Source organism: Camellia sinensis, chromosome 5 (assembly GCF_055761805.1).
Source record: "Camellia sinensis isolate YWXY chromosome 5, ASM5576180v1, whole genome shotgun sequence".
Lineage (NCBI taxonomy): Eukaryota > Viridiplantae > Streptophyta > Magnoliopsida > Ericales > Theaceae > Camellia > Camellia sinensis.
Genome location: NC_138965.1, coordinates 125640627 through 125712715, shown reverse-complemented (window position 1 = coordinate 125712715; position 72089 = coordinate 125640627). Strand labels below are relative to the sequence as shown.

General features: G+C 39.2%; 2 protein-coding genes, 2 long non-coding RNA genes and 1 pseudogene across 5 annotated transcripts; 1 reads left to right on the top strand and 4 right to left on the bottom strand.

Moving 5' to 3' along the window:
* Positions 1–36683: 36683 nt before the first annotated feature.
* On the bottom strand, positions 36684–38136 carry LOC145790846 (uncharacterized). The gene is made up of 2 exons (XR_014330107.1): positions 37425–38136; positions 36684–37012 (listed from the first exon to the last, which is right to left on the bottom strand). It is a non-coding gene; the product is annotated as an uncharacterized LOC145790846 (long non-coding RNA).
* Positions 38137–38997: 861 nt separating this feature from the next.
* On the bottom strand, positions 38998–40058 carry LOC145790845 (uncharacterized). The gene is made up of 2 exons (XR_014330106.1): positions 39710–40058; positions 38998–39598 (listed from the first exon to the last, which is right to left on the bottom strand). It is a non-coding gene; the product is annotated as an uncharacterized LOC145790845 (long non-coding RNA).
* A 14153-nt stretch (positions 40059–54211) lies between these two features.
* On the bottom strand, positions 54212–57067 carry LOC145791665 (uncharacterized). The gene is made up of 3 exons (XM_082872065.1): positions 56491–57067; positions 55362–56265; positions 54212–54647 (listed from the first exon to the last, which is right to left on the bottom strand). The coding sequence occupies exons 1-3, from the start codon at positions 57065–57067 to the stop codon at positions 54212–54214; spliced, it is 1917 nt and encodes a 638-aa protein (XP_082728191.1).
* Positions 57068–57865: 798 nt separating this feature from the next.
* Positions 57866–58918, bottom strand: LOC145791664 (uncharacterized). The gene has a single exon (XM_082872064.1). The coding sequence runs from the start codon at positions 58916–58918 to the stop codon at positions 57866–57868; it is 1053 nt and encodes a 350-aa protein (XP_082728190.1).
* A 2390-nt stretch (positions 58919–61308) lies between these two features.
* LOC114294910 (isoamylase 1, chloroplastic pseudogene) lies at positions 61309–63652 on the top strand (annotated as a pseudogene). The gene is made up of 2 exons (XR_014328862.1): positions 61309–62375; positions 63463–63652. The product of XR_014328862.1 is annotated as an isoamylase 1, chloroplastic pseudogene (transcript).
* Positions 63653–72089: the final 8437 nt, after the last annotated feature.

The following is a 72089-nucleotide window of genomic DNA, read 5'->3' as shown; positions in this document are numbered from 1 at the left end:
AGTTAACGAAATATCATGCTACCATAGACTGTGTAACGAAACAAGTTATTTTCCGTCCACCTAGATTGCTTGAATTTGTGTTTAACAGAGTTGGTGTAGTACCTCCCCCATATCTAATTTCGTCCATGAAAGCTTTTAAATTGATTAAAAAGGGGTGTAAGGGATATCTATGTTGCATATTGACTGTACCTACTAATACTAAAGCTAATGTGGATAGTATTCCTATAGTCAGAGAATTCCCAGATGTTTTTCTAGATAATTTGCCAGGGGATTTGATTGATAGGGAGATTGAGTTCACAATTGAAGTGTTCCCGCAGCCAGTTTCCAAAGCTCCTTACAAGATGACACCTACTGAATTGAAAGAACTGAAAGTTCAGCTGCAGGAATTGTTTGATAAGAAGTTCATCAGGCCCAGTACTTCGTCGTGGGGCACACCAGTTTTATTTGTGAAAAAGAAAGACGGCTCACTAAGACTCTGCATTGACTACCGTGAACTGAACAAGGTAACAGTGAAAAACAAATATCCATTGCCTCGTATTGATGATTTGTTCGACCAGTTACAGGGTGCCCAGGTTTTCTCCAAAATTGATCTTAGATCTGGATACCACCAGTTGAAAGTCAAACCAGGGGACATTGAAAAGACTGCCTTTCGAACGAAGTATGGACATTATGAATTTCTTGTTATGCCTTTCGTAGTTACTAATGCGCCTGCTGCATTTATGGACCTTATGAACCGAATTTTTAAACCGTTCCTCGATGAATTTGTAGTTGTTTTCATAGATGACATTCTGATTTATTCTAAGAGTAAAAAAGAACATGAACATCATTTAAGAATTGCCTTACAGGCCCTAAGTGAACAGAAACTGTATGCAAAACTTACCAAATGCGAATTTTGGCTTGATAATGCTATGTTTTTGGGACATGTGATTAATAAGGATGGCATTTCAGTTGACCCACAGAAAATTGAAGCAGTAGTAAATTGGCCTAGACCGACAAATGTTACTAAAGTTCGCAGTTTCTTGGGTTTAGCCGGGTACTACAGAAGGTTTGTGAAAGATTTTTCCAAAATTGCCTTACCGTTGACTCAAAAGGGAGTACCATTTGACTGAACTGACCAAAGGGAATAAGCTTTTCAAGAACTAAAGACTCGACTTGTGACTGCACCGATTCTCGCCTTACCCTCAGGTACGGATGGATTTACTATTTTTAGTAATGCTTCTTATAAGGGTTTGGGATGTATATTAATACAGAATGGAAAAGTTATCACGTATGCTTCCCGATAACTGAGACCGCATGAAAAGAACTACCTTACTCATGATTTAGAACTTGCCGCAGTGGTTTTTGCATTGAAAATTTGGCACCACTACCTATATGGGGCTACATGTGAGGTGTACACCGATCACAAGAGCTTAAAATATTTCTTTACACAGAAAGAGTTGAACATGAGGCAGCGGAGATGGTTAGAACTGATAAAAGACTATGACTTGCAAATTTTGTACCATCCGGGGAAAGCCATCACTGTTGCTGATGCATTGAGTCGGAAATCAATTGGGAATTTAGCCTGTTTACTCACCGGACAGAAAGAATTGCTATGTGACCTTGAAAAATTTGAAGTTGAGATCGTTTTGCGTGAACAAGGTAGAACATTGGCTGTTATTTCTGCTCAACCGACACTTATTGAGGAGATTAAAGAGAAACAACACCAAGATGACTATCTGAAAAAGATCATTGATGAACGGGAATCCAAACCAAGGCCGGACTTCAAGTTTGAAAACAATGTGTTGAAGTTTCAAGGAAGGTTGTGTGTATCGAATGATTCTGAACTGAAAAGACAAATTTTGCAAGAAGGCCATAACTCAAAACTTTCCATCCATCTAGGAAATACAAAAATGTATCAAGACTTGAAACTGAATTTCTGGTAGCCGGGAATGAAGAAAGAAATTGTCGAGTTTGTCTCGAAATGTCTACATTGCCAACAAGTCAAAGCCGAGCATCAACGACCTGCAGGCTTATTTCAGCCCTTACCAATACCAGAGTGGAAATGGGAACATATTACTATGGATTTCATTGTCAGTTTACCTCGCTTCAGTAAAGGTATGGACTCAATTTGGGTTATTGTTGATAGATTGACTAAATCTGCTCACTTCTTATCTATCAAAACAATCTATAATGCGGACAAATTGGCTACAATTTATATTGATAAGATTGTTAGATTGCATGGAGGGCCTGTATCTATTGTTTCTGACAGGGATTCGAAGTTCACATCGAGATTTTGGCAAAGTCTGCAAACTGCATTGGGTATTGAACTGAGACTGAGTAGTGCATACCATCCTCAGACAGATGGCCAGTCAGAAAGGGCCATCCAGACTCTGGAAGATCTACTGCGTATGTGTGTTCTTGATTTCCAAGGAAATTGGGAAAGCCATTTACCCTTGGCTGAATTCGCCTACAACAACAGCTTTCACTCGAGCATTGGTATGGCGCCTTTGAGGCTTTGTATGGCAGGAAATGCCAATCTCCTATTTGCTGGGCAGAAGTTGGAGATGGGCCTTTGCTTGGGCCCGAGATTGTACAGGAAACTACAGAAAATGTGAAACTAATTCAGCAAAGATTAAAAACCGTACAGAGCCGACAGAAAAGTTATGCGGATGTCCGAAGGCGAGACAGGGAATATGAAGTGGGTGATTATGTCTTTGTTAAAGTGACACCAATGAAAGGGCAGACTTGTTTCGGAGTCAAGGGTAAGCTAGCACCGAGATATGTCAGACCGTATGAGATCATTGAAAAGATTAATCCGGTGGCGTATCAAGTAGCGTTTCCTCCTGAAATGGAGCATATGCATAATGTCTTCCATATTTCAATGTTGAGGGATTATCTCCGGGATCCCTTCCATGTTATTGAGCCTACCTGTGTAGTGCTAAGTGATGACTACACTTATGACGAACGGCCTATTCAGATTGTGAACCGACGAATCAAGAAACTAAGGAATAAAGAAATTCTGTTAGTGAAAGTGGACTAGCAAAACCATGGTGGCATTTATGCCACTTGGGAAAGGGAAGACGATATGATGAAACGGTATCTGTAGATGTCCCCGAACGTCACGGGAGGAAATCCCGTTTTGTTCATTGGGGCTTACTACAGTTTGGACTCAATGTCACGGTCCTATATCTAATCTCGCGGAGTGCAATGCAAGACCGATGAATCATCAAAGAGTCCAAATCCGGCAAATCATTTTGAAAAATTGATTTTTAGAAAGAAATGCCAAACATGGACTGCTTTGCCAGATACAGAGTCGCCACCTAAATATTTTATTTTGGGGGAATTTAGGAAACCCTAACTCGTGCCTAAGGCCACGTGTTCGTCATCACCAAAGTTGCCTCGGCTCAGGAACTTGGATACGATTGGGGAAGGTCACTTCGTGAGCACCCCCGCTTGCCCGATCAAAGATCGGCCTCTACTAACCATGATATCGAGTTTTAAAAACATTATGTGCCCTTATTCCGGTTATTAGCCTAGAATTACTATGCAATGCACACAACATACAAGTATAGACTAGATCGTTTGAGTTGGAACAAAACATTTCATGTTTGTTTATTTGAAAGATAGTTTGATGGTGCTACTCGCAAGTAAGCTAAGACGTGGATTTGTCACCCTCAAGTGGGCTTAAGAAAACATGATTTTGCCACTCTTAAGTGGGCTTAAAACTCTCAATTGGTGAATTGTTCCAATTCAAATAACCCAACCTTCATCCACAGGCATTCAGGTAGTTATATCACATAAGCAAATAGCCTCATGGTAAGCATGCTATCATGGAAGTCACTCACATGCATGCAAGGATGCTAAAACATAAATACTTATCGAGTATTCCAAGCCAAAAAAAGAAGCTAATTAGAAATCATGCATGAATCCTAACTATGCTGAAATGTCTAATGCAACACATGCAAAAATGCAACTAAGATAGGCTCGGCTATTCTAAAATGGCATATGAAATGCAACAACTGATACACGTATTCAACTCCGAATTGAAATACAATGCAGTTAGTATGATGCGCCGAGCCCGGTGCATGCAAGACAGATAAATGGATGCAAACATGCGAGCATAAGTATGCTAATTGAAACGTGCCCTAAACTAACCATCATAAGCTGGTAAATAAAAGGGAGAAAGACGTGGGGTTGGAAGACATGCATCACATACACACGCACACTTATTACAGCATTGCCCTCTTCGGAGGGTCCGAATGAATAGTACAGAAAAAACTAGCTAATCTAAGCTAATTAAACTAATTATTACACAACATTAATTAATTAACGAATTAACTAAGTAAGTAAGGAAACTAGCATGTAAATTAAACAAAATGGACTACCTCAGCTCTGTTCCGAATGATAGGAATGCATGCATGCTCAAGTCGCCTTGTCGAGAAATCCATCGCGATGCCCCGATTTGCCTCTGTTTGCAACTGGTCTCAGAACACTGTATAAAGCTCCAGAAGGCTGTTGACTAGTTTTTGCTGCTGGTTTCCAGTTTGCTGCAACAGAGAGCGAGAAAGGGGTATGGCAAAGTATTTTCAACATATGTGTGCATGACCACTCTTCCTATCATTGCACAAGCTCCAGGGAGTGTAGTCCTCGATCCTCGTGCCACTAATCACGTATCTCGATGCATGATGGCCGATGAGTCAGATTGCACGACTCGATGTAAAATGAATGCACATATGAACACAACAAGGCCTAAACTCCATCATGGGTAATCCGGAATGTCGGCGACCGAGAATCGAGGCACGTTTCGTCACTTGGAGTACGAAACGTCTCTCGTTTCCCGTGTTTGGACTAAACCCTATTCCAAACACAATGCAATATACATGGCATACACAATACGACTAGCGTGTAACCCTAAACACAATGCAACCTAATCATGCTAGAATGCGAGGGGTGATATGCAAACATGCAACTAGCATACACAATGCTATGAACTAAGAATGGCATACTCAATGCACATGAACTATATGGCATACGCAATGCACATACGAAGATGGACATGCACGAAGACATGAACAAGGCATACACAATGCGACGATCAAGCATGCGACAACATGGATATGGCATACATAATGCAACATGGACTTAAACTAAAATGAATGGGCCTCAACCACACTAAAATCAATGGCCAAACATGATGAAATTAAAGGCAGGAACACTCATGCAAACATGCCTAATGCAAGGGACTGAACTTAAGGCATCAAATGCCACTCTACCAAAGCATGGAAAAAGATGAAATATGGCATACAATCATACATTTTCCAGCTTTGAAATGACATGCAAGATGGTCTCGAATTATGCAAACACCTCACACAATGCATGCTAGATGGCCCAAATACTGAAACTAGTGAAGCGCATTACACTAGATGTACACAAAGCAATGCACAAATGGCCAAACCAGCCCCAAACAGACCCTAGGCAAGTCCAAGACAGTGGGAAAATGGACTAAAATGGTGGCTCGAAAGGCATGGAAATGAAGCTTATGCAATGGTTCAAAAACGGGGCATACAAGCACGACTCTCAAACGCATTTAAAGAGGGGAAAACATGGGAATAAGGCATACAAGTAAGCTCTAAAATATGATGCACATTGGTCCCAAAACATGGAAACACCTCAACATAAGCATGCAATAGGCTTCAAAACTCAAAGCTAGGCAAGGGTATTGAACTACAACCATGCATAGCAAGCATCATTCGACCATAAGGCATAAAAACAGAGCTAAGGTAGTCCAAAACATGCATAAAATCAGTTTAAAACATGGCCAAAAAGTGCTAGAATCAAAGGCCAAAATAGCATGCAATGTAAGCTAGTAAAGAGGATTTGCACTACAAGCATGTGAGGCAATCAAGAGGTCACCAAAACTACAAAACCCAGAGGTATGACATGCCAAATAAAGCCCAAAAAACCACTGAAACATGGTCTATGCATGCAAGAATGATAGGCTCCTTTGATAGGCTGTAATGAGGGTTGTTCTACACATGCAAGATGGACACCCAAAATGACAAAATAGGCTCTAGACAGAGCCTATGCAGGTCCTAAAACCCACCAAAAATGGCTTGAAACATAGCTTGGAAGCATGCAAATATAGGCTCCTTTATTAGTCCAAATATGCTAGTAAACAAGACAAGGGGTGAGAGGGTCACCCCTCTCTGATTTTGGTTCTCAAAACAGCATGCTAGCCACTAAAAATCCACTTGATTTCAGTGGCTAGGAGACCAAACAAAGGTCAATGCAAAGGCCCTAAGGCATGGCTCAAAATAAGATGAAATGAAGCATGCAAAAGGGGTAGATGACCCCCAACAGAAAAATGGTCTTAAACAGACATGTTAAGGACCTCAAAATAAGACTTTTTCAGTTTATGACAAAGCCCAAATATGCTTGCAAGTATGGCTAAAAGATGAAGCAAAATAAAGACCAAAAGAGGGAATAGGGTGTTACCCTTGAAGCTCAAGCACTCCAGCAGCTTCTGGATCAAAAACCAGCTCTTTGAGACCTCTCAAGACCATCCAAAAACCTTAGATCAATGGTGGAGGTGTGTGGCTATGAGGTGTGGTGTTAAAGGCCAAGAACAAACACCCTTTCTAAGCCTAGAATGTAGAGATATAAAGAGATATATGTGTTTTTCCTTAGACAAATTTTTTTTTCAACCTCTCTAAAGGAGAGGGAGGCCCTTTCTTATAGAGAAATAAGAGGGTTCAAGCTTATTGGAGAAGCTAGAGCAAAGGTTCAAGAGGTTCAAACTTCCTCAAGAAGCTAAAACAAGGGTTCAAAAGGTTCAAACTTCCTCAAGAAGCTAAAACGAAGGTTCAAAAGGTTCAAGCTTCCTCAAGAAGTTAAAACAAGGGTTCAAAAGGTTTAAGCTTCCTAAAGAAGCTAAAACAAGGGTTCAAAAGGTTCAAGCTTCCTCAAGAAGCTAAATGAAGGTTCAAAATGTTCAAGCTCTCCAAAAACCGTGCCAAACGGAGAAAGTTAAGTGGTCCCGAACCGAGGCGCACGGCCGACGATTCTGAAAACCGGAAACTGGTCTCCAAACGGGAACAGTGGCCTACGACCATGAAAAGTAGCCTACGGCCACTGAGAGATGGTCTACGAGACCTCTCCTTCCCTTCGGGAAGAGAAAACAGAACCTGGTTCGCAAACCGAGGCAAAGCACAAAAGAGTCCCGAGGTCCGGAGGCAAGGCTCTCAGCCGAGACTTTGTAACCTCAGAACGAGCATAACATTCGTCATTACTGAGCGCTTAATCGATGACGTCTGAGTCTTAAGGTCATTCAAAATTGGGATGTCTACAGTATCCTGAATTGTTCCCTCTGAATCCAATGTTCCTCCAAAATGAAGGTAATCCGAGTTTAGATGACCAAACTCTTCTTAAGGAGAGGAGACTGTGACAACCCTCACCTCTGATTAGTGCTAATCTATGATTAAGCATGATAAGTAACTGATAAGAATGAAATTTTGAACTGATTGTATGAGTGTATTATTTTGAATGCATTTTTATCTGTTTGATTTTTGAATGAATCTGTTCATGTTTTAACTTTGGACTGCGAATTGAAGGCCTTATCGGCGACCGAATCTGAACTTGATTAGTGTTATATGCTAATTAGGATTTATGTGATTTTATGGTCGATTTAATTAAAATTCAATTTGGAATGATTAAATTAGATTAAATAAAGTTAAATTATATTAGTTTGCATTTACTACCAATTTGCCATTGAGTGGATTATGCTAGGCCACTACTTCTCTCACCTTTTACATTGTTTAGCATCTTTCTTCACTTCATCTTCTTGAGACCAAAACCGAGTGAGAGAGGGAGGCTTGGAAGACAAATTGTTTTCAACAAGAATTAGCTTGGAGACTTAGAGGAATTGAAGGAGATTGCAAAAATTAAGCTTCAATACCTAGAATTCAAGGCCTAAGGTAGGAAAATCATCTTCTTAATTGTGAATTCAAGTTATCTCTTGCATGTTTCATGGAAATTTGGAGTTAAAGTCTAGAATTGGTCTAAAGAGTGGAATTGAGTAGTAATCTATGCATGCATGTACATATCATAGCATTTTGAAGTTGTTTTTCATGAAATTCTTACATGCAAGTTCATATTTTAGTTGTAGCCCTTGAATTCATCATGTCTCTCTATCAAATTGCCAATTTAATTTTGATTTGAAGTGCTGAAATTCAAGGGAGATCATGCATGTTGCATTTAAGTTCTATTCTTGGAATTTCTTTGAAATTGGTGTTCAATTGGCTTACCTTTGGGCTTGATTTTACAAATTGATCTTCAAAAACATGTTGTAGTATGAGTTTGCAAGTGTTTTCCAAAAAATTAGCCCAAAAGGTTGAGTTTTGATGTGTTGAATGCTTGGTTTGAACTTTGAAGGCAAATCTGGAAATTCCAGATTTGGCTTCCACTCTCGAGCGAAGGATTCCATGCTCGAGCGACCATCGTTTTGTTCAGAGCTCCGCTCGAGCGACGGAATACTGGCTCGAGCGTAGATTGCAAGCTCTCAGGTTTTTGGTGCACGCAGACGCACGCTCGAGCGACAAGACCTACTCTCGAGCGAGCATCGAGCGGGGATTGTCAACATCCAGTACTTTTGCATTTTTACAGACCGCTCGAGCGAGGAAGTCTACGCTCAAGTGACCCCTCTGTTTTGGCAAGCTCGCTTGAGCGAAGAAAGCCACGCTCGAGCGAGACCCCTGTTTCAGCAAAAATTTGAAAAGTGTTTTAAAGTGCATTTTGGCATCCTCATTCCATCCTAGGCATTCCTAGGCCAAGTTTAAGGCATCTTAATGAGGATAATGTTATAGAACCACACCAAGTCTAGATAAGGGGCTAAGTTATTGATTCCCTAGTGCTTTACTCAGTGTGTGTTCGTTCTGTAACTGTGTAGGGTTAGTATCCGAGGACGCTCATTAGCCTATCCGTAGCCCAGTGCTCTGTGAGTAACAATGTTGTAAAGATATATTCAATTATGATTATTTTCTGAATGATCAACTGTACTGCTTACTGAAATGCTATTGTTCAATGAATGAATGTTTGTCCTATTTGTAAACTGTACTCGTGGCATCTATAGCAACCTACTGTTACTATTACTGCTACTGTTACAGAGATCTCTGTCAGTTCCCATGTTGGAACTACTACTGTTTACCGTTATGATGGCCATCAACTGACTGTTCGGTCTGTTAAGACCTACTGTACTGTTTTGCTATTGGATGTACCACATATGACTGCTTTGGTTTTTAAATGGCTGATATGACTGTTTAATTACTGAAAGGACATTCATTCATAACCTCTTTACACAGCTGTTATTCACTGGGCTTTAGCTCACTGTTTATATTTATATGTAGGTGTCCAGGCACCGGACCGATGCTAGGAGCATCAAGTTAAGCTCCCGTTTTGTCAAGCCAACCACCGTGCCTCACCTCAAGGTTCCGAGTCTGTTCAAGCTAAGGCTATTTTGGGTTGTCTTAATTTCACCATTTTGTTTCTGATTTGTAATAAATGTTTAAGACTTGACTGTACAGTTATAGTTAGGGATTTGGTCCCTGACATGGATGTTTGTATATATGTCGCATGTACATATGTTTTGGTTATCAATGTGACATGTTTATAAAAAGTCTTTTTGCATCCAGATCGTCACAGCTTATTGGACATCTTTTATTTACTGTTTTGGTTTCCGCCAGCCCCTTTATTCTGTAATACTGTCACTACTGTTAAGCAGACCTTCGGTAATCACGCATTACTGGCCGGTTGCGAGGCTAAACCCATAGGGGCGGGTTTGGGTTGCGACACTCACAATACTGTCTTCCACGAACGGACGCAACACATTGAGATTGTTTTTCACTTTGTACGACAGCATCTGCAGTCTGGCTCTATCTCACTTCCTTTTGTCTCCTCGGCTTTGCAACTTGTGGACTTCTTCACCAAGATTCACACTACCGCTCGATTTCAGTTTCTTCTTAGCAAACTCTCAGTGTTTTCTGCTCAAACACTTTGAGTTGCAAACACTTTGAGTTTGAGCGAGGGTGTGAGAATATATATTGTATATATGGTATATTAGGAATTAGGCAATTTTAGGCAATTCCCTTTTCTTTGTATTTCCTTTTTCTGTCATAGATTAGGGCTATATAATTGATGCACTCTTTGTTAATTGATTATATAGAAAAGCTTTCAGGAATCCTACAGTCAAAACATAAAAAAATTTACTATTCAAAAATAAAAAAAAAAGTAACTCGAGTAGTAAATCCAAACTTTAGAGGTTACTCGAGAGTATCATTGTTATGTAGATTTTTCTTCATGTGAGTTGTGATTATATAAAATAATGTAAGAAATGAAATATAATTTCATATATAGAATCACTATAAAATTTAAACGATAAATCCATAATATAGAATAATATAGTATTGGTATTAGGTATAGAACAATGTATGGAAAAAAAAAATGAAAGAAAGAAAAGGCAATTTAATATTAAAAAAAGTTCTAATATCTTTGAAAGAAATAAGAAGAAAAACATGAAAAATAAAATTAGTATTCAAATTTCTGAATTATCTTAATTTATCATGAAAATATAAGGAAAAGAAATAGTGGGTTGGTGAATTAGGCCTCATTTGGGAACAGGCTAATTTAGTAACTTTTTGGCTATTTGGCTAAAAAGGTAAGTAAAAAAAACTTGTATGTTTGGGATGACTTTTTGGCTAATTACGAAAAGATGTGCAAAAAGTAAAGAGAAAAGAAAATCTTTGACTTTTTGGTATGAGTTGTTGACTTTTTGACTAATTTAATAACTTTTTAGCTAATTGACTAAAAAAATAAATCCCCAAATGGTTTGCACATGCGATTCTGCGAATTTTACTTCCTCAGCTCTGTCCTTACCTTTGTGAAATGAAAACGTCTTTGGTGTGTTTTTTTTTTAATATATTACCACACAGTGAGAATTTTACAAAATGATTACAAGTTTATGAAAACTTTAAGAATTTTCATTATTAATATTTATAGAAATTTTATTGATCTGTAATTATTCTTTTATATATACAATGAATTTATTCCACTTCTTTTTTTCTTTGGCTACGAGAAGTAGAGATGTAGGAAAAATTGACCAAATACTGAATCAACCATATTTAGTCCCTTTTTTTTTTTTTATAATAAGAATTGGACTGTTAGATTTTTTAATTTGATTTTTTTTGATTTTTGGTTTGGCACTGGTTTAAGCACCTTGTGCACGGAATAAATTAAAACCGACCGCTTCAACATATATTGCATTTATAATATATGATTTACTAATATGATGATATTAATAAGTATAATAAATTATTAATCTCAATTAATTAACCTTATCATCTCTATAACCTAAGTTAGTAAATTCTTATTATAAGGATAAATTATAATAATAGTTCTTAAAATTTAACACCTTTTTCATTTAAATCCTTTAAGTTTCAATTTTGTCAATTAACTCCTTAAAGTATTAAATTCAAATCAATTTAGTTCGAAAGATAATATAAAAATAGTATATAAGTCTGAAGGTTATATAAAATTGTGACCAGGCCCAAATTTTAGGCCCATTTTGACATAATCTAAAAAAGTCAAAGAGTCATTATTCTATTTAAGCCATATCATCTCATTTAAATCACATCATTTCTCTACCACATCACTTTAAACCCAATAAATATTTCACATTTTTTTCCTAAAAAGTCAAAAAATACACTTATTTAGATAATTGCAAACAACCCCTTAGTTTATTGTTAGCTTAATTATTCTCTACACATGTGTTTTTATAATTAGTATATTTTTCTCTGATTAATTCTAATTGCTTATATAAGTCTTCTTCTATTCCTATTATACTATTATTTATTTCTTCTAATTCTCAATTATCCATTTAATCTATTTTTGGGTTCTAATATTATTTTATATTTCATTTCATTATCTTTTTTTTTTTGGATCCGCTATTATTTATAATTCTTCTAGACAATAATTACTTAGGCCCCGTTTAGAAAGTTGACTATTTTAGTATGTTATTCTAGTTTTTAACTATTCTAGTAGGCTAAATAGTTGTGTTTAGGAAGAGGATTGGATTTTTTTATAATTAGATGTGATGTTTGTGAGAAAAAAATAAAATGAATATAGATTTGATGTAACATTTTGTCACATTATCTTTTAGTGCTATTTTAGCCCAAAAAGTCAAAAAAAAAACTTCTTCCCAAACACCCCCTTAGATCAATTTTTTTTTTTTTTTTCTTTTCTGGTGGTATCCTTTGGAGAGTTCCCTGTAAGGATAAAAATAATAAATTGTATTTTTTTCTATAAGAGATAATTGCTTACCCTCATCGAATAATAGATGTTGAACTTCATTTGTAATTTTTAATTAATTTTTGTTAAATTCTTTTAATAACCTCATTGTAGTATTATTTTGTTCAAAAAATATTTAAATGATCTTATTTGACTTCTTTAGTGTGTCTAATGCTCATATATTAATATTATCAAAACTAAGAAGCCAAACCCTGATATTAATTCTAAATCACACGTGCCGAGAATAATTAAGTTAACAATTAATTAAAATCCGGATCTTATAACAATTTTATATATCCTTTGGACTTATGTTTTATTTTTTGTATTGTCTTCGAGACTAAATTGATTCGAATTTAATACTTTAAGGACTTAATTGACAAAATTAAAACTTTAGGGACTTAAACAAAAAAAGTGTTAAATTTTAGGGACTATAATTGTAATTTATCCTATATATAATGTTATTCTAACTCACTATTCTTGAACCCTTAGTTTAGACAAAATGTTTAAAAAAATTTAAAAATATAAAAAAAAGTGAGAAATGACAAGTGGTGGCGGGTGGTGGATGGAGATGAGTGGTGGCGGCGAAAGATGGTGGTGGAAAATGATGGTGGGTGGTGGTAGCAAAAGACAGTTGTGGAAAATGATAGCGAGTGGGTGGTGGTGGTGGTGGTGGTGGTGGGTGAGTGGGTGACGGTGGCGGGTGGTAGCGAGTGGGTGGTGGTGGCGGGTGGTGGTGGCATGTGAGTGGGTGGGGGTGATGGTGGCGAGTGGTGGTGGTGGGTGGGGGTGGTAGCGGGTGGATGGGTGACGATGGTGGGTGGTAGTGAGGGGGTGGTGGCGGATGGCGGGTGGTAGCGGGTGGTGGCGGGTGGTGGCGGTGGGTGAGTGGGTGACGGTGGCGGGTGGTAGGTGGTAGTGAGTGGGTGGCGGTGGCGGTGGCGGTGGCGGCGGCGCGTGGTGGTGGCCGGTGGGTGGCGGATGGCGGGTGGTGGTGGGGGGTGGTGGCGGGTGGGTGGTGGTGGCGGGTGGTGGTAGTGAATGGGTGGGTGGGTGACGGTGACGGGTGATAACGAGTGGGTGGTGGTGGCAGGTGGGTAGCGGATGGGTGGTGGGTGATGGTGGTGGTGGTGGTGGTGGTGGCGGGTGGTGGTGGCAAGTGGTAGTGGTGGGTGGGTAGCAGGTGGCTGGCGGTGGTGGTGGCGGGTGGTGGATGGTGGTGGCAGGTGGGTGGTGAGTGGTGATGGCAGGTAGGTGGCGGGTGGTGGTGGCGAGCGATGAATGGTAATGGCGGGTGGCGGGTGGGTGGCGGGTGGGTGGCAGGTGGTGGGTGGTGGTGGCGAGAGGTGGGTGGTTGTGACAAGTGGGTGGCAGGTGGATGGCGAGTGGTGGTAGGTGGTGGCGGCAGGTGGTGGGTGGTGGTGGCGGAAGACGGTGCTGGAAAATGGTAGTGGGTGGTGGCTAGTGTTGGGTGGTAAAAAAAAAAAAAATTAAAAACTCAAAACGTAAACTCATTTTTTGAGTTTATATTTTTTTGCCAAATTTAAAAATTGAGACCATTGATTTATAAATCAAAAATTTACCAAACAAGTTTTTATTTGAGTTTTTAAAATTTTTGTAAATATAAACTGAAAACGTAAGTATTACCGAACGCCACCTTAGTATTAATTATTATTTTTTTGTTTGTATTTTTATTAATTTTGAAATTGGAAAGCATTTATTAAATGAATGGATTAGATACATTTAAAGTGGTGAACAAATGGCTAGATCAATTAAATCGCACCGAACCGATTTGTTTCGATTGGTGCAGTTTAATATCATTTAATACGAAAAATAATCTGTATTATTACTCAGGAATTGGGGTGGCTGCTGTGCGGGGGTGCACAACAACCACTGCTGTGCAGCCAATTGGGCCCCTTTCGGGACCCATTTTGATAATCCGAACCGTTCACATTTTAGAATATATCAAGTAGAACATATCTGTAAAAAATCAAGTTAATCGGATATCGTTTACTCATTCATCCACAAACATTTGTATCTATAAAAATAAATAACAATTGTAATTTAAAGTATTAAAATGAATACAAATGTGAGTGGATGAATGGGTAAACGATATTCAATTAATTTAATTTTTTACAGATATGTTCTACTTGATGTATTCTAAAATATGAACGATTCACATTATCAAAATAGACCCCAAAAAAAGCTCAATTGACTGCACAGCAGTGGCTGCTGTGCACCCCGCACAGCAGCCACCCCAAAATAATAAAAAACCACATTACCATTTCAGTGAAAAATTTTACCTAAATTCTAATTATATTGAACCGATTACTTCCATAAAGAGAAGGGATAGTGATGGACATAGGAGGCATGAGCGGGCCACAGCCTGGAAAATTGGAGAAATTTTAATTTAATCAGTGAAAAATATTATAAATATTAATAATTAAATTTTTAATTTTTTTTATCGGAATAATTTTGTGAAAATATCAATTGGTGGTAATTTTTATTAGAAAATTCTCATTACCCTTTTGCTAATTTGAGTATTTACACACAAGAAAATTTAATAATTACTTTGGTTTGGATTTTTCAAATTTTTTTTAACATTTTAATCATTTTTTTTTAATTTTTGTATTCATTCAATTTAGATACATTTAAAAAGTATAAAATTTATATATATATTTTTTTAAAGTCATGGCAAATAACAAAATATAAAAATACATTAAATTTACCGATTAAAATTTTGGTCCCTTTTTGGCACAATTTTTAAGTTTGACACGGAGAGAATATGTTTCCAATATTGATTTAAAATTTTGATTTTTAGTATGTTTTTCAAAATGTATAGTTTGTTTTAATTTGAAAATTTTCACATCACACAAATTGAACCTATCAAAATATTATATTTAAATACTATTACATTTTAATTAGAGTATTATAAAATAAGTGGCTAATAATACAAGTTTAGTTATAAAAGTAGGGAGAGAGGTCTTGATAGAACAAGTTTAAACCCTTTTTTTTATTTCATTTATTTTTTAGGGTAAATTATATTTTGCACTCCTGCACTTTTGTACCGAATCTCACTTTAACATCTACATATGAAATCACTACAAGAAAATGCATTCTTGGCGACAGATAATGCATTTTTGGCCACTAAAAATGCTGACTAAAAAAAATTTAGTTGACTAATCCCACTTTAGTCCCTACACATGAAATTGTGAGAGTAAACTCCCTGCACTTTTACTCAAATCTCACTTTGGTCTCTACACAAGTGTCAATGTCTCTCTTCTGTTATTTCAATTTTAAATTTTTAACGAAATCCAGTTATGTAACGAAAATGTGACTATGAAATGAGAGTAAGAGAGGAAAATCATCCATGTTTCCCACTAATACACTTTTTCATACGTGATAAGCACATGAGTTATATAATACAATATATATATATATATATATATATATATATATGGTAAAAATTGAGACGAAAAGGTAAGAAAGTAGAGCTTTTGAAATTAAAAAAAAAAATGTGACAAAGAAATCAAAGAGAAAGAAAGATGAATAGATAGAATACTGTGTTACCATGAAAAATTGAATTTCGTGATTCCAATTTTTGCAAAACTCTAGTGCATTTTCATAATTGTTCACAATCTGAGTTTTGTTTTAATCTAATACAGTTATATTTTGATGTAAATTTTGGGATAAAATGTGTGTTGGTGGAAAATATAAATGATTTTCCTTTCTTACTCTAATGTCGTAGTTACATTCTTATCATTTAACTAGATTCTGTGAAAAATTTAAATAATTGAGTAACAGAAAGGGGACATTAACACCTGTGTAAGGATTAAAATGAGATTATACTAAAAGTACAAGAGGTTGATTGTCACAATTTCATATGCAAAGACTAACGTGAGATTTGATCAGAAGTGCAGAGGGTTGACTGTCATGATTTCATGTATAGAGATCAAAATAAGATTTGATGCAAAGTGTAACGCCCTCAAAATATTATATAAATCATTCATTCACAAGAATCATAAACATAATAGAAATGTTACATTTTCATTCATCAGAGTCTGTATTATAATAGATATTATGTGCGTTACACTTTCACAAATATTCTTCTTGAAACTATAGCATGTAACTCTAATTGATAACAATAAAATAAATGCCCGACGGGCTTACATCTTTCCAAGTTATCACTTGGTTACAACAAAAGAAGAGTCTAGTCTCTATACAAGTAAAGCCCTCGGCTTAAAAAGAAAACATCAAACACAAAATGAAATAGCAAAAATGGAGCCTTCTGCCCCCAAACCTCTCAAGCTATGCCATTGTAGGCGGTATGTCACTGGTACTTGAAAATGATGTCCCAAGTAAGGTGAGCCAAAACTTAGTAGAGATATGCTACACAATATATAAGAATTAACTACGACATAAGTATTAGATAAATGCATGATATTTCTCAACTGACACATATTATTTCCATGACCATTCAATTTACATAACCATATCTCAATTCATTTTCAATCATCCATTTTGGGTAAATCTATTTACCAAATTCATAATCATCAAAACAACCAAAATGAGATTTCAACTCAATGGTTCACAATTCAATGCATTCATCAATCCAATACTTCTATTTCTTGCCATTTTACGGAACTACGTCTGAGGGAACTGGCACCCATAAATAAATAAGATTTTGGGACTTTCACCTTGGATACTCCGGCCAACTTAATTCTCAATGGAGTCCATCCCTTATCTCCTCCCATTCAAAGATACATATACAATGTATTTAAACACGTTGTCATATACAATGACTTATCAATTCACATATCCAATGATTTACTCAAACCGTCATATTTAATGACATAATACAATTGATTAGTTTCAATTTTCCTAATCCTTATGCATTTTCTACAACAATTATAGCTATCCCCCACCGATAGCCCAAAACAGATATTTCTAAACAGATAAATAAATCTATCAACAGATAATTTATCAAATTTTTCATAGATGAGTGATTTACCAATCGAATTACACCACTTAATCACATTTTCCCTCAATTTCATAATTCCCAAACCAATTTCATATCTCTACATTGATTTCACTATTTATACAAAATAGTTTATTTAATCCAAATTAGGGCATTTTTCCCCATTTCCCAAATATTACACTCAAGGCTAGATTTTACCCATCATACACAAATAACCCCATTTTCAAGACCTCACATACACATATGGAGTCCAAAATAGAAAGCCCATCTTTCACAAACCAAAATCCAATCCTAACCTCACACAACTCCCCAACTCCACTATTTATGCAAAAATGACAAATGTCTAGGTCAAAACTCATATTAAAGACCAGATTATCCCTACCTCAAATGGAGAAGCTCAAAGAGGAAGAAGGAGAAACTTGACGATGCTCCAAACTTAAACTTTTTTGGATCAAAAGGAAGCCCACGCGGTACTCTACCTTTTTTACAAAGGAAGTAGGGTAGAAGGACTCTAGATCAAGTAGTATTTGTAGAGAGAGTGAGTGTTTTAGAGAGAGAGGCAGCCAATCTAGGGTTTTGAGTGAAGAAGGGACCAAAAAGTGATATAAAATCACGTTGCTGCGAACTGATATATGCGAGGCTCGCTCGAGCGAAGGAGTTGTCGCTCGAGCGACCAGACACAACAATGACCTCGCTCGAGCGCAAGAAATGTCGCTCGAGTGTAGAATGCCAAGCTTCAGGTCTGCCACCAATGCAGACGTACGCTCGAGCGTAAGAGTTCTCGCTCGAGCGAAGAAACAATTTCACAAGGCTCGCTTGAGCGCAAGAAGCCTAGCTCGAGCGACGCACTTCCACCTTCCCAGAAAAGCTGTGTCTGAGAAAAGACCTGAGGACTCTCAATTCTCGCTCGAGCGTAAGAACCCTCGCTCGAGCGAAGAAACAAATACGCAAGGCTTGTTCGATCGTAAAAAGCCTCGCTCGAGCGAAGAAGCCAAAACCTGGGCAGCAACCATTTGCACCAATAGATAACTAACCCGTTCCAAACTCGCCCAACAAGTCCCAAAACTCAAATTTTAAGAATTAAATGGAGAAAACAAGACAAAGACAACAACAAACAACCACGGAACCCGAGTCCGGAACACAACAAAGGTCGGGGTAAAACCTGGATCGCTATAACCTCCCTTCCTTAAAGAATTTCGTCTCCAAAATTTTATGCAAGTTTCAAAATTATGGTTATTCAATTCCCAACGTGGATACAATTCAACATTCACCATCATGACCCACCCACCGGTCATTCCATCTCTTCACAAGAGAATAAATCCACAACATATACAGCTCAACATATATTACCAATATGCATATTCCGAGATTTAACAAATTTCAACACATACATCTTTCGTTTCCAAAGCATATTCAATGTTTATAACAAGTTTACATTTCCAAAACTTAAATAACATATGCAATGTTCAAATTTAACTTGTGTTTCCAAAACATACTCAACATTTACAATGTGTTATAATCTCAAAATATATACAATGCTCTTATGGTTCTTAAACAAAATTAAAACCTCAACTTATACGCAAACATTAACAAATAAGTCCGGATATTTCTCTTAGACCTCCATTTCACGTTTCTAAGTTGCTTCTTCAACCCCATGATGTTTCCACAATACTTTGACCAAGGAAATCGTCTTGCCTCGCAAGACTTGGTCCCGTCTATCCAAGACTCGCATTGGTCTCTCCTCATACGAGGCATCTTCATCTACCTCTAACCCGGTCCAATCCAACACATGTGATGGATCTGACTCATATTTCCGAAGCATACTTACATGAAACACGTCATGCACTCTGAAAAGTTGTGGCGGTAACGCCAAATGATATGTAACCTCCCCAATTCGCTCAAGAATCTCAAAAGGGCCAATAAACCGAGGGGACAACTTCCCACTCTTCCCAAACCTCATCAAACCCCGTCTAGGTGATATTTTCAAAAAGACGTAATCATCCACCTCGAATGACAAAGGTCTCCTCCTACGGTTGGCATAGCTCTTTTGGCGACTCTAGGCTGTAACCAACCTTTTACGGATAAGTGCCACATTCTCTGTCATTTTCTAAACCAACTCTGGACCTAACAGAGGTGCATCACCCACCTCGGCTCAACACACTGGAGATCTACACGGTCGGCTATACGAGGTCTCAAACGATGCCATGCCAATACTCGATTAGAAACTATTATTGTAAGCAAACTCCACTAAGGGTAGATGTCTCCCCCATGACCCCTTAAAGTCAAGGACGCAACCCCGAAGCATATCCTCAAGTATCTAAATAGTGCGTTCGGATTGCCCGTCAGTCTTAGAATGGTAAGTCGTGCTAAAAGTCAATCTAGTACCCAAGGCACTCTGCAAACTCTACCACAACCAGGCAGTGAAACGCGGATCTCTACCTGAGACAATCATCACTGGGACCCTGTGCAACCTCACTATGTCCCGAATATACAAGTTAGCAAGGTAATCTACCGAATCTCTTATACGCATATGAATAAAATGCGCTGACTTGGTCAACCGGTCAAATACCACCCAAATGGCATCGCTACCCCGTTGAGTCATCGGAAGACCCACAACAAAGTCCATCGTGACATGCTCCAACTTCTACTCAGTTATAGGCAAGGGTTGTAACAAATCCGCTGACCTCTGGTGTTCGGCCTTCACTTGCTAACAAATAAGGCACCTCGATAAAAATACTGCCACATCCTTCTTCATACCCCTCCACCAAAACTGGCAACTTAGATCATGATACATCTTTGTGCCTCTCGGATGCACTGCAAGACGTGAATGGTGAAACTCTCAGAGTACTTCCTCTCGGCAAGACTCCGGCACAAACAAATGGTCATGGTATCTCACACTCAGGTCGGGTTACACAGTTAAACCCTTCTCTACCTTCCTACTGGAGATCTTTTCCCGGAGGGATTCTACCTCAAGGTCACCTTTCTGTGCTTCTAACACTCGGTTCACAAGTGTAGATTGTGCAACTACAGAAAACAAGGTTACGGACTCAACAGACTTGCCCAGACGCAAGTCAAATTCACCAAGGGCACCCAACATCTCCCATTCTCGGATAGCGATACAAGCTACTGTAGATACCCCATTTTTGACCGTCCTCAAGACTTGGACGTCACTGGTGGGGACACTTGGTGATCATCCATGTTCGTGTTCGTTTTGAGTTCCCGAAGGCTTTGGTTGCGCGCATTGCCTCAAGATCTCTCAACTTGTTCGTCTTGCGTTTGGTTTTGCACCAAATACTTGTGTTTTTGCTTTGAGGGGTAGGGAATGGCTTGTTGGCCATCTCCACACCCCATCGGCCGTCCCTTTGCATCACTGGCCATTAATTGCTGACACCGGCCATGGTTTCTTAATACCAATGGCCGGTCGGCACTCTATATGGCTGGTCGGCTATCTGTTTGGCCGGCAACCTCCTTTTTTGGCCGGTAACACCTTTTTGCCTTCTTCAGGCATGGTGCATGCCAGCTGTGCCAGCTGGAATACACCAAACCTACCCCGGGGCTTATATGTGGCTGTTTTGCCCCTTTTGCCCAAAGCTTCTTGAGGAAGCTTGACCCTTTGTCAAAGCTTCCTCAAGAAGCTTGGCCAGCTGTCTTAGCTTCCTCAAGAAGCCTTGACCTCCTTGCCCCCTTTGCCCCCTTTTACTTAGCTTCTTTGAAAAGCTTAGAACCATTTCTTTTGCCTATATAAGGACCTCTCCTCCTCAATTGTTAAAGGTTAGCAAAAAAAAACAAAAAAGATAGAGCTTATACATATATTCTGATATATATATCCTCCCTCTCTCTATATATATTTCTCTCTCTCTCCTCCCTTGTGTGTGTTTTGTGGCCTAAAAGTGTATTTTTACCTTAGTTTTGCACTAACATACACATCATCACACCTTACTCCGACCTTGAGGGGCTTGGAGGGTTTGTTCTTGAGCTTTTGGGCTGATTTTGATCAAAAGAAGAGGGCTGCATTTGCTGTTCATCAAGAGTTCTTCAAGGGTAACTACTTTACTTTAGTTTCCCTAATCTTGCATTGGCTTTTGACCTGTCTTGCATGTTGATTTAAGCTTTGTGTATAACTGAAAAAAGTCTTGTATTTTCATGCTTAAGATTCTTTATTAAGGTTGTTTTGGTGTTTGGGGTCGACCTCCCCCTCTTAGGCCTCTTTTGGCCTCTTTTTGTGCTCTTTCGGTAAGCTTTGTTTACCTTAGTGTGTTGGCCTTCTCACCACTGAAATCCAATGGATTTTCAGTGGTGAGGAAGGGGTTTTGAGGTCTTGCATAGGGGAGGGACACCCCTCTCCCTTGGTCTCTCATTTTGTTCATGTTTTGGCTCATAAGGGTAGCATGTATGCTTGGTTGTATTTGGCCCTATTTCAGAGGTTTTTGGGTGTTATTTGGGCATATCTTACCTCTGTTTTTGGTCGGATTTGTGGTCCCTTACATGCTTAATACACTTGCTTTGTATTCTCCCATTTTGCCTAGAAATGCATCTAGCCATTAGACCATCGTGCTTGCATATTCTTGCCTAGCTTTGTGAAGCTTTTGGTCATGATTTATCATGATTGAGGTCTGTTGGGTACTGGTTTGGTCGTATTTTCCATGTTTGGTATAGCCCCTTTGTATTTTGGCTTGTGAGCCTTGAGTGTGTGAGTCACTAGCATGCTTTAGTTGGGTTGTTTCAATGATTTGGAGTCATTTCATATGCCATTTCAGTCCCTAATCCATGCTTGTATGCCCACATTCATCATCACTTTCTTGCCTTGAAAGGTTGTTCTTTTGTGCCTTGGAAAATGGTCATTGTGCATGCCTATGTGTTTAGACATTAGGCTGCCATATCAGTGGGTTTTGAGGGCCCTTTTTGCATGCTAAAACTCCGTTTTATATTAAAAAATTCATGTCGTATTTGGTTGGGGGAGGTGTTGAGCAATGCTCCCATTTTTGGCCTTGAATGCCCATGTTTTGCACTCATTCCTTGGCGTGTTTTGACCATGATCTATGTATGCTTTAGTCTTGTTTTGGGGTCCCTTGGGACTGTTTTAGGTTATTTTGGTCCTTTAAGGTTTGGTTGACATAGCTTTGGTTTGACCCCCTTTATTGGCTTCAAGTGTTGGTCACTGTTGCATGTCTTGCTTGCATGTTTTGTTTGATTTGGCATCATTCTCTATTCATTTTCAGAGCTTAGCACGTTGGTTTAATGCCCATATATATCGCCTTTAAGTATGCTTAGAGTTGTCCCCTTTTATGCTTAGGTGATGGACCTTGATGTGTGCATGCTTGCATGTATCATTTGTGCTCTTGTGTATCCTCTTAGGCCACTGTTTTGGGGGTGGGCTGAGGTCCTCTCATTTTAGTATAAGTCCGTCTTTGCATATTTTGCATGCTTGCATGTTGTATTGCATTGGTTGCATGCTTACATTGTATCATTTTCGCATGTTTGCATGTTGTTTAGTTAATGGCATTACATAGTCTCGTTGTATGCTTGATATGTCCATATTGCATTAGTCTAGCATGCAGGATTAGATAGTGTCATGTTGCATTAGCTTAGCATGTTCGTGTTATCTTGCATGAGTTGCATCACTTTGCATTGCATATTGCATCCATGCATTACATTTGGCTTGGTTTGGGGTGTCAAGCCAAGTATGAGGATTGAGAAGTGTTCATACTCCAAGTGATGTAACATGTCTCAACCCTCGGTCGTCAATCGCCTTGACCTCAACATGATAGGGTGTTGGCATTCATCTCTTTTGTTTGCATGCATTTACATCAAAGTTGCTAACTTGGCCTCTTAGGCCATCATGCATCAAAAATGCACCATTGATGGCCCGAGGGTCGAGGGTCATGCTCCCTTGAGTCCCTTGCATGATAGGGAGTGTGCCCATGCTCACATTTGCTCGAAAATTCCATGCCATACACTGCTTGCCCTCTGCTGCTGTCAACTGCAGGTTTCAACAGGAAGATTTGGCCGACCGGCAATGATGAATGCCGACCGGCAAAGAATTTTGGCCGAGAGCAAAATCTTTAGCCGATAACCTCATTTCCATGGCCGGTGGCCTTTTGATTTGGCCGGTGGAACTCCACTGCACTCAGAATGAAGTTCAGAACAGTTCAGGAGACTTTCATAAATTTCAGAGGGGCAGGGCAGTGTCAACAGAGGCAACAGTGCTATGGCAGCAAATTTCCGGGCGAGACGAGTCAAACATGCATCATCCACGCATCCCAAGGCGGGGCTGTGGCCACTTTAATCCTGCGTTTAATTTGTTAATTAATTAGAAATTCTGTAATAATTAATTTAGTATTCGGACTGTAATATTTATTTGGACCCTCCGAGCGAGGGCAATTGTGTAATAAGTGTGCGTGAGTGTGTGTATGTCTTCCAACCCCACGTCTTTCTTCCCTTTTATTTACCCGCTTATGATGGTAGACTAGGACATATTTAAATTAGCATACCTTATGCTATGCATACGTGCATTTATACATTTGTCTTGCATGCACCGGGCTCGGCGCATCATTCTAACTGCATTTGTATTTCAATTCCAAATTGAACACGTGTTAGTTGTAGCATTTCACATGTCATTGTAGATTAGCCGAGCCTATCTTAGTTGCATTTTGCATGTGTTGCATTAGCCATCTGAACATGAACTGGGATCATGCATATGATTACTAACTAGTTTTTGTTTTGGCTCGGAGTACTCGGTAAGCATTTATGCTTTAGCATGCCGCATGCGTGTGAGTGTTGCCATAACAGCATGATTACCATGAGGCCAGCTGCTTATGTGATATAACTGCTCAAATGCTTGTGGATGGAGGTTGAATTACCTAAATTGGAATAATGCATTAAAATTGTGAATTTTTTTTAAGCCCACTAGATAGTGGCAAAACCATCTTTTCTAAAAGTCCACTCGAGGGTGGCAAAACCTGCATTTTAGCCTACTTGCGAGTAGCAGACCATCTTCAAAACGAACATGCAATGTTTTGTTCCAATTTAGGCGATTTGGTCTATACTTGTTTGCTGCGCGCATAACATAGTAATTCTAGGCTAATAAATGGAATAAGAACACATAACGTTTTCAAAAACGGATATCACGGTTAGTAGAGGCCGATCTTCGGATCGGGCGAGAGGGGGTGCTCATAGCTGACCTTCCCCAATCGTACCCTAGCTCCCGAGTCGAGGCAGCTTTGGTGATGACGGACACGTGGCCTTTGGCACCGAGTCAGGGTTTCCTAAATTCCCCCTTAAAAAATATTTAGGTGGCGACTCTGTATCTGGCAAAGCAGTCCATGTTTGGCACTTCTTTTCTAAAAATCTGTTTTCTTAAAACGATTTGCCGGATTTGGACTCTTTCGTTCAGATTAAGAACCGTGACACAAATTGAGTCCGAACTGTAGCACGAAGGCCTCACGCGGGCGCGTCTACAGCTACACTACTGATGGATTTCCTACTTAGGGCTTCGACCATAACATTGGCCTTCCCCGAATGATAATGTAACTCGAAGTCATAATCCTCTATGAACTTCATCCACCTTCTCTGCCTCAAATTTAAGTCCTTCTGTGTAAACAGATACTTTAGACTCTTATGATCAGAAAATACCTCAAATCTCTCACCATACAGATAGTGCCTCCAAATCTTTAAGGCAAAAATTACAACTGCTAACTCTAAATCGTGAGTGGGGTAGTTTCTCTCGTGTGTTTTCAACTGCCGCGAGCCATAGACTACTATTTTCCCTTCTTGTATCAACACACAACCCAAACCTTCTCGTGAGGCATCACAGTATGCTGAGTAGCCCAAACCCCTCCTCGGAATAATCAAGACTGCAGCGGTGGTAAGTCTAACTTTAAGCTCTTGGAACGACTTTTCACAAGCCTCACTCCATACAAATTTGACCCATTTCCGCGTCAATCTAGTCAAAGGCGAAGCTAATATGGAAAAGTCCTTCACAAATCGACGGTAATACCCAGCCAATCTCAGGAAACTACAAATCTCAAAAGCATTCTTAGGTTGTGCCCAATCCTGTACTGCCTCTATCTTGGATGAATCTATAGTCACCCCTTCTCCGGATACTACATGGCCTAAAAACTTAATCTCTCTTAGTTAGAACTCACATTTCCCAAACTTTGCATACAGCTTATGGGCTCTAAGCAACTCAAGCACCACTCGCAAGTGTTCCTCGTGCTCCTCTTCAGAGGGTGAATAAATCAGAATATCGTCCACAAAGACGACTACGAAGCTGTGACAACCCTCACCTCTGATTAGCGTTAAATTGTGATTAAGCATGATAAGTAATTGATTAAGAGGAAATCCTGAATTGATTACATGAGTGTGTTGTTTAGAATGCATTTCTATCTGTTTATCACTGAATGATCTATTCATGTTTTAATTTCGAATTGCAAATTGAAAGCCTTATCGGCGACCGAATCAAAAATTGATTAGTGTTATACGTTAATTAGGAATTATATGATTTTATGGTAGGTTTAATTAAAATTCAATTTGGAATGATTAAATTAGGTAAATAATGCTAGATTAATTGAGTTTAGGTTATCTACATAATTACCCTTGAGTGGGCTCCCTCAAAAACTATTGTTTTAATTCCCATTACTTACATGTTTGGCACCACTTTTCATTCATCTTCTAGACCAAACCTGAGAGAGAGAGAATTGGAAGAAAAAAAAAGTGAGTTCAACAAGAATTTTGTTTGAATTTAGACAAATTGAAGAGGATTTGCAAAATTGGGCTACCACACTTGGAATTCAAGATTTAAGGTAGGAAATTTATTCTCTTGATTATGAATTTAAGTTGTTACATGCATGGTTCATGGAAAAATTGGTGATTAGAGTCAAGAATTAGCTTAAAGTGTTGATTTGAGAGTGAATTCATGCATGCATGTCCATATCATTGAGTTTTGAGATCATTTTCATGAGAATATCCACATGCATGTCCACATTTTGGTTGTACTCTTGAAATTCACCATGTTTTTGAGTTCAAGCTTGCATCTGATCATGCTTTGGAGCATTAGAGTTCATGGGAACTCATGCATGTTATGTTCTTGCATTGTTCTTCAAGTTTCATAAAAAATTGTGTTCAATTGTCACACCTTTGGGCTTGATTTTATAAAATGATCTTCAAAACATGTTGTATTATGAGTTTCTAAGTATTTTCCAGAAAATTGGCCCAGAAAAATCAAGTTTGAAGTTTTAAAGGTTGAGTTTTGTGCTTGAGGATCAATATGAAAATTCTAGATTTTTGATCTACACTCGAGCGGAAGACTTTACGCTCGAGCGTACACTCTGAGTACAAGCACATCCGCTCGAGCGTCGAGAGTCACGCTCGAGCGTGAAATGCATATGCCCAGAAGTTCATGTGTTTGGCAGTCCGCTTGAGCGAGGCAATCTGCGCTCGAGTGAGAGTCTGAGTCTCACGCTCGATCGTGGGTCGAGCGTCCATCGGGCGTGAAAATCGTGCAACCAGTACTTTTTCATGAGTTTGCAGTCCGCTCGAGTGAGGGAAGTCATGCTCGAGCGGAGCTTCATTGTCTACATGTCCGCTCGAGCGAAAAAAGCCACGCTCGGGCGAGACCCCTGTTTTCAGCAAATTTTGAAAAGTGTTTTAAAGTATATTTTTGCATCCTCATTCCATCATAGGCATTTCCAGGCCATGTTTAAGGCATCTTAATGAGGATAATGTTATAGAACCACACCAAGCCAAGTTAGGGGCTAAGTTATTAATCCCAAGTGTGTAACTTAGTGTGTGTTCGTTCTGCAACTGTGTAGGGTTGGCACCCGAGGACGCTGATTAGCCTGTCTATAGCCCAGTAACCTATGAGTAACAATATTGTAAAGATACGTTCAATTATAATTATTTTCTGAATGATTGACTGTTCTGCTTTCTGAAATGACATTGTTTACTGAATGAATGTTTATCCTATTTTACGAACTGTACTCGTGGCATCCATAGCAACTTACTGTTACTGTTACTGTTACTGTTACTGTTACTGCTACTGTTGCTGTTACTGTTACTGCTACTGTTACTGTTACAGAAATCTCTGTCAGTTCCAATGTTTGGAACTACTACTATTTATTGTTTTGATGGCCATCAACCGACTGTTCGGTCTATTATGACCTACTGTACTGTCTTGCCATTGGATGTACCACATATGACTACTATGCTTTCTAATTAACTGATGTGGCATGAGATATGAGCCACTGATTGAATAACTGATCTACTGATGCAAATGACTGTTTTGATTACTGAAAGGACATTCATTCTTAACCCCTTTACACATTTATTATTCACTGGGCTTAGCTCACTATTTATATATGGATGTAGATGGCCAGGCACTGGACCGAAGCTAGGAGTGTCAAGTTAAGCTCATGTTTTGTCAAGCCAACCATTGTGTCTCACTTCGAGGTTCCAAGTCCGTTCAAGCCAAGGCTGTTTTTGGGGTGTCTCAGACTTACCCTTCTTTTTTTGGTCTCTGTTAATGCAATAAATGTTTAAGACTTTTGACTGTACAGCTATGGTGAAGGGATTGGATCCCTAACCTGTATGTTATGTGTGTCTGATATCTGTATATATGTTTATGGTTATGATGTGGACTAGTCTATAAAAGTCTTTTTCCATTCAGATTTTCACAGCTCATTGAACATCTTTTATTTACTATTTGGCTTCCGCCAGCCCCTTACTCTGTATTACTGTGTACTGTTAAGCAGGCCTTTGGTAATCACAGATTACTGCCCGGTTACGATGCTGAACCCTTAGGGGTGGGTTTGGGGTCGTGACAGAAGCGATCTAAGAACTCCCGAAAAATCTAGTTCATCAAGTCTATGAACACAACCAGTGCATTGGTTAGCCTAAAAGGCATCACCAGAACGTCATAATGGCCATACCGCGTACGGAATGCCGTCTTTGGGATATCCTCCTCCCTGACTCTCAATTGATGGTAGCCCGATCTCAAATCTATCTTAGAAAAGTAACGGGATCCTTTCAATTGGTCAAACAGATCATCTATATGAGGCATAGGGTATTTGTTCTTAACCGTAACTCGGTTTAATTTTCGGTAATCAATACAAAGTCTCAAGGCCCGATCTTTCTTTTTAACAAAGAGGGCCGGTGTTCCCCAAGACGAAGTACTCGGGTGAATAAAGCCCTTATCTAGTAATTCCTGGAGTTGAACCTTCAGTTCACTCAACTCAGTTGGTGCAAAACGGTATGGTGCCATAGAAATCGGTGCCGTGCCAGGCACTAAATCAATAGAGAACTTGATCTCTTGATGAGGTGGTAAACTAACAAGATCCTCGGAAAAAATGTCCGAGTACTCACAAACCACTTTTGGCAACTCAACCTGGGCCTCATCATACTCACTACTCATAAAGCTAGCGAGAAGACAACTAAGTTCACTCCGCCCTCGCGGATCATATACCGGTGGTAAGACTCTGCCAACCCGATCCCCCAAGAAATGAAAACACTCGCCACTCAAGGTACATACAGTAACCCTTTGGTGGTAACAATCTGTAACAGCACGGTATGATGATAACCAGTCCATACCCAAAATGACATCAAAACCAGACATATCCATCAACACAAACGAACAGGGAAGTCGACGATCGGTAACCTTTATATCACAACCCCGACACCCCTGTTTCAAAATCATCTCACCTCCAATAGATGATACAACACAAATATGAGATGCTAACTATGCCAACTCCAACCCTAAAACTAATGCAAATGCAGAATATATAAATGAATGGGATGCACCCGTATCAATCAACAAATTAGCAACCGAGTTGCAAAACAAAAATGTGCCTCTCATAACAGATGGAGCTGGTACAAGATCTGGCACTGTAACAGAATACACGTGCTCTGTAGGCCTTTGATCTACCTGCTCACCTCTCGGAACATAAGACTGCTGTACAGACTAAGCCGAAGAAGCTCCCTGATTGGTCATCGAGACTTGAACTGACTGTGCTGGCTGATGACTTTGTGTCTGCCTCGAACCAGACGCACCAGATGTGCCACCCAACTATGGGCAAAACCTCTTCGGTGCCTCGCCGGCCTATACTGATAACAAGTGAGCGGCTAGCTTCTGCCCTAACTCTGGCCCTAAGAACGGACCGAAGATGATGCTACACGCTACCCTCCTTCTCTCTGTGGGCAAACTGGAGACTTGTGGCCCAACTGACTATATTTGTAACAGGTGATGTCTCCTTGATCGCCTCTCCCAAAACCCGAACTTGGTACTAGAAAGGTAGACCTCGAATGTGCTCCCTGGGACTGTTGAGGGTTAGAACCCCTTTACCTCTTACGTCCCCATGACCATCCTGACTTTTCCTGGAGTCCCTCATCCTCTCTTTCTCTGCATGCATAATAGTCTCAAGATGGACTACAGCCTCTACAAGGTGCTCGTAGTCTCTAATCATGGACCCAACAACTCTGAACACGAGTCCGGTCCTCACTTCTCAAACTCCAAACTTCAAACATCTACACTCCTCGGTCACCACCAACTCTGGTGCAAACCTCGATAAACTAGTAAATGTAGCCTCAAACGCGGCCACTAGTGTGTTCAACTGCACCAACTTGGAGAACTGATCTCTTAACTTCTCCCTCACCGTAGCAGATAAGTACTTGTCCTGGAAAGCTTCAACAAAGGCCTTCTAAGTCCCTTCAATGCGCCCCCGCTCATACTTCCACCACTGACCCATGTCTCCCTTCAGCTGGAAGGACGCCAAGGTCACCCTCAAACCTCCGTCTTCGATGCCGAGCATCTCAAACGTCTTCGTCATCTTCTCAAGCCACTCATCAGCCTTCAGTGGCTCCTTGGGATCACCCAAAAATTCATCCGGATTTGACTGAAAGAACTCCCTCTTCAGAAAAGACGGCCCTGTCTTAGTTACTTGGGCCTGGACTTGATTTTTAGCCCTGAGAATGTCCATAGATTCCCTCAATGCTCAGGCCATTTCACGGGCTAAGGCACCCATGGCCTGTTGACCTACTAGCTCGGCTACGTTGGCCTGACCTACTCATTCCTCCTGCACTGGAATTTCATACGGTATAGGCATCTCTTGCCTCTTAGGCCTACCACGCTTACCACCACGACCTCGCCCTGACATCCTAATAAAAGTAACAAAAAGATTAGCACATTTTCAAATGTGCCGAAACTGTCTCACTCGTGCCCTAATACAATGGACAATTGTAATTCACTCTACATAAGCACATAATCACACAAACACATACGAATTTCATTTTTAGATAATGACCGTCCCGTGGCGTTGCTAGAGTTCCAGTTAGAAACGACAGTGATCAAGTGCCTTTCCAACAGGACTCTCAGAAACCCATGGACCCGATCAACATCTTAGAAGCTAAATTCCATACCCATATAGTCATATAAACATGTTATCATATAAGCACATAGCATCATATTTAAGTCTCTAACAAGCAAGACAAACCCATTGTGGTACTAACCATTTCCCACGTACTCAAAGTATTCAAACCCGGTACACTCTGATATCAAGTTGTAACGCCCTCAAAATATTATATAAATCATCCATTCATAAGAATCATAAACATAATAGAAATGTTACATTTTCATTCATTAGAGTCTATATTACAAAAGATATTACGTGCGTTACATTTTCACAAATATTCTTTCTGAAACTATAGCATGTAACTCTAATTAATAACAACAAAATAAATGTCCTACGGGCTTACATCTTTCCAAGTTATCACTTGGTTACAACAAAAGAAGAGTCTAGTCTCTATACAAGTAAAGCCCTCGGCTTAAAAAGAAAACATCCAACACAAAATGAAATAGCAAAAATGGAGCCTTCTGCCCCTAAACCTCTCAAGCTATGCCCTTGGAGGCGGCATATCACCGGTACTTGAAAATGGTGTCCCAAGTAGGGTGAGTCAAAGCCCAGTAGAGATATGCAACACAATATATGAGAATTAACTAAGGCATGACTATCAGATAAATGTAGGATATTTCTCAACTGTCACATATTATTTCTATGACCATTCAATTTACATAACCATATCTCAATTCATTTCCAATCATCCATTTTGGGTAAATCTATTTACCAAATTCATAATCATCAAAACAACCAAAATGAGATTTCAACTCAATGGTTCACAATTCAATGCATTCATCAATCCAATACTTCTATTTCTTGCCATTTTACGGAACTACGTCCGAGGAAATCGGCACCCATAAATAAATAAGATTTCGAGACTTTCACCCTGAACACTCCGGCCAACTTAATTCTCAATGGAGTCCATCCCCTATCTCCTCCTAAACAATGGAGTACATCCCCTATCTTCTCCCATTCAAAGATACATATACAATGTATTTAAACACGTTGTCATGTACAATGACTCATCAATTCACATATTCAATGATTTACTCAAACTGCCATATTCAATGACATAATACAATTGATTAGTTTCAATTTTCCTAATCCTCATTTATTTTCTACAACAATCATAGCTATCCTCTATCGATAGCCCAAAATAGATATTTCTAAACAGATAAATAAATCTATCAACAGATAATTTATCAAATTTTCCATAGATGAGTGATTTACCAATCGAACTACACCACTTAATCACATTTTCCCCCAATTTCATAATTCCCAAACCAATTTCATATCTCTACATTGATTTCACTATTTATATAAAATAGTTTATTTAATCCAAACTAGGGCATTTTTCCCCATTTCCCAAATATTACACCCAAGGCTAGATTTTACCCGTCATACACAAATAACTCCATTTTCAAGACCTCACATACATATATGGAGTCCAAAATAGAAAGCCCCTCTTTCATAAACCAAAATCCAACCCTAACCTCACACAACTCCCCAACTCCACCATTTTATGCAAAAATGACAAATGTCTAGGTCAAAACTCATATTAAAGAGTAGATTATCCCTACCTCAAATGGAGGAGCTCAAAGAGGAAGAAGGAGAAACTTAAAGATGCTCCAAACTTGAACTTTTTCGGATCAAGAGGAAGCCCACGCGGTACTCTACCTTTTTTACAAAGGAAGTAGGGTAGAAGAATCTAGATCAAGTAGTATTTGTAGAGAGAGTGAGTGTTTTGGAGAGAGAGGCAGCTGATCTAGGGTTTTGAGTGAAGAAGTGACCAAAAAGTGATATAAAATCACGCTGCTGCGAACTGATATATGCGAGGCTCGCTCGAGCGAAGGAGTTGTTGCTCGAGTGACCAGACACAACAATGACCTCGCTCGAGCACAAGAAACGTTGCTCGAGCGAAGAATTCCAAGCTTTAGGTCTACCACCAACGCAGACGTATGCTTAAGCGCAAGAGTTCTCACTCGAGCGAAGAAACAATTTCACAAGGCTCGCTCGAGCGACGCACTTCCACCTTTCCAGAAAAGCTGCGTCTGGGAAAAGACCTGAGGACTCTCAATTTTCGCTCGAGCGTAAGAACCCTTGCTTGAGCGAAGAAACAAATACCCAAGGCTCGCTCGAGCGCAAAAAGCCTCGCTCGAGCGAAGAAGCCAAAACCTGGGCAGCAACCATTTGCACCAATAGACAACCAACCCGTTCCAAACTCGCCCAACAAGTCCCAAAACTCAAATTTAAAGAATTAAAGGAAGGAAACAAAACAAAGACAGCAACATACAACCACGGAATTCGAGTCCGAAACACAACAAAGGTTGGGGTAAAACCTGGATCGCTATACGAAGTGCAGGATTGCAAAATATAATTTACCCATATTCTTAATAAGAAGATTCTTTAAATTTTTATAAAACCTTTATGTGAATTTTTTATCTATATCAAACTTTCGATTGCAAAACTAATAAAATCAAAAGATTCAATTTGTGTTAAACTTTTCCTCATCAACGTCGGTTGATTTGAACAACTTACACCCCTAATGCGGAGAAACAAATACATATAGATAGTAAGAGGACAAAAAGAAGAGAAAACTATTAAAATCTTCAAATTCTATTTTTTTCCTTTTTTTTTTTTTTGTTATTTAGTGAAAAGGAAAAAAAATGAAAGAAAGTTAAAACATTGTTTCCTTGTTTGGCTAGAAGAGAAAATGTGTTGTCTGAATCAATCCTTTGGAATCACAGGGTAGTGGCCCAGTTATGAAAGCATTGCTACAACAGTGAGTGTGAGCAAAGTTTGACTCTTGGAAGACGCGAAACGTTGAGAATTTTTAGTAATTTTTTTCGGAAATCTTGATACTGTATTTTGATCGAATCTTGACCTTATTAGGGTAGTTGATGAACTTTATTAGTACTTTAGTAATGGATTCCTTTCTATAAATTGAGTTAAATTAAACTGATAATTGATTATCTTGAGGTCTGAGCTCATAAATACCATGATGGCACATCAAATCATTTTTTTTTTCCTTTTAAAAAAAATAAATAAAAAAAAATCAACCCTTTGGACGATTGTGTGCTTTTGATTAGGCCCACTCTTCACTAGTTTTCTAGAGACAAAAGTTTTGGGTTCTAGTGAACTTACTTTTACCTTGATAATTTTATTGGTGTTGGGACCCATTGCGAATTGACCTATATCTCCAAAAGAGGGGATGTGATTGGGGTGGTCCAGGTCATGTTTGGCAAAGGAGGATTTGATAAGGGTTGGTGTGGTGGAGAGGTGCTCTCTGATCAGATGCATTATCTAGATTCTGAGTATTATTATTGTAGGATTTAACTTTCTAATTTATTTTCCTTATTACCAATAAAAGTAAAATGAAAAGTAAAAAATAAAAAACAAAAAACTTGCCGTCAATTGATGAAGGACAATTTGCATGTGAATCCGGTATTATCAGGACGGGCCCAAGGGGTGAATAAGTACATTAACAACAAAAAAAACATTTAAAAATAAAGTATAAATTATAATATTAATTTCTATTAATATAAAATGTGAAAAATATTATTAAAATATATATAAATAAAAATATTTTCTTATATTGATGCCGAATTATAAAAAATAACATTTGTAAGACAATATCTATACTAGTTGTCAGAGATTATTTTTATTTTTTTGGTTATATTTTGTCTAAATTGTTAAATTTTATACTTTGAAGCTTATGATTTATAGATATAAAGTTTTGGGATGTTCAACCACTTAATTTTTTTTCAAAATCTAGAGGGGGGTGATTATGTATAATTTAAAAACAATTAATAGCTAATACCAGTACTACCTCAGTCTCAAAATATTTAGTAATTATACTTAAAAAATATAACTTTTCAAAACTATCATTTGACTTAAAATTAAATTAGTACCAATTTTTTTGAGAATATCAATTCTCATAATTATATTTTTTATGTATATTAATGTTAATAAATTTAAAAAAATGATAAAATAAGAAATTAAAATTATTTTAGTCCTTAGTTTTTAAAAGAAAATTAATATTTTGAAATAATAAAAAATGAAATAAAAAACTAATACTTTAAAAAGGAGGAAGTATATAAGAGAGTTTTTTTGAAATTTGAGGGAGGTAATCGCCCCCTTGCCCTTTGTGTCCATATTTACTCTGTAGTTGTTTTATTAATTACTAAAAAGTCAAAAAAAAAAAAAATTATGTTTATTTTGGTGAAAAATATTTTTTGAAAAAATGTATTCTTCCAAAGAATGCTTTCCTCAAAAAAAAGAAAAAGAAAAAAAATTCTTATATTTGGTCGTGTTCTTGGAATTAATGTACTAAAAGTTGCATTAGCGGTGATGGTAGTGGTGGCGGTGAAGTGGAGGTGAAGAAAGTGGAGGTGTTGGGGATGGTGGAGGTGGTAGTGGTATAGTGATGGTGATGGTGGCGACGGCGGTAGCAATGTCACAATAATTAGATAATTTTTAATTTGTTGTATTATGGAAGTCGTTGAGGTGATTCAATAATTAGATAATTTTTAATTTGTTGTTTAAGGCTCACTAGGATTACTTCAAAAAAATTAAATATATATATATATATATATATATATATATATATATATATATTTTGTTAAAGACCCAAATTTTTGAAAACATAATAAAAATCTTATTTTGATGTCCAGCAAAACGTCTCAAAAATTACTTCAAGTGAAAATTTTAAAATGATCACTAAAATTAAAATTTCTGATTTAATTTAAAAAGGGCTTTTAATTTAATTATTTTTATTTTTAATAAATTTTTGTATTCAAAATTTTCATTTAATTTCCGGGGTTTCTTAGTCGATTAAAAAAAAAAAGGCTTCTGGCAACTATGCAAATGATAATAACACCACCAACCATCCCATCTAGTTATAATCCATGGTTTCATGATAGGTTTCTAAGAATATGTCAACTTCAACTTTTCAGAGATATTAAGGTTTCGTGTGTGGATTGATATTTTAATTTTTTAGTTATTTTAATTTGAGATTAAAAAATTTGATTTGAGATAGATTTTATTTAATTTTTTTAATTTTTATGAAAGAAAAAATAAAATGATTATAATTTAAATGTGATATTTTATTTTATTAATTTTTAGTCTGTTTTATCATTTTGTAATTATTTTTTCTTGATACCCTTTTAACTTTGGATGCCAAACGGGAGCTAAAAGAAGAAAAGGCCAAATGATTCAATAAATTCTGTGAAAAAAAAAGAAAAAAAAAAAAAGAAGAAAAGAAGAAGTGTTAACATATTTTCTTCTCTTGCCCACCAAAACAAAGCATATTCTAAACAGGATTTAATTAGTTTCAAGTTGAATGACCCTTATAACACCCGTTATTGATTATTTAAGTCCTCAACTAGGTTACGGCTGGTTAATTTGCAAATGAGCAACAATAGTTAGCCAAATTTGCACTGCTATTCACTTGCTGTCGAATTTTATATCATTTTTTTATTCTTTTTTTTTTTTTTTTCATTTTTTAACAAGAAAAAGAGAAAATTGGTCTAGTGAATATTTTCGTTGGGAAGAGAAACCTACATTTTATGAAATAATTTGGTGAGAAGTTATTTTGTTTATAATTTTACCCATTGACTTTTTTTTTGTTTAACTTTTCATTGACTATCTGTTCAAATGTCCAAATTTTTTGTTTAAATTTATATCTATCTTTTCAATTTTCCCCTTATCTATTCAATTCCCCTCCTTAAATTCTATATATTTGTTTAATTTTTTCTTGAATTCTATTTATCTATTTAATTTTTCTTATCTGGTAAAATAACAATTTCTTATCTATTACTCAAATTTAGAAGCCCATTGTTTGAAATTCACAAACTAATTTTTCTATATGTTGGAATTATCTACCACAAACACTTAAATATTACACAAAAATTCAAAAACTATTATTATCTATTCAAATTTTGAACCAGATCTCACTTATCTGTTCAAATTTTGTCCTATTTCATCATCATCAACAACTACAAAAATAATAATCAACAACTAATTTTTTTTTTTAAAAAAAATAGAGATCTGTTCAATTGAACAAATCATATGTATGTTTATCAGCATCAACATCATCATCAACAACACATCTATACACCAGATCTAACACATATATTCAAAAGATCTAACAGATTTGAGCTCAAACTAAAAAAATAATAAAAATAAAACAAATCTAACACATTCAACAGATTATTATCTTCTTCATCTTCATCAACAACAATAGTGTAGACTACTTGTTTGTTTTGGTATAGTACTTGGAATTTTGATCTCTGAATAGAATAATCCCAAAAATAGTTGCAGATCTTAAAAGCTTCACCTGAAAATAAAATACCCTATAAATCAAATACTCAATAAATCAGATATTCGAATACTCAGTAAATCAATACAAAAATTGCTATATTTGTGTTTAATTTTTTATCTATCAAAAATCATTGCGGAAACTGCAAAATTTGATCTTCAATGGTCAAACACAACCAAATTCAATATACTCTTGTCAAACTGCATCACAATTTCACGAAGCATTCGATAGTTCACAAATGCTAAATAGCACAATAAATTCACAAAGTCAAACAAACATTACAAATCAATTCAAAATGCAATAAAATTAAAGCTTAGCTACACAATCAAAATCCATTTGAAATCAAATTGCAGTAAATGAAAAAAAAAAGAAAAAAAAAAATTCATACACGTCATTGCAACAAAATTACTAGTAAAGAAATCAACAAGACCTTGGGTCTAGAATCGGAAAAGTGTCGGAAAGCATTATTGAGGCGTTGAAGATCGAGAACAGCTTTGATTGAAAACCAGTTCTTAGCAGGTAAACCGTCGTCGAAGCCACGAAGGAGGAGATTGTTGGTTGCTGATCTGGATTAACGATTGTCCCAGAGAGAGATAAATAGAGAGAGATCTAGATGGTGTCGCAGTGGTTGCGATCTAATTGCAGTGGTAGTTGAGTTCGATGGTGGTGATATGTTGACGAGAAGATGTGAGGCGGAGGGGAAGCGGGAAGACGGTGCTGCGGTGGTGTCGCCGAAGCTACGGAGGAGGAGACTTTCAGTTGTAAATTTGGATGGGTTGATCTGAGATCCCTCTACTGTTTGTAGATCTGGATGGCGACGGAGATTGTCAACGGCGATAATAAATTTCAAATGCTGTTTACAAATCGTTGATGGCTCTGCCCAACTAGCTTATTGCCTCACCTCGTCACGTTGAATTGTTGTCGGAGCCACTGCTGATGGGCGGTGACGTACATTGAGGTGAGATAGAGAGAGAGATTGATTTATGCTTTGTTTGGTCGGGGGATTTGGGGAGGGATTTGGAAAGGAAACGGAAAAAAGTGTGTGAAACTATGTGAAATGTAGGTATACTTTTTTCACATTTCACCTACATTTTCCATATTCCTTTCCAAATCCCTCCTCCAATCTCTCAACCAAACACAACATTAAGGTTTGGACTCGTGAATATGCTATATATAATGAACGGTGTTTTGGTAAGATTTTGTCTAAATGTTTGGACTCGTGAATATGCTATATATAACGAACGGTGTTTTGGTAAGAGTTTGTACTTTTAGACAAAGTGTTTCGACGCTTAGACTTTTGATCAAATAAAATTGAAAATATGGAGTTTTGGACCGAGTGCCCTTAGGTTAATTGTTGAAAAGTCTAAGGCAAGGAAGGCATAAAAGCATTAGATGCAATAGATATTTTTTTGTTAGTGAAAGATCTATTATTTGTAAAATAGTTTGGTGAGAAGTCTTTTTATTAATTTTAGATGATATTTTATTTATAATTTTACCCCTCGATATTTTCTGTTGATTTTTTTTTATCTGTTGGCTTTTATTGATTATCTATTCAAATTTGTTTCCCTATCTATTTAAATTCTCCTCTATCTGTTCAAAAATTTCCATTATCTGTTCAGATATTCTGTACAAATAAAATTTATCGATTGGAATATCTATCTGTGAAATTTTTATTTGTACAAATTTTTGGTTCAAATGTTTATCTGTACAAATTTTATTTTAAATTTTATCTATACAAAATTTATTAAATTTTATTTGTATAAATTTTCTGTTCAAATTTTTATCTGTACAATTTTTTTATCTGTCCAAATTGAATCTATCTGTTCAGAGAGAGAGAGAGAGAGGAAAAAACAATTCAAATTTTTTTAATCTGTTTGAATAGATCTGATCTATTGAAAACACACAGATCTGATCTATTGAAAACACACAGAGCATCCCAAATAAATTATCCAAATCACAATCCCGAATCTTCACGTGGATTGGGATGAAGTTCACAAAGGCAATGAACCAAACCAACAGTGAAGTCCAAATTCAAGAGTAAATCATCAATAAATGTCTATATAATAAATTCTACTCAAAAGCGGAGGAAAAAAAAATATTCGAAATTTACATAATCACTAAAGAATAAAAAAAATCATCATAATCAAGCTTAATGTAACAAAATTACTGTAGAAGATACGATTAACAATCGATTAATGTATGCAGACAATGCTTCACACACACACACACACATATATGTATATGTCTATATCTAGAGAAACTCTCCCTTGCCATTTTCTGTGTAACTTATAGCTTATCGTTTCTATATACTCTCTGAACTTGTCCACTAAACCATCCAAATCATACGCCAAATCGTGGAAATCATTCAGCCATTGGTTCACTGCTCGATTTGTCATTTGCTTCTCCTCAGAACTTGTCTTTGGAAATCCTTCTTATCCCTTTTCTGTCTTCTATTGTGGTTGAAAACCTGTAATGCCTATTAGCCACTGAATTTGGTAACATAATTCCCTTCTAAACCTTTCCTGCAAGCTATTGTATAGATTCTCCATTTTGAAGGAAATAATCTCCCTTGAATGTTAACGTTTCATACAAGATGATGTATTGCTGGAAATCCAACTTGAGAAGTTCAACTTTTATTTTTTGCATAAAAAATGAAAAGTGATGAAAGAGATGGCAATGGAAGAGAGGTGTTTTAGATCGAAGAGTTGGACAGACCTGAATCGCGTATGGATTGTATGGTCGCCCGTCGGAAGTCGATGGTGGCAAGATCTGCGGCGAGATCTGAAGCCTTCAATGATCGGCGAGATCGTCGGTCAACGGCGGGGTTTCCGAGGGGACGAAGAGATGAGCATGGCGTCGGAGATCACCATTAGAGGAGTTCTTACCGACGATGAAGATGAAAATCTGAGGAGGGAGAGAGAGATAGATTCTGCTGTATGTTCAGCGGCGGCGGACGGCGGAGGAGGAGTGCTTGAGATATGAGAAGACTGATAGGCGGTGGAGAGAGAAGAGGCTGTGAATGTGAGAGAGTGAGAGAGAAGAGACGGAGTGATTTGGTTTGCTTGGGATTTGGAAACAATGTGGGTGTATGGGTGGTGATTTTAGTTAAAAAATTAAAAAATTATTAAAAAAATTAAAAAATTAATAATTTATATTAAAAAGTTAAAGATATTATTATTTTTTTATTTTTAGAATATCTTTTCGTAAAAAATTAAAAAGTAATTTTAAATATACTAGTTTTTTTTATATTATATTTTAACTAAGAAGTTAAAAAGTTACTAAAAAAACTTATTCCCAAACAAGACCTAAGTTGTTATTTTAATAGGGTATTTTAATTTTTGACTATTTTAAGAGGTTAAAATTTTTGTGTTTGAAAAAATAGTTTGATTTTTTTATAGTTTGATGTAATGTTTGTGAGAAAAAATATAAAATTATTATAAACTTGATGTGATATTTTATCTTATTAATTATTTTAATTTATTTTATCTTTTAATACTATTTCAACCAAAAAAATTAAAAAATTTCTTCCCAAACACTCCCAATATATAAACGGGTAATTTGACTATTTTGTAAAAAATTGTGTTTATGAACACAATGTTTTAATCCTTGAATTTTTGAACAAAAAAATTTTAAAAATAAATTTATTACCCGAGCTCCCTTTTTGATTAAAATTTTTTGAATGATTGAATAATTCAATATTTATATGGGTGGACATTTGAGGCCCATTTGAGCGAGTTGCCTAGAAATCTCAATTAAGGCCTCTTTTGGAATAATAAAAAAAAAGGAAATCATAGAGAGCTCTAAATATAGAGCTCTAATAATGTGTCAAAGCACAAAAAAAAAAAATAAAAATAAAACAAAATAAGGCACAAATATCACATCAGGGTGGGACCTACCTTCCATTAGAGCTATTAGAGCTCCTATATTAGAGCTCTAAAGCATTTTTGTAAAAAAAAATAGTCAAAATCAACTTTTTAATTTATTTTGCATCAAATCACTCTCCTTACTTTTTTTTTTGGTACGTTTTTTTACAAAAATTAAAAAAATTAATTTTTAATTAATTCCTCAAAAAAAATAAAATAAAATAAATAAATAAAACTTAAAAAATTAATTTTTAACTAACTTCTCAAAATAACGTGAAAGAAACAAGTCTTAGATAAAATCAAGTAAACCCTAAATTAAGAACTTGGATTATTTAGATAAACAACTTTTGAATTTATGCTCTAAAAGACTAAGGTCTTGTTTGGTATACACTAAAAAAGTTAAAAAGTTATTATCCTATTTAAATCACATCATCTTATTTAAGTCACATCACCTCTCTATCATATCACTTCAAATCCAATTTATACTCATCTCATATTTCATAAATAGTCAAAAAATACACTTATTTAGAATATCCCAAACCACCCCCTTAGGATTCGTTTGGGAAGTGGGTTGACTTTTTGACTTTTTGGCTATTTTAACTTGTGATTAAAAAATCTTGTTTGGAAAGGACTTTTGGCTTTTTTAACTTTTTTGATTTTTTTTATGAAAAAAAAATATAATAATTATAAGTTAGATATAATATTTTATTTTATTAAATTAAAAAATTTATTTTATTTTTTGTGATTAAAATAATTAAAAAAGACTCAAACTTAACTTCCCAAAAAAGCCTATCAAAGCTAATTTGGTAATGAAGCGTTGGGCCAACTGACTTTATTATGAATATTTGTCATTAGGAGCAACCAGCTTTAAAGCATAATTGTTGGGCTTTAAACTATAGTGGGCAAGTTTATGGATACTTATTCACTGGGACTTTTTATTTTTTATGGGCAGTATCTTAGTGCTTTAAGAAGTCATATTTTGGGCTTTGAAATTTGATTTTTGGGCCATTAACATGATCCCTTTTTAGGCCAGCATTATTAATTTGTTGAACTTAAAATAGAGCTTCACAGCATTATTAACATGTGATATATTTTTTGGGTCTCAAATGAGACCAAAATGAAGGACTTGAGGGCTCACTTAGTTACTGAGATTCAGGGGCTTGAATCTGGACTTACAGCCTGAAAGTGGTTTTTAATGCTGAAAATTTTGGGTCCTTTTGGAGTGTGTGGAGGTTTGAATTTTACGTCATTAGTAAGATTAATAGGAAGAGGATTAATAATTTATGAGATTAGTGTGTGATTATTACAAAAATTTCAATTTTTTGCGACGACAAAATGCCGTCGCAAATACTTATTATGCTGTCTCAAAAAACTTTTAGCGACGGCAAATGACTTTTAGCAATGGCAAACGGGAGGTCACACTAGAGGGCGCTGCCGTTGCCTTTTTTTTGTGACGGCATATGTTACTATTTGCGACGGCATTTTATTGTCGCCAACAATGTGTAAAAATAGAGGCCTTTTTGCAACGGCACTATTTTACCGTTGCCAAAAGTATTATTTGAGACCGTAGAAATTGTCATCGCAAATTTTTTTTTTTGCGACGACATTGATTATGTCGCAAAAAAGGTTTTTGATTTTTTGTGACGGTGTGGTGCCGTCGCAAAAAATGCAATATTGATTAAAAATTATAAAATAACTGTTTTTTGCGACGGTTTGGTACCGTTGCAAAAAAAAAAAAAAAAAGAAGAAAAACTAAAAAACCTGCTGTAAATTAATTAAAAATATTAAAATCACCTGTATTCAATGAAAAACAATTTTAAAAAAAAACCAATAATTGCATAATAATATAAAAATTCCTATATAGAAATAATAATTTCTCCATAATAAACATATTCTTGCATTCATAACTATACATCAACAAAATTAACCTAGTACATAATGTTCTATAATACATATATAATGTTTAAATACATAATGTTATTTATAATTCAAAATAACATAAATTAAAATTAAAAGTTTTCATCAGCATTCTCCGTGGTACAAAAACAAAAATTAGTGGCATTCTTCACAGGCATGAAATCCACAAGAAGCAAACTCCTAGTCTAGAAATATCTAGAAAAAAAATAAAAATAATTAATGATAATATAATTATGTGTTAATATGTTAATTACAAAAAAAAAATAAAAATTTAACTACTATACAATTAGAAAGATAATTAAGTAAATAATTGTGCCTAGACCGAAATCCGACTCTAACTCTCAAATCGGGAACCCGATTTGAGTCTCGTCTTCTCCCATAAGTCTCTCGTGCCAAGGCGGTCGTGTGTGCCAAGTTTCATGCTAATCCGACGCCGTTTGGTGATTTTGGGGCGTTAACACCTTGAATTATAAGTTTTTTTTAAAGAACTAGTTTACCTAAAGTGAAATTCGGCTCTAACTCCCAAACCGGGAACTCGATTCGAGTCCCGTTTTGTCCTACAAGTCTCTCGTGCCAAGGCGGTCGTGTGTGCCAAGTTTCGTGCTAATCCGACGCTGTTTGGTGATTTTGGGACATTAACACCTCAAATTCTAAGTTTTTTAAAGAACTAGTTTACCTAAAATGAAATCCGGCTGAAACTCCCAAACCAGAAACCCGATGCGAGTCCCTTCTTCTCCCACAAGTCTCCTGTGCCAAGGCGGTCGTTTGTGCCAAGTTTTGTGCTAATCCAACGCCGTTTGGTGATTTTGGGGCGTTAACAGCTCGAATTTTAAGTTTTTTAAAGAACTAGTTTGCCTATAGTGAAATCCGGCTCTAACTCCCAAACCGGGAACCCAATGCGAGTCCCGTCTTCTCTCACAAGTCTCTCGTGCCAAGGCGGTCGTGTGTGCCAAGTTTCATGCTAATCCGACGCTGTTTAGTAATTTTGGGGCATTAACATCTCGAATTCTAAGTTTCTTAAGAAACTAGTTTGTCTAGACTGAAATCCGGTTCTAAATTTCAAACCGGGAACCCGATGCGAGTCCCGTCTTCTCCCAAAAGTCTCTCGTGCCAAGGCGGTCGTGTGTGCCACGTTTCGTTCTAATCCGACGCTATTTGGTGATTTTGGGGCGTTAACACCTCGAATTCTAAGTTTTTTAAAGAACTAGTTTACCTAAAATGAAATCCGGGTCTAACTCCGAAACCAGAAACCCGATGCGAGTCCCGTTTTCTCCCACAAGTCTCCCATGCCAAGACGGTCGTGTGTGCCAAGTTTCATGCTAATCCGACGCCGTTTGGTGATTTTGGGGCGTTAATACCTCGAATTCTAAGTTTTTTAAAGAACTAGTTTACCTAAAGTGAAATCCGTCTCTAACTCCCAAACCGGAAACCTGATGCGAGTCCCGTCTTCTCCCACAAGTCTCCCGTTCCAAGGCGGTCGTGTGTGCCAAGGCGGTCGTGTGTACCAAGTTTCGTGCTAATCCGATACCGTTTGGTGATTTTGGGGTGTTAACACCTCGAATTCTAAGTTTTTTAAAGAACTAGTTTGCCTATAGTGAAATTCGGCTCTAACTCCCAAATCGAGAACCCGATTCGAGTCCCGTCTTCTCCTACAAGTCTCTCATGCCAAGGCGGTCGTGTGTGCCAAGTTTCATGCGAATCCGACACCGTTTGGTAATTTTGGGGTTTAACACCTTGAATTTTAAGTTTCTTAAGAAACTAGTTTGTCTAAACTGAAATCCGGCTCTAAATCCTAAACTGGGAACCCGATGCGAGTCCCGTTTTCTCCCACAAGTCTCTCATGCCAAGGCGGTCGTGTGTGCCAAGTTTCGTGCTAATCCGTCGCAATTTGGTGATTTTGGGGTGTTAACACCTCGAATTCTAAATTTTTTAAAGAACTAGTTTGCCTAGAGTGAAATCCGGCTCTAACTCCCAAACCGGGAACCCGATTTGAGTCCTGTCTTCTCCCATAAGTCTCTCGTGCCTAGACAGTCATGTGTGCCATATTTCATGCTAACAATGAAAAATCCTTAGTCTTTTTTCTAATTATGGAATTAGCCTCTATCATATTTCGCTGTGTACAGTTAATGCATGGTTATTATTACTTAGAATGCAAAGATACATTTTATACCTGATCTTTTGGTGGTGGTGTATATAGATTTTCAGCTCCGGTAGGTTCTCTATATACCCGGTGGCCACTCAATGCATCATGAGCCTATGACAGTCCATACATAATGTGTTAATCATATTCGAATTTTATTATATATATGTATATATATGTTGTGTGAAAATTTTACTATCAAACAATTTAATTTATATCAAACAATTTAATTTATTTTAAGCTACACATTTCAAAACCGTGTTATTTAGCCATTTAGAAATTCCAATTCAAACTTTGAAGAGTATTGCGACAAAACTCAAAATTGAAAACTTTGCATGCATAATGCCTTCTAGTTATAGCATATGTCACCACCAGCTTAATGGAGATCAACCACAACAAAATCCAAATTAAGCAAAATTTGCATAAGTAAACTTACAGTTATTGGTTCTTCTATACCAAGCATTCCAGTATTATTGACTAACATTTCACCATATTCTCCAATGCACCAAACGGCCACTCGAACAAGACTTTCCTAAGAGAGATATCAAAACAATTTTCCACTTAACCATTCAAGGTGATGGAACTTCTGTAACAATCTCTTATCCTAATACAGAAAAAAAAGTTGAAGTACCTGATCACCTGATGTTTGGACTGCTTTGTAGAGAGACCGTATAGTATATCCATGGAGGTTAGAAGCATTGCTTATCACAAAAATTAGGACATGCCATACTTCATTCTTTACAAAACTCCCTGCCTACTAAGCATTTCATAAAAATCAGTATTTTTTTTTTAGCAGGCCTTGTGATGACCCAGAATTTTCTTTTTTAAAATAAACAATGCATAATTTAATTGAGCAAATTTTCGAGTTTGACTGCTGTGTAAATTCTGTGCAAAAACAGTTCGGTTTTGTATTTTTTAAAATAGTTTCTGATCTCAGAAAATTATGAAAATTCACATATTGATTGGTGTTCAGTTTAATTTATAGCAGAATTTTGTTATTTAATTTTGAATGTTTAGATCATGATTTGGATAAATTTGTTAGGTCTATTTTGGTATATAATTGGATCATGTTTGGCTTATGGATGAGTTTGTTTAGTGACTCATGTTTAACTGTTTGGTTCTTTTTAATTATGTGATTAGTAGTAACCACCTTGAGAGTTGTTATTATTTATTATATAAGAATTATAATAAATATTTAATAGTTGATGTGTACCATATGGTGAAAAATTATATATTTTATAAAGAATAAAAATGTGTATATTTCGTAGTGAACAAAATATTATATTTTGTGATATATAAAATTATTATACTTTGTATTGAGAAAAATTATATAATTTTATAATTTATATTATAAAATTTTAAAATATTACAAAAATTATATTTTTGAAAAAACTAAGGGGACGCACTGCCCGATGTGCGCAAAAGTCACTGAAGCTCACGCCTTGAGCTCACGCCCAAAAAACCGAACTCAGCAAGCAAGCTTGCCAGGGCAGAAAAGCCATGACAAGGCAAAGCAACTCACCACCAAAGGCAAGAAATCAACATAGATGATGTCATTACCCACTTTAGCTACAATGGCTGGCACCATCTCACAACATTCCCCAACACAAAACCATGTGCTGGTTTGAACAAAAACGTGGGCCCAATTACCACCCAGTTGTATATACAGTATACACTTTTCATGTATCCAATCCAACATACAGTATACACTTTTCATCTATCCAATCCAACACTATAATGAGCATGGCAGCGTCGTGGGTTGGTTTTATCTTTTCATTTTCTTTCTATATACATTTCATTTGGCGGCTCTTTATACATTTTATTTGGCGGGTGGAGTAGAGAGTTCCTGTTCTCTCTCTCTTGGTCCCTTTCTCTTCTTCTATTGTTGACTTAAATTTTAATTTTAGAGAGAGTTTTTAGAGTGTGATTTTATAAAAGTGTTGTAAATAAAAATTAGAGAGCTCATCGTGATCTTCGCAATGGTAATCTTGGGTTCATGATCGGGAAGATTTGCCTTCTAGATCTGCTCTTCTTTTATTATTTGAGGTAGAGACTTTCTTCATATTTTTATATTAAAGCTATGTTAAGGTTATTTTGAAAAAATATATCATTATAAGAGGTATTGCATATAGATATATTTTGTTTGGTAATTTTTGAAAGAAAATTATGTTAAAATGTTAAGAATGTTGGTATTTTAATATTAATTTTAAGAAAATCATTTTGTGTTGTTAATTTTGTAAAAGAAATCTGAAAATAGAATTTAACAGTTGTATGGATTGTGTCTACATCATATTATGATTAGATGATTTATTTTGAGAAATATAAAATTAAAATTTTTTTTTATCCTTGATTTGGAATTTATTTTTGAGAAAAATAAATTAATGTTGAGGAATATGGAGTAAATGCTTAAGTATGAATCATAGAGTTGTTTTGAGATTAAAAACTCTAAAAGTATTATATTCATGATATTTTATAAAAGATGATATGTTGATGATTAAGTTGTGTTCATTTTTATGAAAATAAAAATGTGAAATGTGGACTTTCAAACTCATAACCTTGAAGATGTTACTATTGGGCATATTTCATAATTTTTGATGTAAATATCATGTTGGTTAAGTAATTTTACAAAAATCTGTGAAATTGTTATTGGTAGAGAATTTGGTAAAAATATTACATTTTTAAATAGCTTGGTATGAAAAATGGTTAAGTTGAAATATAGTTATGTTTGAGGGATGATGAATGTGAAGTTAGGTTTGGTATTATTAATTTGAAAATTTTGGAATATAATAAACTTAATAATTTAATGGATTAAATTAGTTTTGGTTAAAGGTTATATCCATTATGATTAAAAGTGTGTTATTAAGATTATACCATAACTTTTGACAGAGTATGATGGAAATGGTAATATTTAATAAATAGGAATTTTCTATACTTTAATATGATTTTTAGCTTAGTTATTTGCTATTGTGTGTAAATGATGAGATTTTGTTGTGGTTTGGACAAATTTAGGAATTGGGTGTGAAATGTAAAGAGGGATTTTGATGAATATGAGGTAAATGAGTATGGGGCTTGAATATATGAACATGTTGTGCCAAAATAGTTGATTTTGGTGAATTGGGTTGATATTTAGAAAGAGGGGGATTTTGCCATAATTTTGATTAAATCATTATTTTGCATAAATAATTAGAATAAACATTGAAAATGTAAAATTTGAAGGTTGTGGTTATAAATGGTGATATTGAATATGTAATATCTCACCTATGTAAGTTTTGAATAAAATATTTATTTTGAGATTGAACATCTCTTTAGAAATAATTGTATTGGGCTATCGGTGGAGGATAGCTATGATTGCTGTAGAAATTACATGATGATTAGGCAATTTAATGCTAATCCATTGTTGGTGTCATTGTATATGACCATGTTATAAATACATTGTATATGTATATTTATTGGGAGGAGAAAGGGGATGTACTCCATATATGACTATGTTATAAATACATTGTATATGTATGTCTATTGGGAGGAGAAATGGGATGTACTCCATATGTGATTATGTTTATAAATACATTACAAATGTATATTTGTTTGGGAGGAGAAAGGGGATGGACTTCATTTTAAAGCAAGTTGGCCAGAGTGTCCTGGGTGAAAGACCCAAAATTTCATATATAAATGGGTGCCGATGCCTTCGGACGAAATATCCGTAAAATGGCAAGATTAAAGTGTTTATGTGTGTTTTGCATAGTTGGAAAACCATTGAGTTATAGTCTTATTTTGGTTGTTGTAAGATAAAGAATTTAACTCATGAATTGAGTAGCATATATGAACTGGAAATGAATTGAAGGAAAATGGAATAAGATTGGTCTTAGTGGCATATGAATATGTAAGCCTTGGATTTAAGAGATTATGTAATAAAATCATATGGTTTTGGCATGATATGATTTCACGTATGTGTATAAGTATCTTTATCCCCGCATATCTTTTAATGTTTTAATATGAGATTGTTCGGTGGGCTTTGCTCACCCCCTGTTTGTACATGTGTACAGGGAATGCTTTTCAGATTTAAAGATCAAACAATGGGTTTTACCATTTCATAAGTGTAATGTAGTGATGAATTGTACTGCTTCATTTGTTGTTTGGCCGAGTGCTATTTTTTTTTTGTAAAGAGTAGTGTCCTCTCTTTTATTGTAAGCCTAAGGGCATTTCTTTTATTTGTATGTAAATGTCATTGTTGTATAATGAGAGGGAATATGTATATTTAATTATTCATCATTTCATCCAAGGATGAAATGTTATTTGTAAATGGACCTTGTACGGGGGCGAAATATCCTCTGCTTTCCGTACTCCTTGTACTCCAAGCTTCTCTTGACGGCGTCTACCTAGCAACACAGAAACGGTGAGCTGCCCGGCGGTGGTGTGCCGGATAGACCCTTCGACGATCAAGTCAGTCCACTTGAGGAAGAAGAAGACTGATAGAGAGAGAGTATTCTCTTTGGGAAAGAAGTTGCATACCTCTAATGTTCGTTCTCCTCCATATTTCAAGGCTGGCCATGCAGCCTAAAGATTATGCGCGCACTACCTCTGCTGTCCTTCCCAGGACAGGTGGCAGTGCTCGCCTCTCACCACCTTACGCGTGTAAAGGCTTAGTCCTCCCACCAGTACACGCAGAACTGTCCAACGGTATTGGCGTATGCTTGGAGCAGATTTCCTCTATCCCTCATGCCATTGGCCCAGGTGGCACACTTGACCAGAATACCACGACCGGCCTATCACTTGTGGAGAGTTGCCATCACATGCACACAACCGAGCTATGCATCGCCGGACTGTCCCTTGCGAAGAAGCCAAAGGGCGATACTCATGGCCGAGCTGATATTGACCGGTTCATTAGGCTAACCGGTTGTGAGGTATGCCGGCCTCCACCTGTCCTACCTTTATTCTCGGTCACACGAAGCCCACTTATCTCGGCTGGTCGGTCAGAAGCGCGCCGGCCCTAACCGCGTCCATAGTCTAGCCCAGGTTGCTCTTAGCTTGGTCATCAGACACTACTGCGCGCTCGGCCGCGTTATAGTTCGGCCAGGCATCGGTTCGTGTCTGGCCAGTCGACCTCTCCGGCCGTGCAAGTCAGGCCGCTGGGCCGAGCAAGAGAGGAATCTGCTCGGCGGTGTGTGGTTCGTCATGATCGGCCGTACTAACGCACAAATCTCCCCTCTCAATTGCCCCCTAACCCCATCCGTTCTAGTCGTGATTGGGGTTACCATCGTGACCGAGCTAACGGATGAGTTTCGCTATCACCAAGCCGAGCATGATTGGGGGCACATCTATCGCCGAGCTATCCTGTTTGGTCGGCCATTTCCTCCGCAGTCTCATCAAAGGTCGTACAGCCGTACTGACAGCCGCGTTTCCAGTGCCATGTAGCTTCACGCCATTGGGTCGTGCAACCAGCTGTTCTGCACGCCCAGAATTCAAATGGCGCAGCCGTTTGGGGTTCCTTCCCCCCTCTTTTGTATTCCAACGAAGGGCCTACAACCCTTCACTTTTCACCTCCTCTTCCACACAAACCCTAAACCTCTCAAACCTTCGAACCCCCAAGACCACTGCCATTACTGTCTCTGTGCTACATCCTCCATTTCGGATCCTTTCGAAGGCCGCGATCGAGCTCTCGAGGTTGCGTTCACCCTCGCATCTGTCCCCCTGGTAAGTTACACTACCCTCCCTTGCATTTTCTATTTCTATTTCTCAAAATTTTTTATACATGTTCTTCGTGTTTTTTTTTTGTTTGTGACCACCAGTGCCCCCTTTCTTTGCTTAGAACCTGCACACCCTAGGGCAAATGGGAACTTTGAGAATGGAAGGGGCCTGTGAGACCCCTCTTCCTCCTTGGTTCAAACGAGTTCGCCCCACTTCTGGGATGAACAGTTTAAATCTGGGTAGAACCGAGCTAAACGCTCATTTAGATCCATAGGTAGAGCTATAGCCGAGCCAAAACTGGTTTGTGGCTTCTTACCGAGGTCGCAACCGAGCTGAATACTTTAATTAGATTGGTAAATAGGAACGCACCGAGCTGTAACTTGAGGTCTCCACTTCAAAGCCTAACCGAGCTGAATACTCCATTAGATCTGTAAATAGGAATGAACCGAGCTAGGAAATCGACCAAGTAGTCTAGCCACGATAGGGGTCAGGCCGGTAAAACACCAAAAATCCTTCACCGAGCTATTTCCAATAGGAGCCGTGGATTTTATGCCGCGCTAACCCCTGGCCTCATTTTTTAACAATACAGAACAAACTAGGACCGATCAGTTCAGTCAAGAACCATTACGGGTAGAGCTCAAAGACCGAGCAATTACACCAAACATTTTTGTCCGAGGTACAAGTTAGTTCACCAAATAAAACCGAGATAGATGGGCAAGTACCGATTCATGGTGAGCTTGCCCGGTGCGATGGTCGAGTTTCGTAGGGAGTACAACATCCCAGATGACGTCGTCTTAGAGCTCGCCAAAAATGGAGACACCCCTTGGGGGGATCTAGACCGGTGCCCCTTCACCGTCGTATCAATAGTAGATGGAGGGCTCCTCTGAACCGGATGCTCGGTCTCAATCTCGGTCTGGCTGAAATTTTCCATCAATATAGTCTAAGTATAAACAAGAGTGGGCTTTGCTGGTACCTCAAAGTCAAGAAGGGCCGAGCAAAGCTAATAGAGGGAAACCCGGACAAGGAGACCAATGACGACGACTTCTTGTGGGTGTCCGGTCGCTATGAGGACACCGAGGCACCCATACCGGGATGGTATATTAGAAAGGACTTTGGCAGTGCCGGTGAGTCGCTCGGCTGACCGTGCTATTTTCTTTATGCATCAATTACTTTCCATGCCGATCTAACACTTGTCTTCTTTTTGCAGATAAGCACCTAGCAGCAGACTACTACCAGGCCAACCAAGAGGCCATCAGAGCCCTGCTGTGCCATCCTGCCGGGGAGAGGGAGGCTGCGAAACTGCTCGGCTTCGAACAGACCTACCACTACACCGCGCCGCGCAAGAGCAGGGTTACCGATTTTCTGCGTGCGCCAACCCCAGAACCGGATCCAAACCTACCATCGATCAGGCTTATTCCACTCACCGCCGAGCAAGAAATGGCGAAAATCAGGGCCATCAAGTCCATGATCACCGGGGAAGAAGACGAGTCCCAAAAACTAGAGGCAACCGGGGGGACATCCTCCACACCCGCCGGGCAACAAGAAGGGGCAGTACTGGCGCTTGCCAGCGAGCAACCGGCTGATCGGTCCAAGAAGCGGCCGAGGAACGAGCAAATTGGGCCTCGTCTGGCAGATGAAGACTCTACCGATCGTGTCTCCACCGAGCTCAGGGACCAGACCGAGCAACCACAGACCGGCAAATCCAAAGGCCTAGCCACCCCCCCGGTCTGGGCGCCCGAGTTCAAATACCAGGGCCGAGCAGTTTCTGCTGAAGACTCTGTCTACACGGACAAGACTACTCGCATGGTTTCAATTTGACCAAGGGGTTGATCTTGCCCGCTGATATAAAAAAACACGACGAGCTTTCCGACCTCAAGGTCCTTCGCTCGGCAGTGAATCCCATAGTGCTGGTAAGTTCTCAATCCTTTGCGTCAAACTGTTTGCTCGGTTTCTGCTTGGTTTCTCGAATACTCACGATCTCCCACTTGTTTTCAGGCCGCGCAAAAGAATTATTTGGCCCACGACCGAATGATCAAAGTGCGGCAGAGCCTGCGGGATGCAATAGCTGAGAACAAGGCCCAAAAGGCCGAGATAGCGAAGCTTAAGGCCGCGCAGGAAGCGGTTGAGGCCGAACGAGATAACCTGAGCCAAAAGGTTGACCGAGCTGAAACGGACAAACAGCGTGCCGTGAAGTCGACCAAAGCCCGGTATCTCGCCGAGCTGAGGAAGCTGTGCGATGCCCATAAAGAGGAGAGAGATAAGGCGGTCAGCGACGCCGAAGACAGGGGCTATGCTCAAGGCGAAAGAACGTATGAACGGCAGGTGCAGGCGACCAAGGACATCTTTTTCCAGTGCGGTTGGAAAGCCGCCGTGGAGAAAGTTGGCCTTGTTCAGGATGCTGACATGTTCCTATATCCGCCTGCGGCCTTTATACCGCACTATATGCAGGCCTATGCGAGCGCCGCGCAGAAGAGGCTCATAGAAGAGGCCAAAAAGGAAGCCGTGGAAGAAGCCGCCGCCGCGCAACAAAGCGAGCAAACTTCCCCTGAAGCGTCTCAGGATGCTGAAGATCAAGTAGCCGATCGAGAGGTTGTCGCGGTGGAGGACGCAGATGATGGGTTGGAAGGCGGCCTGCTCGAGCATAGCTCGGAGGTGGCCGAGTAGACTCTGGAGGTCGCCGAGCAGACGGTTGATTTGGAGTTGGACTGAAATGCCTCATATTTCCTGCTTTATTTTCGTCTCTTGTCTTTCTTTGTTTAATGTAACCGGGCTAGGGCCCCACCATTGTAACGCAATTTCGTTAATCAATTAAATTTGAACTTTTTGCCCGTTTAACTTCTATTGCTTTTTGGCTTCGACGTGCAAAATTTCCATAAATGTGTTCAAACTTCAACTAGCAGCTCGGCTCCTTTGGAATTTCAAATGCACCTTTTAAAATGCCAAGCAAAATATGCTCGGCTCGAAATTAAGGGCTCATGAATGCGGCCGAGCAAAATCAGCTCGGCCTTGACGGGTTTTCAAACTTTATAAAATTCCAGTACTTTAATGTGACCGAGCAAAAACCAGCTCGCCCTTTCAGTTGGGTAGATCGCCAACATTTCTTTTCCGCCGAGCAAAGTCAGCTCGACTTTTTATCGGTTGGACAAAACTCTAACATTGCGAATCCTGCCGAGCAAACTCCGCTCGTTTTCCATATTGGACAAGACACCAATATGCCAACCGGGCCGAGCAACATCAGCTCGGCCCTTACATTGGGCAAAACACCAATGTTTCAGTTGAGTTGGTCATGACGCCAACATTTCAACAGGGCGAGCAAAACCAGCTTTGCCCTAATGCGAATTGGTCCATACGCCAATTATATCGTTGGACAATGCACCAACTATTTGTGCGGTCTGCTTCCATTCCGGTGAGTGGAAATCAGTCCGGTCCCATTCAAGTCGGTCTCCTTGCCCCTGGCATCCATAATTGCTTTGCGTCCTTGTGAATTCATTGTACAAAGATGTAATACCAAACAACAAGAGGGCCATTTTTCATTACAAAAGCATTGCTATCTTTTACATTAAGTGCCAAAAGGCTAAAGGTCTAGAAAAGCTAACACAAGCAAATTACATCTTAAAAGTAAAAGACCTTAAGGTTGGCCGTATTCCATGGCCTGGGGACAGCCTTGCCATCTAAATCTTCCAGATGGTATGCCCCTTTACTAGCAAGACCAATCACCTTGTATGGTCCTTCCCAATTTGCACCGAGCTTTCCTTCGCCAGGGACCACTGTGTTGCCAAGCACCTTTCTTAATACCCAGTCCCCAATCTTGAACAGCCTGGGGTGCACAGCCTTGTTGTACTTTTTGGAGAGTTCTTGTTGATAGGCCGTTATGTGGATCAATACTCGCTCCCTCCTTTCTTCAGCAAGGTCCAACTCCAATGCCACCGCTTCATTATTCAGATCTGGTTGGAAACTTTCAGAGCGGATGGTTGGCATGCCAATTTCCAATGGGATGATGGCCTCCATGCCATAGGCCAAAGCAAATGGTGTTTCCCCGGTTGACCGCCTTGGTGTAGTGCGGTATGCCCAGAGCACATTAGGGAGTTCTTCAGCCCACTTGCCCTTAGCCTTCTCAATCCGCTTCTTCAGCCCGTCCAGGATGGTCTTGTTTGAGGCCTCTGCTTGACCATTTGACTGAGGATAGGCCGGCGTCGAATTGTAGAACTCGATCTTCAACTCTTCGCAAAATCCGCGAAAGAGTTTACCATCAAATTGAGTGCCATTATCCGAGATGAGGGCCTTGGGTATACCAAAACGGGTAATGACGTTTTTCCATACAAACTTCTTCACGTCCTTTTCCCTTATGGTCGCTAGTGGCTCGGCCTTAACCCACTTGGTGAAATAGTCGGTGGCGGCGATGAAGAACTTGCGATTGCTCGGTGCAGCTGGGAGTGGCCCAACAATATCCAACCCCCAAAGCGCGAACGGCCAAGGACTTGTGAGAGGGAGCAAATCTCTAGCCGGCTGGTGGATTTGGTGGGTGAACTTCTGACACTTCTCACACCTGCGAACATATTTTTGCGCATCTGCCTGCATGCGCGGCCACCAATAACCCTGAGAAATTGCTCAGTAAGCCAAGGATCTGCCCCCAGTATGGCTGCCACAGATGCCCTCGTGTATCTCATAGAGGAAAGCCTCCACCTTGGTGGGGTGGACACATTTCAAATACGGCCCGGTGAAAGATTTCTTGTACAAGGCCCCGGACGGGGAGAGCCAAAACCGCTCTGACTTTGCCCGGATCTTGTGTGCCGCCTTCTTTTCTTCTGGTATAATTCCATCTTTCAGGAAGGCGATGATAGGATCCATCCAAGAAGGGCCCAAGTCGGTGCAAAGTACCTCGGCCACCTCCGGTTCTTCTATACTTGGCCGCAGTAAAAATTCTATCATTAAGGGGTTGGGAAAAAATGTCTGAGTAGAAGTGAGCCCGGCCAACTCATCAGCCGTGTTATTTCCTTCGCGGTTGATCTGCTCTGCCCTTATGGCATTGAACTTTTTGATCTCTGCACGCACCAGCGCCTGATACTTGGCCATTCTTTCATCTCTGGCCTCGTACTCCCCTGAGACTTGATTGACCACCAGCTTGGAATCGCTGAACACCATCAGGGTCGACGCTTTCATTCTTAGTTCGCTTCGTAGCCCGGCAATGAGGGCTTCGTATTTCGCCTCGTTGTTGGACGCCGGGAAACCGAGCGTAATTGCTTGTTCAATGATCATTCCGTTCGGTGAAGTCAGCACGATACCCAGCCCGGCCCCATGTCTGTTGGATGCCCCATCGACGAAGAGTTTCCACATCTCGCCAACAAACAGCCTCCAGCAATCAGAAGGGTTTTGGGAACTCTTCAAATCCAAGTCTCGGGTTGGCTCATTCTGGTCTCTTCCCTCATCATGGTTGACTTCCTCCTTCGTCGAGTTATTCGTCTTCGCTGGTTCGGTCGCTCTTTGCCCTTCCTCCTCTTGCGCACCAACACTTGTTTTTGTTGCCAGAACCATGGGTTGTGCTAAATCCGCACCAAGCAAATCAATTGGGCAGACTGGATGCATCCCAGGGGCAAGTTCCGCCACAAAGTCAGCAAGTGCTTGAGCCTTGATTGCAGTGCGCGGTCGGAACTTGATGTTATATTGCCCTAATTCCACGGCCCATTTCAAAATTCTCCCAATGAAGTCTGCCTTTTCAAAAAACACTTTGAGCGGGAACTCGGTTAACACAACTATTGTATGGGCATGAAAATAGTGTGTCAGCTTTCTTGACGCCATCATTAGGGCCAGCGCCAATTTTTCCAAGGGAAGATATCTCGTTTCGGCTGGGAGCAGAGTCTTGCTTACATAGAAGATCGGTAGGTGCTGGATGCCTTCAGCACGAACCAATACCGCGCTGACTGCGTGTTGAGAGACAGCCAAGTAGAGGTACAACTCTTCGCCCGGCTGAGGTGTGACCAAAATAGGGGCTGAGGAGAGATATGCTTTCAGGTCTGCTAGTGCGCGGTCGCACTCGTCATCCCAGAAGAACTTGGACTTCAAAGTTTTAAAGAAGGGCCTGCAACGATCAGAAGACCGGCTGATAAATCTGTTCAACGCGGCTGCCATCCCGGCAAGATGTTGCACGTCCTTCGTGGAGTTAGGACGCTCCAGGTCTTGTATAGCCTTAATCTGTGATGGGTCAGCTTCAATCCCTCGATTTGTGACCAGAAAACCCAAAAACTTCCCGGTGCCGACTCCGAAGGCGCATTTGGAAGCATTCAAATGAAGCTTGTGGCGTTTAAGTATAGCAAACATCTCTGCTAGGTCGGAGAGGTGCTGAGCTTTCTCCTTACTTTTCACCACCATATCGTCGATGTAGGCCTCCATGGTGCGGCCCAGCATTGGAGCGAACATCTTTGTCACCATCCGTTGAAAAGTCGCCCCGGCGTTCTTTAGTCCGAACGACATGACTTTGTAGCAATATAAGCCTCTGGGGGTTGTGAACGACGTGATCTCTCTGTCCGGTTTATACATGGCTATCTGGTGATAGCTGCGATGTGCGTCCAGGAAGCTAAACCTCTGATGGCCAGCGGTTAAGTCCACCAGCTGGTCAATTCGTGGGAGGGGAAAGCTATCCTTGGGGCGAGCTCGGTTGACGGTCTTGTAGTCAACGCAGACTCGCCACTTGCCGTTCTTCTTCGGAACAACCACCGTGTTGCATATCCACCGAGGGTGTTGCACCTCCTCTATGGCCTCAGCTTCCAACAAATTCTTCACTTCTTCTGCCACCACTTCAGCATGGTGCAAGGCTGAGCGGCGCGTCCTTTGAATGACTGGCCGTGCATTGGGGAAGACATTCAACTGATGACAAATGAAGCTCGGGTCGATGCCAGGCATGTCGTAAGGCGTCCAGGCAAAGGCCTCCAAATTGGAAACCAAGAAGTTGACATAATCCATCCGCTCGGCGCTAGACAAGGATGATCCCAAGAGGAAGAATTTAGTTGGATCGTTCTCGTCAATGCGCACTTCCACCAAATCTTCGACCGATTTTTCCTCGGCCTTTCTTCATACGTCTTCAAGGACCTCTTTACCCTCGGGTCCCTCAATCATTTGGACGAACCCTTTGGCCACTCGGCTGCTATTTACTGCAACGAAGCACTGTTTCGCCATCACCTGGTCCCCCCAAACTTCCTCTATTTGTCCGCTTGGTGCCGGAAAGCGCATGACTTGGTGGAAGGTCGAAGCAACTGCTTGCATGGCGTGCAACTAACCCCTACCTAAGATCAAGTTATAAGTCGATGGAACTTTGAGCACCCAGAACTCTACTTGCTTTATGACCGATCCCGCTTTGACCGGCAAAATAATCTTTCCGATTGGCCATTTTGGCTGTGAGTTGAAGCCGACCAAAGGGGACGTTGCGGGGGCCAAGTCCTTGTCTTCCAACTTCATTTGTTTAAACGCGTCATAATACATAATTTCTACCGAACTCCCCTGGTCGATCAAGATTCTCTTGATGTCAAAATCTTTGACGTGAAGAGTGACTACTAAAGCATTATTGTGCAGCATCTGAACTCTTTCCAAGTCCTTGGTCGAGAATGAAAGGATGTCCCTCTCTTCGGTCTTTCCCTTCTTCACAGCGGGCTGAACAGAGAGCACTTCCCTCATGCGCTCGGCCTTCTTGATCATCTCTCTCAGCTCACAGACCCTGGCCGGTTCAATGATGCCGTAGATGACGTTGATTACACCTTGCGGGGGCGCTTCTAGGGCGGCCAGGCCGTTTAGCTCGGCTTGGTCCGCTGGCGTGGCCTTGATGCCCCCATCTATGTATTGGTCAAGATGCCCCGCCGCCACCAACTCCTCTAAGTGTTGTTTGAGTAGCAAGCAGTCCTCGGTTCGATGCCCCCGTTCTTCATGAAAGGTGCAGTGATATTTTGAATTGAAGCCCCTCTGCGCACTCCCTAACTTGGCCGGCCAATGGACGATGGGTTCACCTCGAATCTCGCTCAAAATGCGGTAGATGGGGATTTTAAATACCATGGTGATTCCAGTCCGTGCCTTTAATTTTCTTTTGGCATCCTCCGCTGCATCACGGGGAGTGTCAGCCCGGTCGTTTCGGCGACCTTTGTTTCTGTCATCACGGTTTGAACCATGGCGCTGATCTTTTGACCGGTTGTTTGGGCGGTTATTCGCCTGCCCAACCGAGTGAACTTTTCCCGCCACCCTTCTGTCCGCCGTGACCGGATTAGCCTTCTCGGTCGCGGAGGCGGCATCATCCTCCACACGAATGTGCTCATTGATCCGCTGCATCAATGACTCCATGGTTGTGGGTTGATGCATCGTGAGTGAATCTCGCAACCTATGTCCGACTGGGAGACCCCGTTTGTATTGAGTGATCGCCAGATTGGTGGGGCAGTCGAGGATCTTATTGTAAGTTTCCCAGTATTTCGCGTTGTATGCCTTCAACGAACATCCAGACTCCATCTTGACGCCCAGGAGATGGTTGACCTCCTTCGGCGTTCGTGTGTTGGTTTTGAATCTGGTGACGAAGGCTTCTGCTAGGTGCTGCCACCCCTCAATACTCCCCTCCGGGAGCCTTTTGAACCACTTCAAACCCAGCTCTCCCAAGCTTGCTGGGAATATGAGGCACATCAAGGCATCGTTGCGCCGGTGTCCAGCCATTACTTGCCGGTAATGGCTCACATGCATGTACGGATCCGTCTTGCCGTCGTACAAAGTGAACTTTGGCTGGTGGAATCCGGCAGGGAGTGGCGTACTCTCAATCTCTGGAGACAGCGGCGTGGCTGTGAGTCGCGCCAGCTCTTTGTCCACCAGCGCAGGGGCCATCACTTTGGAGGCCGACATCGCCACTCCCTCACTACAACGAACTGGAGCGCTCAACCTCTGCAATGCCGGCACTCTCCGAGCCTCCCGACGGCTCGCCCTCTCCTCCAATACATCCCTCAATTCCCTGGAACGTGCGGAGAAAGAGGATCCCGACGTCGGCGTTGGGCGTGAGGGGTGGTAAGTGCTGTCGCGTGAGAGGGTCCTGCCCTCTCTTTGGTCAGAATCTCCAACCCCATAGTTCCTGGTGATGGAGAGAGAGTAAGTTCTCCCCTGGTGGCGACTGCTACTACGAGGGGACGGGGTGCGCTCACTGAGGTTGCCCTCTCCAGCAACACCCTTCCCTTTAATCTGGCGTTTCAGCAGCTCCATCTCCGTCGCCATCTTGCGAATGAGGGCGTCTTGGTCCTTAAGTTTGTGCTCCAGGCGCTGCGCATGGGTCTCCCCCCAGCGTCGGCGGCTTTCCAGACTCTGCGAGCAATCAGTACTCCTCCCGCGTTTGTCTCGCGCACCTCGCGAAGGAGTCTCTAGGCCCGCCATGGCTGGAATATTCGGAGGACCTTCTCTCAAGCGGACGTACTCAGGTGTGATGCCATCGACGACGGACAGCGGGGCTTTGCCGTTGTTGGCCATGGAAATGGTTGAAGAAGCTCAAAGAACAAGGGTTGAGTATCAAAGAATTCCCACAGACGGCGCCAATTGTACGGGGGCGAAATATCCTCTGCTTTTCGTACTCCTTGTACTCCAAGCTTCTCTTCACGGCGTCTACCTGGCAACACAGAAACGGTGAGCTGGCCGGCGGTGGTGTGCCGGATAGACCCTCCGACGATCAAGTCAGTCCACTTGAGGAAGAAGAAGACTGATAGAGAGAGAGTATTCTCTTTGGGGAAGAAGTTGCATACCTCTAACGTTCGTCCTCCTCCATATTTCAAGGCTGGCCATGCAGCCTCAAAATTATGCGCGCACTACCTCTACTGTCCTTCCCAGGACAGGTGGCAGTGCTCGCCTCTCACCACCTTACGCGTGTAAAGGCTTAGTCCTCCCACCAGTACACGCAGAACTATCCAACGGTATTGGCGCATGCTTGGAGTAGATTTCCTCTATCCCTCACGCCATTGGCCCAGGTGGCACACTTGACCAGAATACCATGACCGGCCTATCACTTGTGGAGAGTTGCCATCACATGCACACAACCGAGCTATGCATCGCCGGACTGTCCCTTGCGAAGAAGCCAAAGGGTGATACTCATGGCCGAGCTGATATTGACCGGTTCATTAGGCTAACCAGTTGTGAGGTATGCCGGCCTCCACCCGTCCTACCTTTTTTCTCGGTCACACGAAGCCCACTTATCTCGGCTGGTCGGTCAGAAGCGCGCCGGCCCTAACCGCGTCCATAGTCTAGCCCGGGTTGCTCTTAGCTTGTTCATCAGACATTGCTGTGCGCTCGACTGCGTTATAGCTCGGCCAGGCATCGGTTCGTGTCTGGCCGGTCGACCTCTCCGGCCGTGCAAGTCAGGCCGCTGGGCCGAGCAAGAGAGGAATCTGCTCGGCGGCGTGCGGTTCGTCACGATCGGCCGTACTAATGCACAAATCTCCCCTCTCAGACTTAATTAATGAATATTGGTAAGGTTATCCGAGTAATAAAATATGGGGCGTGACAAGCCTTCTCTGAAACACTACGTGAGAATGATGAGTAGATAATTTTGCTTGCAAGGCAATTGGAAAATTTTTAGAGGGAGGAATAAAATAGGACCCACCACTTATACTTTAGCTGATGCTTTAACAATTGCTCAACGTCATGATGTTGAGTTAGTGGCACCGAAAAACAGCATGTGGATAGTACATTTTTTTTTTGGCCATTAAACATAACATAACTCAAGTGGCTGAACCTTATCTCTCTCTCTAGATATATATATATATACACACATATATAGATAGGAGTATTAGATACACAAATGCAAATTCCAAGTGTGATACCTGAGTGAGTGAGTTGGTTTAGTAAATAGATGGAGTTAGTTCAGTCACAGTGTGTTTCATGGTTTGTATACAGTTTTTGCAAGTTGTGTCCTCGTCTTCAGAAGACTCAATATGTAGAGGATTCAAAGAGAAGGGTTCGAAATCAAAGTCAGTGGAAGAATAGGGGTTTAATAGAAAACCATTCAAAGAAATTTGCACCGTTGATTGTGAATGCTAGTGATGGAGGGGAGGAGGTGGAGGTGGTGGTGGTGGAGAAGCCGCCGAAATTGCAGCGATTTCAAGTGTTTGATGGTTCTCCAACGCCTTTCGGAACCATTGTTCGAGACAGTGGCGTCAATTTTGCCGTTTATTCCTCCAATGCACTCTCTGCGACCCTTTGCTTTATGACTCTCTCTGATTTGCACCAGAAAAGAGTAACCGAGCAAATCTCTATGGATCCAATGGCTAATAGAACTAGAGATGTTTGGCAAGTATTTATGAAGGGAGATTTTGAAGATATGCTATATGACTACAAATTTGATGGAAAATTTTGTCCTGAAGGCGGACACTACTATGACTCCTTTCGAATATTGTTGGATCGTTATGTTAAAGCAGTTGTGAGCCGAGGGGATTTTGGTGTTTTGGGACCTGAGGATGATTGCTAGCCTCAGATGGCCTGCATGGTTCCTTTCGCTAATATTGAGTTTGACTGGGAAGGAGATTTACCCCTGAAATTTCCACAAAGAGATCTTGTAATATATGAAATGCACATTCGTGGATTTACGAGGCATGATTCGAGCAAGACAGAATTTCCTGGTACATACCTTGGTGTAGTGGAGAAATTTGATCACTTAAAGGTTCTACTAGGGTCATAAATTGAAGTGCTTTGGATCAAAACATAGAGGGCGGAAAAGGCGTCGTTTGGGTCCAAGAAAATTTAATTTCTGTTGCTGAAAAATTCAAAAGTTTCTTGGCTTGAGGTAGACATTTTTCCTACACTTCTTTATGGACTTTTACTTGATTATATGGAACTTAGAGTTGTATATAATTTAATTAGAATTTTTGAAAAATTTGTGATTTATTTGCTTAAAAGGGAAATTTTGAGAAAAATAAAGAGTTGATACCCAAATTGCGAAAGTGAAAAATTGAAATATGTTTGTAAGGTTATGAAAGAGCTATATTTTAAATTTAAACAAAAACGGACTTCGATTCAATCGGTTTTGAAATTTTTACCGGTTTGTGACCAAAGGAGCATTTTTAAAGAAAACAAAGAAATTACGTTTAACTTTTGGGGCTTTTGATCAAAATAGGATGTCATAATTGAATAATGCTTGGAGAATGGGTTTGGAAAGAAGACGATGTTTTCTTGGGCATTAACGGTATTATTTTTCTTAATGTATCTGTTGAAATAAAACCGACACGATTAGAAATGGACCTTGAGATGTTGCCGGACGTGATTGTGATATGAAAACTAGTGTAGTTGTTCATATTTGAAGAGATGTGGAATAGATTGTATTTATCGAAATTTTTGGAATTTAATTATTTAAATATCTGTTTTGGGCTATCGGTGGAGGATAGCAATGATTGTTGTAGAAATGCATGAGACTTAGGTAAATTGAACCACATTTCCTTATTTGTTGCATTGGACATTGCATTACATTCATTTCATTGGAAATGTATCTGTGTTTTGAGAAATGTTTGGAAATGTATCTGTTTGCGAAAAGATGAATACTTGGTGAATCTGGGTAAGGGGTGTAGAATCATGTGGTTAGGTGTCGAGCCTTCCAGTTTGCTGGTAAAAATGACAGTGGTAGTGCATTAGGGCCTACTTGCAGACACTCACCTAGAGATTCATAGGACCCGTATTCATGTAACAGATTTGGTTTAAAGTGGAAATGGTTTTATATTTTTTGTATCTCCGCATTGCATGCTTTATAAAAAGAGAGATAAACTGTTTTATCATGAGCATGGCATGAGCATACTCCTCTTTAGTCTTGTCATGGTTCATATGTTGTGTAGTATATCTCTACTGGGCTGTGGCTCACCCTATAAGGGAAACCATTTCAGGTACAGGTGCTATGCCTCTGCCAAGAGAGTGACTTGGGAGGACTCGGAGCTAAGGTTTTATTTTTGTTTTATTGTTGTTTGTTGAATGTAAGCCCAGGGCTGTATTTGTGTTGAGTTGAAACTCTATTTTGTGTAACCAAGAATGTTCTTAGATAAATTTGTAAGCACTTATTATCTATTTGGCTTCCATTTCATACTTGTTGAAAATGCATATTTGGGATTGGAAGTGGGGCATTGAGATGTGAACAACATGTAATTGGCATTTGGGATTTAATGGAAATGAGTGTATGGATTAGTTAGCTATATATATGTGTTTGTCTATCAAGTGGGTTTTGTTGTATAAATAAATATATCCTGCCCAATTTTCGGGGCGTTACAACTTGTTACCAAATGAGCCAAAAATTACATCAAAGAAAACTAGAGGTACACATTCTAGACAATATGGCATGAGAAAATTTTCCAATAAGAAAGAAAACTGTTGAGAAACACCACAACCAGTGTGCTGTGGAATTATATATATAATCAAGCTACACATCTGCAGGTTCAATGTGAAATCATACAGAAAATACAGAACACTTAGATCCAGAAGATGATACAAAAACAATTTGGTAAACATGATCATTGACAATTTGCATATTCTGTAGTATGTCAGTGGGCCCTCCATTACCTTAAGTCACTTTGCAATAACAAAGCATCACACGAGCATCTGAAAATAAAAATAAATGCAATCTAGAACTACAATACTAGGAGCATTTAGTACAGCTCACTTGTGCCTTACAGATTGTACAGAGGCTGCCATGCCACAGATACATCATCCGGCAAATGCCACGCTACTATAAATAGTTTAGTAGGCCTCTGCTCTCTATACGCTACAGACTGCAACACAGACATTTCAAAAGGGGAACCTTGACAAGTATTTTCTCACTTAACTAGAACTCCCTGCCATTTGACATTTTATTTCCAGATGACCAATTTTAATTCATTGGCACTAAGAAAATTTTATAGAAAGCCTACTATAAGGCTAGCTACTCCATATGATACTATAATTCCTGGCAGTAAGAAAACATGGCATCCATATAATTAACGATTAAAAGGATAACAGACAAAACTAGGAAAATAAACAATCAAAACTGAATCCATGTGTAACAACTAATAAATTAGCCACAAGATGTGAGAAAGCCTTTGAAGATGATCATGTTATGGCAAAGGCACCACAACATGGAGGCTAAATACATTATAAAAACTCATAAATAAACTATATTGTTTTTAACATGGATCAGATTAAATTTTTTCAATAATGTTCCAATTTTTTTTTCTTTTTTGAACTACAATAATGTTATAATGATCATATTTTTTTCCACAATTTGTAATATATAAAAAAATTTGGCAAAAGCATACATATAAAATGGAGATTTTGTAGAAGGTTGGAGGGGCCAGGACACCCCCTGACCCCCCCTGCCTCTGCCCCTGATTACATATACAGCTTATTGTCTACACCATGGTCAAGTTACCTTTCTAAAATATTCAAGAGCCTCTGCACTGGTTGTACATAGATCTATGCAGAGCTGGAGTCCTGTTATTAAAATTCCATGGTGCTTTTCCTTAAGTAAGCCAGCAGCAGGGTTTATAAAATTTTCTGCCAGGTCCGGGACTTTCTTATAATCCTAATAAAGCACAGTGCTGCCTGCATTACATGGTGAATTGAGTACACAACTACAATAAACATAAAAGATAGGAGAGGAGAAGAGAAGCATTTTCCATAATTAATTATGCAGAATTTTTATGCCAGCTGCATGTTGACATATGTGTCATAATGTAATGGAAACTAAAAACACTTCATTGCACCATGCACAACTGAATATCAATTTCTATATGAGAATTACATAGATCTAGACCTTATGACAATACCTAACTACATAGAGATACCACAAGAAGCCTTCAAATGAAGCATGACTTTAGCGGAATATTCATATTGCATATATAACTCAAATCAACATGATAATTTAACTACTAGATTTCTTATGGCGAAAAAATCTGATGTTCAAAAGAGAGAATCATGAGCATGCAGGAATGTCAAAGATGGATATAACTGTTGATCTCTCCAAGATATTAAAGTAAGAACATTAATATGCAGCTAAAAAAAATAAAAACTAAATTTGCTAAAAAAAAGCAAATTTAAATATATATTCGGCTAAATATGCAGCTAACAGAGCGATTGTGAGCAACTCACCAAAATTGAACGGGCCTTAAAATAATGTTTTTGAGTTTTTTTTTTTGATTTAGTAATTCTAAGTTTTTAAATATATTAAATAATTTTTTTTTTTACTTTTTAAATTCAAATAATTTACATATATTTAGAAGGAAAATATTTTTTAAAACATTTCAAAGGTTCAAAGGTTCTGCTTTTTTTTTTTTTTTTTTTTTTTATTTTTTATTTTTTTTTACAGCTGATGGAACATCTAGATCAAGCCTCTCTATAAGCTCACCAGCCTAAAGGACAAGTGGTTCCTAATCACTACTAAGAACAGAAAACATAAAACCTCCTATGTATGATATAATTTACCTGTATTGCTTGACCTTCAGACATCAAAAAATGGATAATTCCGGAAGCAGGTGAAAGAAGTGGCACATCTTCATAACCTTAACCTCTACAAAAGGTATGTCAGCCTCAACCTCGATCAAATTAATGAATGCTAACTTTGAATGCCATAAATGGCCAAGGTGAACCTCACAAATGAAGGGCTCATAAATCAAGAGCTATATTTTCTAATTGATTATGACAAGTGAAAAAAACTGCACCATGTATAAATATTATCTTGTGCCAACAATAAATGAACAAAAACTCTTACATAAGAAGGAAATGCACACGAGGGACAAAAATTCACTCAACCAGTATTGGAGCATAATGTCACCATCCAAAATGACTCTTTCACACACCCAGCACTTATGCGGCAAGCATATTAATAAAAGAGAAATTTTTTTATTTATTTTTGCATATTTGATTCCATAACTATCCTCAACAGGGAGCAGCTGTGTAGCTAGGAGAACATTCGACCTATTTAATACCACAACCCCAGTTATGCATGGGTAAATCTAGGACAACATTTGGCAACAAGGATAGTAGTTAAAAAGGACTTAGATCACAGACACATGGGACATATCAACCAAAACTAAAAGGAGTACAAATAATGGTTTTAAGTCAAAGTCATCCAAATTAATGAATAAATAAAAGATTAAGTGTTGGGATCTGAGATCCCGCCCAAGACCTTATAGAAATTATTCCATGCAGAAAAACACACCCACACTCAAGGAGACACAATATTTAACGTGGTTCGGCCTCAATGCCTACGTCCACGGGAGAGTAGCCGGTTATCACTATAACAATGGAAATATTACAGAAAGATTACAATAGAGGAGGAGCTCACACTCTCCTCACTCACCCACTCACCCGTCTCCCTCGCTCACACCGAGAGAGACGGTCTCTCCGCCTCACATATCTCACTCTCTGACTTGCTCTGTTTTCTCACTCTCTCAATTAAACTCTCACCACAACCTCCATTTATACACTAACAGAGGGAGAGCTTGGCTGTCCATGCACATGGCCAGCTCTTTCTCCACATGTTGCATCTTCTTTCACATGGCCAACACACCTTTGTTGGCTTTGCACTCTTGCAGCACATGGAGGATGATCACCCCTCACATGGGGTGATGATATTCCACATTAAGGCCATACATTTTTCAACACGACATAAATTTACCAATAAAATTCATAGACACTCCATGATATTTGGAAGTTGTATCATCCCTCAGCCCTATTGGCCATCACCATTAATTCTTCACGAAGAGAGTACATATATGACCAAAAAGACCACTACCTTGACTTTAAGTGCTCTCCCTTTTTCAAAGCTTACTGAAAACTACATACATACACGGGTGATCCTATTGTCTATATTTGTGTGTACTTGTATGTATATATACACTATATATTCTTAGGCATTGTTTGGTATTAATTTTTTAAAAAGTCAAGTAATTTAAAAAGTGATCAGAAAATAAAGTATACTGTCTAAATCTAAATTTAGTACATAGTGAGTCATGTTATCTACACACTTAAATTTTTGAATTAAATTTCTGACTCTAACATTGTTATTTAATGAAGTATACTTGTCTCTATTATTTCAAAAAATAAAATGTTTTTATATAATAAGTGCATTTGCATTGGTGAATGCCAAAACAACAATGTCGAACCTCTAATTTGACATTGTACAATGTCAAAGTATCGAAGTTTGGAAATATTACTCCACACATGTAAATACTATTTTGGCACAAGGGCTAATCAAAAATATTAGTTGTTGCTCTCTCTTAAAACTCCCTACAACTAAGCGTTGATCTCACTATCTCACACCATTGATCTCACTTTCAGAGAATTCACTAGAAGGCCATCACACAATATATCCTTAAAAAAAAACATCACTATATCCCACCATCAAGCCTCCTCTCTTGTTAGGGAAAATCGATGTGGTTCTCCACAAGTAAATCAATCAATGAGAATAAAAACTAATGCGGAAAAATTAAATCAAAGGCAACACAAGAATTTTACGTGGTTCCCTCAATGTGAGGTACGTCCACGGGATCGAAATCCGATTCCACTATCAACCAAATAAGTTCCAAACGATTACAAACGAGACACTAATGGTCTCACAAAATCACTCTTAGGTGAATTTCAAATAATCACAAATAAACAAAGAGGAAAGACCTCACCAAATAGATGAACCAAAATCTTCTGAACCAGAGTTGAAGAAGATCCAAAATAACAAACCAAAATAGAACCGAAAACCGAACCAAACCAATACACACGTTGCCGAAATTATCCGAGAGCGTACCAACACAAATCAGCCAGCCGCACAGTGCTTCGAATTGTCCTCCTTTTTTGTGAAGTACAAAACAATATATATATATATATATATATATGTTATTAAATCTTAGGTTTTGTAAACAAATCCTAATTGTATCCAAATTGAATTGGATCTCCACAAATATAATATATAAAAATATATTATACCTAAACCAAGCCAAATTAAAATTCTTTAACAAACCAATTGGGTCCCACACTCCAATAAGGAGGTATATCCCAACAATTCTCCCCCTACCGACTTAGGTGGAGACATCAACCATACCCGCCAAAGTTCGACACTTTAAATGTTTGTCCCTCGACAAAGTCTTTGTCAACATATCTGAAATATTATCATCTGTGTGAACCTTTTCGAGTTGCAACAATTTCGAATCTAACACATCACGAATCCAATGGTATCTCACATCAATGTGTTTCGATCTCGAATGAAAAGTAGAATTTTTACTCAAGTGAATAGCACTTTGACTATCACAATAAAGCACATACTTTTCTTGCTTTAAACCCAACTCTTGCAAAAATTTCTTCAACCATAACTCTTCTTTGCAAGCTTCTGTAATAGCAATAAATTCAGCTTCGGTAGTTGAGAGAGCAATACATTTTTGTAATTTAGATTGCCATGCCACAGCTCCCCTTGCAAAAGTCATCAAATACCCCGAAGTAGATTTCCGAGAATCAACATCACCAGCCATGTCAGAATCTGTGAACCCATCAAGCATCGGCTTATCATCCCCAAAACACAAACACACCTTCGAAGTCCCTCGAAGATACCTTAGAATCCATTTTACCGCTGCCCAATGTTCTTTACCCGGATTAGAGAGAAAACGACTCACCACACCAACGGCGTGAGCAATATCCGGCCTTGTACAAACCATGGCATACATCAAAGAACCAACTGCTGAAGCATAAGGAACTTTCTGCATCTCTTCCTTGTCTTTCTCACTTGTAGGACATTGATTCGAACTAAGCTTGAAATGACCCGCAAGTGGACAACCAACCGGCTTTGCTTTATCCATATTAAACCTCTCAAGAACTTTCTCGATGTAGCTTTCTTGAGACAACCAAATCAGCCCCTCTTTGCGATCACGAACAATTTTCATACCAAGAATTTGCTTTGCCAGTCCCAAATCTTTCATAGCAAAAGGCTTGCTCAACTCCAATTTCAACCTGTTTATCATGGTAGAATCTTGACCCATAATTAACATGTCATCAACATAAAGCAAAAGAATAATAAATTTACCATCCGGGAAATTTTTCACAAACACACAATGGTCCGAAGTGGTTTTAAAAAAACCATTATTCATCATGAAAGAGTCAAATTTTTTGTACCATTGCCGCGGGGCTTGCTTGAGACCATACAAACTTTTCTTCAATTTGCAAACAAATTTCTCTTTCCCTTTTTCCACAAAGCCTTCCGATTGCTCCATGTAAATTTCTTCTTCAAGATTACCATGCAGAAATGCGGTCTTCACATCAAGTTGCTCAACTTCAAGGTTCATATTTGCAGCCATGCCAAGTACAACCCGAATAGAAGACATCTTCACAACTGGCGAGAAAATCTCATCAAAATCAATACCTTTCTTTTGCCCAAAGCCTTTCACAACAAGACGTGCCTTGTACCTCAGATTTTTGCCATCATTCTTCAATTTAAAGACGCACTTATTTTTCAGAATTTTCCTCCCTTTAGGCAACTTCACTAAATCATAAGTGTGATTTTCAACTAAGGAATTCATCTCCTCTTCCATGGCCTTTTTCCAATCACCTTTCTTTGCATGCTCAATTGCTTCTTGGTAGCTCTCAGGCTCCCCTTGATCAGAAATCAACACAAATTCATTGGGAGGATACTTTCTTGAAGGTTGTCGGTCCCTTGTAGATTTTTTTAACTCAAGTTGTGGTGGCGGTTCTTGAGTTGGATTCTCTTCCTCAATTTCTGGCTCAACTTCATTAGAATTAGCATCATCCTCTACATTTTCAATAGGTGGCTGCACATCTCCCCCGTTTTCATCATCAACTGAAGATGAAGGAGATGAATCCATGTCAATGAGATCACTAGTTTTTGGCACCGGTTGATCATCTTTGCCAAAGTCTTCAATTGTTTGGTCTTCAAGAAACACAACATCACGGCTTCGAATGACTTTCTTGTCGACCGGATCCCACAATCTATACCCAAATTCATCACGCCCATAGCCAAGAAAAATACATTGTCTTGACTTGCTATCAAGCTTGGACCTCTCATCTTTTGGAATGTGAACAAAAGCTCGGCAACCAAACACTCTCAAGTGCTCATAAGATACATCTTTACCGGTCCAAACTCTTTCTGGAACATCACCATTCAATGGATAGGAAGGAGACAAATTGATCACGTCAACCGCTGTCTTCAATGCCTCACCCCAAAAAGATCTTGGCAATTTAGCTTGTGAAAGCAAACACCTTGTTCTTTCCACAATGGTGCGGTTCATTCTCTCGGCAACTCCATTTTGTTGAGGAGTCTTCTTAACTGTCTTTTGGTGCCGAATACCTTGGCTGCGACAATACTCATCAAATGGCCCAATGTATTCACCACCATTGTCTGATCGGATGCACTTCAATTTTTGCCCTGTTTCTCTTTCAACCATGGCCTGAAAATGCTTAAATACTTCTAAAACTTGATCTTTAGTTTTTAGTAGAAAAGCCCAAACTTTCCTTGAATAATCATCAATGAAAGTAACAAAATAAAGTGCATCACTATGTGTTCTAACTTTTAAAGGACCACAAACATCCGAATGAATCAACTCCAAAACATTTTCTTTTCTAGAAGCAACATTTTTATGAAAAGAAACTCTATGTTGTTTACCGGCCAAACAATGAACACAAGTTTTAAGATGTGTACCTTTCAAACCGGGTAGAAGCTCTTTCTTGAACAATACTTGCAGCCCCTTTTCACTCATATGGCCAAGCCGCTTGTGCCATAATTCAGTAGAAGTATATTCTTCAAGTGCATTGACAACACCTTTACAAATTTTTCCTTGCATCGAATAAAGTGTATGAGTCTTCTTACACTTAGCCACCACCAAGGAACCCTTTGTGAGCTTCCATATTCCATCACCAAATTTGTTGTTGTAGCCTTCATCATCTAGTTTCCCGGTAGAGATCAAATTGAGGCGAATGTCGGGAACATGCCTCACATCTTTAAGCAACAACTTGCAGCCCAAATTTGTTTCCAAGCAAACATCACCCATGCCAATAATCTTGGACAAACCTTCATTACCCATTCGAACAAAACCATAATCTCCTTTGGTGTAGGTAGTGAAGAAATCAACTTGAGAAGTCACATGAAAAGAAGCAATGGAATCAATCACCCAATTACTCTCTTGGCCTACAAAATTGATACAATCATCTTCACAAACGACCATGAGATCAACATTGGTAGTAACTGCCGTTGTGTCTTCTTGCTTCTTGTCCACACTTTTGTCACGCCTTTTCTCCTTATTCTTGAGTTTTCGGCATTCCCGCTTCATGTGCCATTTCTCATGGCAATAATAGCACTCAATGTCTTTCTTTGAAAAAGAGCCATCTCTTGACTTGTCACGACTTTGATCACGACCATGAGGAGTCTTACTCCTCCCCCTTGTTTTGCTTCGGCCTCTCACAACAAATGCTTCCGAATGAGAAAAACCGGCTGATTTTCTTCTAGTTTCTTCATTCAACAGGCTACTAGTGACTTGGCCCATTGTGACAACTC

Bases quoted from the DNA above. Each gene is read 5' to 3' on its own strand.
- LOC145791664 (XM_082872064.1), bottom strand. From the start codon at position 58,918: ATGGAGTCATTGATGCAGCGGATCAATGAGCACATTCGTGTGGAGGAT.
- LOC145791665 (XM_082872065.1), bottom strand. From the start codon at position 57,067: ATGTCGTTCGGACTAAAGAACGCCGGGGCGACTTTTCAACGGATGGTG. The intron at 56,266-56,490 runs GCATCCAGCACC...CCGTGGAATTAG, and splicing joins GGTATTGGTTCGTGCTGAAG to GGCAATATAACATCAAGTTC. The intron at 54,648-55,361 runs GTTTTGGCTCTC...CACTACACCAAG, and splicing joins ATCCGGGCAAAGTCAGAGCG to GCGGTCAACCGGGGAAACAC.